At 38.6% G+C, this 72,089-nt stretch overlaps 1 protein-coding gene across 2 annotated transcripts; it reads right to left on the bottom strand.

Annotated features, from left to right (window-relative positions):
- Positions 1-13,706: 13,706 nt before the first annotated feature.
- CDC7 (cell division cycle 7) lies at positions 13,707-41,023 on the bottom strand. Of its 2 annotated transcripts, none has more exons than XM_057713205.1 (12): positions 40,921-41,023; positions 40,057-40,251; positions 29,945-30,028; positions 28,265-28,400; positions 25,704-25,797; positions 25,476-25,618; positions 24,266-24,518; positions 23,548-23,643; positions 22,605-22,783; positions 21,701-21,783; positions 19,123-19,272; positions 13,707-15,529 (listed from the first exon to the last, which is right to left on the bottom strand). In XM_057713205.1, exons 2-12 carry the CDS (start codon positions 40,169-40,171, stop codon positions 15,141-15,143), a joined length of 1,722 nt encoding a protein of 573 aa, XP_057569188.1. In that variant the 5' UTR covers positions 40,172-40,251; positions 40,921-41,023; the 3' UTR covers positions 13,707-15,140. The 2 variants fall into 2 exon arrangements, with proteins under 2 accessions (XP_057569188.1, XP_057569198.1); XM_057713215.1 differs by having other exon boundaries at positions 40,057-40,234; positions 40,921-40,998.
- Between the last annotated feature and the right edge of the window lie 31,066 nt (positions 41,024-72,089).

Raw genomic sequence — 72,089 nt, forward strand, 5'->3', positions numbered from 1 at the left:
ACCAGCCCCCCCATACTCAGCTTTATTTTGTCTTTATTTAGCTGAAGATGGTATTTAAACTAGCAGCTTAGACCACTCTTTTTTTCCTGGGTATCTCTTATATACTTGAAGGTATACATGTTAATAAACTTCCTTTTTTAAAAAAATGAATCTGTCTTTTATTACAGGATTCTAAGCCAAGAACTCAGAAGGGTAGAGGGAAAATTATTTTCCCTCCCCTACACCCCAAGCTGGGAATAATCCAAATGTCCATCAAGTGACATACGGAATAGATTTTGTTTATCTATTATACCATTGTACATCCATACAATGGAATACTACTTAGCAATAAAAAGGAATGAACTAGGACTTCCTAGGTGGCGCAGTGGTAAAGAGTCTGCCTGCCAATGCAGGGGACACGGGTTCGAGCCCTGCCCTGGGAAGATTCCACATGCCGCAGAGCAACTAAGCCTGAGTGCCACAACTACTGAGCCTGTGCTCTAGGGCCCATGAGCTACAACTACTGAAGCCCATGAGCCTAGAGCCCGTGCTCCACAACAAGAGAAGCCACTACAATGAGGGGCCTGCACACCACAATGAAGAGTGGCCCTGCTCGCAGCAACTAGAGAGGGCCCGTGTGCAGCAATGAAGACCCAACGCAGCCAACAAATAAATTAAATAAATAAATAAATTTATAAAAAAAAAAAAAAGGAATGAACTAGTGATACATGAAACAACATGGATGAACTTCAAAAACATGCAATGCAGAAAAAGTCAGACACAGTAGACATTTTGTATGATTTCATTTATATGAAGTTTTTAGAAAGGCAAAAGTAGAGAGACAGAAAGCACGTCAGAGGAGAAAGAGGGAATGAATAGAACTGATTGTATAAGAATAGCAGGGAACTTTTTGGTGTGGTGGAAGTGTTTTTTTTTTGGTTGCATTGGGTTTTTCTTGCTATGCACGGGCTTTCTTTAGTTGTGACCAGTGGGGCTACTCTTCACTGGGGTGTGTAGGCTTCTCAGTGCGGTGGCTTCTCTTTGTTGTTGTGGAGCATGGGTTCTAGGCTAGTGCAGACTTCAGTAGTTGCAGCATGTGGGCTCAGTGGTTGTGGCTCGTGGGCTCTAGAGCACGGGCTTAGCAGTTGTTGTGTATGGGCTTAGTTGCTTTGCGGCATGTGGGATCTTCCAGGCCCGGAGATCGAACTCATGTGCCCTGCATTGGCAGGTGGATTCTTAACCACTGCACCACCAGGGAAGTCCCAGAAGTGTTCTAAAACTGTATTTTATGATAGTTGTGATGATTGTATGACTGTTTAAAGTTACTTTAATTATCACACAGTTTACTTACAATGGTGAATTTTATAGTATGTAAATTATACTTTGATAAAGCTGTTTAAAATAAAGTATAGGGAAACTCCTAGGGAGATCTTTGGGGGAGAGGGTGTGGGGTGTGTGTGTGTGCGTGTAGTTGTCACAGGAAAAGAGAAAACATCTATGGGAGATAGTTATGAATTTAAGTGCAGTGGAAAAACACAGGGACTCTGGAGCCAGGTTACTGGGTCTGAATCTTGGTTCTACTGCTTACAACCTGTATGAACTTGACACAAATGATTTACCTTCTTTGAGCCCCTGTGAAATGGGGACCATAATAAATACCAAGGTAGCTGTGAGCATTGATGGTGATGTATGTAAAGTGCTCAGCCCAGAGCCTGACACCATACCAGGTACTTGCTGAGGGAGAATTCTGGACCAATTACTTCTGCAAAAGATTCAGGACTTTGTAGTAACTGTAGAATTATGAGCTCTCTGGTGTGCTGGAGCAGAGTTACAAGCCTCTCACTGACCTGATTTAGCAGCTTTATTAATGAAGAAGCCTGGGAGCATGGGCCAGAAGCCTTGGGGCCAAGTGCTGGTCCTACCACAATTGTACTATATGATGACAACAGGGTTCCTTTAACTTCTCTGGGTTCCTAACGTACCCCACCTCCCAGATAGGGTTGTTGGGATGCTTCGGAAGTCAGAGCTCATTGCCAACATTGTGTCCTATGTAAGGCAATGACGGCACAGAGTACACAGTGGGGGCTGGACCCAGAATGAAAGAAATATAATGTGACCAAGGTCACTGTGCCTATGGGCTGGGATATGTGAATAGCAGCTTAGCAGGAGGCCATGGAAATTTTCACAAACCAAATTGGCATTTGGAGCTGGATTGGAAAGCTGTGAACACAGGATGTTACTGAAAATGGTGCCAGGCAGGGCTGCTACCTGAGGTTTTGGCAGGCTTCACCCTGTGCCAATTGATTGAAGAAGGATGTTGTATCATCAGGAAACAGGGATTTAAAATGATCCCACAGGAAGGTGTGAATAACAACAGAAGCAACAGAAACAAAGCCAGCCAGGCCAGGTCTGACTGGGGTGGGGTTGGGGGTTGAGTTGAGAAACAAGTGAGTTCTCACTTTCTAAAACACTTGAGGAATTTCAGAGGAAGAGCCCAGCTGGTATTCAAATATGGCTTTGAATAGATTCCTCCGCCTTCCTTCCCCTCCTCCATCAATCCCTCCCGGAGGAGCAGAGGGGCAAGTAGTGGCTTGAGGGGATGACTCATTTCTGTCTTAGGACACTGGCAGTCCTCCAGGTAACAGTAGGTAGTGGACACTTGCTATACTTTTGGATGCCCAGCACAAGCTTCTACTTTTTTCTAGTAAGATCCCTTGGATTCTTTTTTGGGAGTTTTCTCTTCTCATTATGTAGAGTCTAGGTGGGGCTGTCAATACATGTACACTGCCCTCCTCTGGCCAATTAAACTCTCCCTCCTGGACTCTGAGTTGAGAGGAAAGATGCATAAGGGTGGGAAAAATCAAACAAACAAAAAAAAAAACCCACCAAACTTTTGGAGAGGAAATGATGCCAGGCCCTCACTCAACCTTTACTTTTACCTACTACTTGAAACCCAGCTCTGCTCCAGTGTCTCAACTCTCCATCTATTTTGTGAGCCACTGATGTCATCCCCAAAAGTTCTGTTTTGCTTAAGTTAGCTGTGGTCCATTTCTGTTTCAAAGAACACGTCTCTGGCACTCTCGCTTGGGGCAGTTTTCACAGAGGACAGGCAAGGGGAGCAGAAAGAGCCCAGCTTCAGTCACCTACTTTAGTTATCGACTCCTCAACTTTCTAACCATATGATCCCAGGCAAATCCCTCTAAGCTTCAACTTCTGTAAAATGGAAATACTATTACTTTGCAGAACTAATTTAATTCACTAGGATTAAAAGCATTTATTTATTCCTCCATTTACTATATACCCAGCAGCCACCGTTTTCTTGGCACTCTGAGGAACTAGAAAAGTGAAGACAGACATAGCACAGCCCCTGTCTTCATGGAGCACGTACTCTAAGGGGAAGAGAGTCACTGAACTTAATGTTTACAAATCTGGTGATGTTGTAATAGTTTAAGGCACCATGGGTGTGGTTAATAAGTGGATCCAGGGAATCCAGTAGAGGGCTACATATGGAAGGCTCTCAATAAATGTGCCTTTCTCTTTTCCTTCTTTCTCCTGGCTGTTGTCTTCATCATGGTTCCTTTGCCACCGAATAGCCCACTCATATCCATTTTCTTAGAGTAGAATTAGGACACTCCAGAGAAGTCCTGATTTGATTCATTGACTGAACATTTGCCTATTGTGCTTGAAGCAGAAGTCGGAAACCACTCATCCCAACCGCTGGGCCAACTTGGTGGGGGGTCCTTACCCCAGGATAAATGGAGGGCAAAATTAAAAGGGTGATGAAGGGAAAAGGAAGGCATTAACACCTTCAGAACTGACTGCTTGTCAGCCTAATAAGGTTTGATAGGAGTCAAAATGGAAGATCCTTGCCTAAAGTTGATATTGACAAAACAAGAGCATGCAACTTCCCTGATCCACTAGGTACATTTCTAGCATCACAAAGTCTCAAAAATGATTAACAAAATGTTAGCACCCTTAAAGACTTTAGAGAACATTTAGGAAGCTCTTTCATTTACAGATGGGAAGCCAAAGCTCACTGGAATTAAGTCTCTTATCTGTGTCCTGGGTGTATAACCTGTGACACATTTAGACCCCTGCTAAGTAGTGAGAGAGCGCAGACTGGTTCCTTTTTCACATGGACGAATCTTGGTGGATATGCCCTTTGAGAAATAATCTAGGTTAACCTCTCAAAGGGCAGGGACCAAGGGAGTGAGGCTCTGTGCTAGGTACTAGGGAGGGTCAAAGATAGGAAGACATGAGTCTTTAGGGTCCTTCTGATATAGTTGGGGAGCTGAGATGCACACAATGCCATATAATCACATAAAGCAGTGATACATGGGAACTGCTCATTAGTCATGGTCACAGAGATGTGCTGGTACCCTTTCCCTCTCAATATCTCTGAAGCCCATCTGATCATTTCTGTCCACTTTTCTCCCCAGTCTCTTCCTGGAGGTGCCTTCTCCTCAGAGGCCTGTATCTATTAATAGTAATAATATCTTCCAATCACAAAGGCTTGAAATATTATTCCTCTCTTTTCTTCATCCCCACATCTAATGAGTCATTAGGTCTTATTGATCTGATCCTTAAATTTTACCTCATCCTGTCCAAAGACACCAAGCAGTATTCTTAATACACGGCTCTTATGTTATTCCTCTGCTCAAAATCCTTCAGGGCGCTGTGGAAGAATTTGTAGAATGAAATCCAAATTCCTTAGTTTAACATCTATGATTCCTCATGATCTACTCCCAACTCCCATTCTCCCATTTCCTCTCTCAAGTTCTCCTACTCTCCTATACATCAACCACATCCTTTTTTTTTTTTTTTCCTTTGACATCTGGGGCTTGCTGACGCCAGAGAGACTGCTCCTCCCAAGGTTAACCAACTGCTAGAGACAGTAAATGACTAGCCCCTGAGTGCCCCTTTCAAAGGCAGAGCAATCAATCCAGAGCCCACTTTCCCAACCACCTCCTCTACTGGGCTCTCATACCCAGGGCTACTATTCGCCTGCCCCAAACACCCTGGGGTCAAATACCAAACAACTAGGAATGATCTCTGTGCCCCTGAGCCCATTGAAATTATTCAAATTTGCCAATCCCAAGCCTGCTCACTCTGTCTTGCCCATTTCTCCCCATGAACTCCATGCTCTAGAGGAGCTCTCTCTGCTTCCCAAGTAAGCCCCTACTTTCCTTCACCCATGTCTTCATTCTCAGAGTGAACTCCCTCTGCCATTTCTGTATCTTACAATACTATCCATGCTTCAATGTACTAGAGACTTTTCTCAAAGAAAAAGGGAACCATTGAGACCCAGGCACACTAACCTGAGTCGCCTACAGCAACTGTGTTCTCCAAATAAAATTTAAATACTGTGTCCTCCAAATAAAATTGGATAATGGAAGGGTTGGATGAAAACAGCTCCAAAGCAAAACATCTTTAACAGTTCCACAAATAGTCATTGAATGCTTACTCTGTGCAAAGTACTATGCTAGACACTGGGTGGGGAAAGAAATAAGGCTGGGATGTGAAAATCAGTAAGATCTGGCTCAAAGATAAGATAGGCATGTAAATCATGACAATGCAAGTCAGGATAAAGAAAGCAATGCTCTAAGAGGTACAAAGTGCTGTGAGGTTTTACAGTATGGAGAGGAATACCAAAAATTTATATGCAGAGGAAAACCAAAAAACTGAAGTCCATATTTTCCCTCTTATTGCAACTTCATCATATGCTGGAGAAACTATACAGGACTCCATGCGGAAAGGAACACAACATTCTTATTTCCACCTCCTGCAGCCTAGCTGCCAATTCAAACATCTTAAATGTGCACTTAGGGAAGCATCAGGTTCAGGGGGCTCTTGTGCCACTGCCAAGCCTCTGCTTAGATGGACTGCATAAATATGGTACCCGGGAAGGAAAAAGGGAATTGCCAGAGGAGAATCCTGCCTACACCTCCTGCAAAAATTTCAGATGTTCAGGGAGACACCTCTGAAAGTCTGTGGGCACAGACAAGAAGAAAGCCATGTGGAATTCTTACCGATAGGGTTAAGGACAGAGTCCTTTGCTGATAACATCGCCTTCCAAGGAGTTTGCCGCAGTGTTTCATAACTCAAGAGCTGCAGGCCCAAGGCCATGCTGTTGCAACATATTTGGATCCATCTCACTGTTATGGTGGGGAGAGTGAGAAGAAGAATTTAAACATCTTGGTCCCGTTGGGATTATCCAAACAACCTCTTTATTGAGAGCACCAGGTGCACCTCATGACCTCTCAGGGTCAGGAAAGATCAGCTTAGGATCTGATACGGGGGCGGGGAATGCCGCAGCTTCTTCAATGACCAACAATCACTTGGCTTATCTTTAGTCAGTGGTTCTCTGGAGGAGGCAGGGAAAAGGGGATGCAGCGGAAGGGAAGGCTGAAGAAGCAGGCCAGCAGGGAGATTAGGGAGGGCGGAGGGTGCATATGCCTGGGAGCGGTGGGGAAGGGGAAGGAAAACCAGGAGCTGTTAGCGTGGTTCTCACCACTGAAGTAGGGGAGAGTAAGTAAACAGTCAGTCTCACCTTTAGCAGTAGAGAGCCAGGAGGTGATCAGCTGGGGAGGAAAATGAGCCAGTCCGTTAATACTTCTGTTGGCCCACCTTGTGTCTGGCACAGCTGCATTTTCTTTGACTTGGGGACTTAGGGACAGACAAACCTCCAGCAATTGCACTTGGAGACTTACAAAGATGCAGCAGACACCTCCTCACTCTTAGTGCATACACGGGCTTCATCTCTAGAACGTAGCTTTCTTTCACCCACGTGTTCAGCCTCCAGCCCCGGGTCAGAGAGCTTAGAATGCTTCTGTTTGGAGGCTGAGAGTTCATGCTCACACACAAACGAGATGCCCCCGATCTTAAGGCTCTGGTCAGCACTGGGGGAGTCACAGCGGCCAGGGGTGGATTTAACTCCCTGCTCATGGTCATGCAAAGGAAGAGCAGCGCCTCCCATTTAGACTTCTGACATTTATCTCCAGGTGAGGTTGTATTCAGCGGAACTATACGAAACAGTTGTTTTTCAAGGTCAAAAAAAGGGGTGGAATATCAATAATCTCAGGTGACAATACAGAAAATACATTGTAAATTATACATGTTAACGATGACAATTTGTTAGATGAAATATTTAAAAATTATCATTTTTGAAAACCTGCTTTTTCATCTCGTCCTTCTTTTAAAAATAATACATTGGGATCTTTAAGGAAATGGAAGTGACCTAGGCCCTTCTCGACTCTGGCTAAAGCTGGTTCTACCTTTACCTCGGGACCCTCTGACACACATTTACATGGGCATCATGTGCTGGTCAAGACCCAGAGTACATCCTTAGATGTGCTTCTCAGGTATGAGTCTTTTTCCGAATGTTATACCACAGCCTCATTTCCACAACTGTCTAAATCTAACGTCTCCTGTTGCGTATTTTTATATCACCATATCTGTTTGGTCACCAGATGGCGGCTCACAAACATCTTTTCTACCTCTTCAGATCTTCTGCAGCCTCCCAAACTCTTGCTCTGCAAACTACGTTTAACTTCCTACGAAGTTTAACATTAATTCTAAATCCACTTGAGAATTCAGGCCATCATAGAACCTATTCATTTAATGCAGCTGCTGTCAAAAGCCCACCTGGGTGACTTTGAATGTACAGATGTTGTTGTAGGGGGAAAAAAAGGTCTAGTATAGGTCCCTCCTACCATTTCCCTTCCGCTGCTTCACTGAGCTTTTCAAAAACAAAACAAAATCATTTGCTTCACTGTGGTCCTACTGTGTGCCTATGTGTATATTTTTGTTATGCGTGCTCACTTTTCCACAAATATTTATTGAGACCTGATTATGTGCCAGGCATTGAAGAGTCGATGGTGCGTAAAATTGATACGATTCTTGTTGTCATGAAGTTTACGACCTAGTAGGTGATACAGAGAGGACTGACGATATAGGCTGTAAGCGCCCCATAGGAGTGACTGGAGGCTACAGGGTGCTGTGGGAGCACAGTCATTCCTTATCATAGGCGTCTGAGTGTCTACTTGTCCCAAGTCCTGTCCTGGAGTCTAGAGGAAGAGATGATACATAAGTAAACTGGGAGGTCTGTTTGAGGAGGCGACATTTGAGCAGGGTACTGAATGGTGACAGGATCCAGGAATTGGGGAAGAAGGGTACGGCACACTGAACTCAGAATGAGAAGTCAAGGAAGCCTGCCCAAATGTGGTGATGTCTGAACTGAGCCCTGAAGGATAAACAGGAGTTATCCAGGGGATGGTGGCTGGGGCTTGGTGGAGAAGTGTTCCAGGCACAGGAAGCAGGATATGCAAAAACACAGGAGAGAAGGTGCAGAACAAATGAGAAGTTTGTGACTGGAAAAGATGAGCGTGTGGTAGATGATCACTAGCTCCTCCTTTGCCTGGTAAAATTGTTTTGATTGTGTAAGGGCTGGTATTTTTGTGTGCCTTTTTTGTCTGTTTTAGTCACCTTACAGATACACCAGTCCAAATGTGTCTAGACAGCTGACAGAACGTGCCAGAGGAACTCCTGCCATCTGGTGGACAGACAGAACATCACAGTGGATAGAAAATTAGCCTTACTGTAGTGTCAGGCTCACAGCATCCCAGATTATAGCAATTTTCCACTCAAAGTTATAAAAGCCCTGATGTACTAAAAAACAGCAACGACACGCAAAAAAAGTCAAGGAAGAAATACATACAAATATTCTAAGGCCCTACACCCCTGTATGGGGGAGATGAAGGGAAAATTGGGGCAGAAAAGAAAACAATTGTGTACTGTCAACATTATCCTTAGGGAGCATGCTCTCACTTATTCCTCCAAAAAATAGATAGGCATATCAACCCCGTTTTGCAGCTGAGGAAACCAAGACTCACAGTAAAGGGAAAAGCCAACCTTGGTTGACTGCTTTATGTTATGCTGCCTCTAGCAGGGTCTTTTGTTGTTGTTGTTGTTGGTTTGTTTTTCTTTTGGCCATGCCACGCAGCTTGTGGGACCTTAGTTCCCCGATCAGGGATCTAACCCAAGGCCCTTGGCAGTGAGATCGCAGAGTCCTAACTACTGGACAACCAGGGAATTCCCTAGGGTTTAATTTTAATCGACAAAGGGTAAGGGGACATTAGTTCCCCAGTTGTTACATCTATACTTTAAAATATATATATATATTTATTTATTTATTGGCTGTGTTGGGTCTTCATTGCTCCTTGCGACATTTCTCTAGTTGCAGTGAACGGGGGCTACTCTTCATTGCGGTGCGCAGGCTTCTCACTGCAGTGGCTTCTCTTGTTGTGGAGCACGGGCTCTAGGCATGCGGGCTTCAGTAGTTGTGGCACACAGGCTCAGAAGTTGTGGCACATGGGCTTAGTTGCTCTGCGGCATGTGGGATCTTCCTGGACCAGGGATCAAACCCGTATCCCCTGCATTGTCAGGCAGATTCTTAACCACTGCGCCACCAGGGAAGTCCCTTCATCTATGCTTTTAAGTGTGAGGACCTCAGTGAAAATACATAACGGCCCCATTCGGTGCTCAAAAGGCATTAAAGTACTCTCCATTTTACTCAATAATATATACATCAGCTGGTTCCCAAAGAAAATAAGTTCAAATGTCACATATGTTATAATGGACATATTTTCAAAGCTAACAAACTAGAATGCATTTCTAACAATTTCACACTACTTCTAGTTAGAAAGACATTCCATGCAATTTGGATGCAGAAAATGTTGGAATTCTCAGAACACATCAATGAGAACTGACATTTTTGTAATAGAAGCTGCCTCAGAAAAATCCAAGATGAATAGGGTCCTGCATATATGAAGATGAATCGCATTAGCAAAGCATAATGAAGTGTGTATATAATGATTTCCCATAGGAATTTCCACATGTTTATAAGTGAGAACAAACTGATTTTGTTGTTGTTATGGTGCTTGGCACACAGTAGGCACTAAAACCATGCCTGTAATAATTATACTTTTTGCCCACTTGCCTCTTATACAAGGATGGTAAGTGTTATTACAAACATAATGTTCACCAGCTGTTCTCTGTCTCCGAGGTCAAAGCGATGGGAATTGGAGTGGAGAAAAATTAGAACTGATATGAATGGGAAGAGGGTGAGAAGCTGGGATATTTTAGGACAGACTACCACGGGAAAACATAATCCTGAAGATGTTTAAGAATAAAAGGGGCTGCCTTTAGGCTGAGATTATTTTGGTGGAGTTTGGAAATAACCCCTGGTGTCAGGTCTTTAGTCAACCCTAGTTTTGACAGAGTACTTTGTCTATAATGTGTTGATAAGAAATGTGTGTGTGTGGTGGTGGGGGTTGGGGAAACATAAAACAGTCTGGGTATAGGGGAGCAAGAAGACCATCATTTGGGCTGGAGTGATCAAGGAAGCGTTTGTAGAGGCAGGAGTGGGACTACTGATAGCCTAGTAACAATGAATGCTACTGGGCTAAGGGAGGGAAAGGCAAGGAAAAGTTCAAAGACCCCTTTAGGGCTGCTCTGAACCTGAAGCCTGGCATCAAAATCGTGCCTTCATTTAAATTACATATTTGTTAGGGGGTGGGGGGTGGGAGGAGACTGGGCAGAGATTATGTAAGGAGGGATGAGGCGTTTCATTTTTCTTACCATTTGGTGTCACTCCCTATCAAATAAATTGTACCAAACAGGAAAATAGGTACCCTTCTTAAGGGAGGTTTTTGGCTTATATCATGCCTAAAAAAGCAAATTAATTAAATGTAACTTAAATCATTCACTCAACAAATATTCATTGAACACCCACTCGATAATTGCCTAATTACAGTGTACAGGGGCAAACAAAAAAGATGGTTCTTCATAATATACAACACAGATGTAAAGACACTGGTGTTTAACACATAAAAGTGATGACAAGTTTTTTAAGAGGAGTATGCATTTGATATGGCCATTTATGGAGTTTTTTAAAATAAAAAGTTAAAATGACAAAAAGGACACACAACACCAGACATTCATTTCACTAACCTTGGGGAAAAGTGTAAAGGAGCATTGCTAATATTTGTCTAAAGATTACTCATCTACATACACATACAGTGGGGCTGGTTTTGATTTCAGTCAGAACATTTGTGTGTAGGAAGACCAGCAACATGCCAGAAGAAACAGAAACTTCTATCGGGTGAAAAAGCAGTAAGATGAGTGTCTAGAGAAATTCGAGGTGGCTGGATTCCCTGGCCCCCTGCTCCTTTTGCTTATGGACAGAGCTGAAACAACAATGTGAGGCTGCGGAGCCATACATCTGTTTCTGATTTACTGTCTTAATCTTGTCCTCGTTGGAGTCACTTCTAGATCATATGCTACAGTCTTTGGAGAAGTTACAGAAGGAATTTACACAAAGGGTGAATATATAATCAAATACACACATGTAAAAATATATCATGAATAGAGTGTAGACAAGAAACGTATGCAAAAATTCTAATTAGAAAGAATTATCAGATGGCTCTTTCATTTTGATTTGTGCCACTCACCCCTGCAGCTGACAGTGTAGTTATTACTGTTCTGATTTCAGGATGTCAGAAGCCTATCCCTTGATTCTTCTTGGTTCCCTACTAGAGTGAGTGACTTGGCCTTCTCTAAATCTAGAACTAGAGGTGAATCTAGAAGCTGTTTATTCTTCATTTCCCTTCATAAGATAGGATTAAATTTTCTAGTACTAAATCCATTCCTTTTCTCAAAGAATTGCTTCAGTAGGGTCCAAGGTGGTTGCTTAAGGGCTAGGACAGCATCATGTATTAAATTTAAAAGGGCAGTTTACACATGGTGAATCAAAATTCTAAACCATTTACATCTTGGGAATTCCCTGGCGGTCCACCGCCTTCAAGGCTGGGGGCCTGGGTTCCATCCCTGGTAGGGGAACTAAGATTCCGCAAGCCCCAGGGCAGCCAAAGAAATAAAACACATCTGTTTTGTAGTCATCTTTCTTGCCTTATAAAAGCTTTGTACATACTCTTCAAATAAGTTTTTTTGCCCATCCTTTAGAATTTTTACATACATTGTTAATTTTTTTAAAGTCCTCAAAACAGACATTAGGGAAAATTCTATTCTTAGTTCATTTTCTTCTATTGAGAAAAAAAAAAATTAGCAGGCCAGATTAAGCCCAAACTATTTTGCAATCTCTTTCTTCTGAACGTCACCCAACCTGCAGCTGCTTTACGAAGATCATGCCTTTTCACTTCAGATATCCAAAACGTCATTATTTACTATATACTCGCCTTAGCACTGAACTTTGTGGTTACTTTGTTGAAAATCTTGCTGTAATTTGACGCAGCATTAACTACTTCTGATTACTTATCTAGTACATGGGTGATAATATCCACCTTTCAAGAAAGGAAGATAGTTCAAACACATAATTTGACAAAATTAGGAAACAGCAACATCAGTTCTAAGAACATAGGAAAAAATTTGAACAGAGAACTGACATTTCTGCTTGGTGTTGATAGTGTTCTTTAAAGACCACAGACAGCACGCACAGTCGTAGGCGGAAACAATACATCTGCAGACACTGGCAGACAGCATTACCCGCCAAATTTGGCCACAGTTTCTCAAGATAAATAACTTTTCGGTGACGCGTAGGGCTGAAATTACATAAACAGCAGAAATTACTAAACCTCCGAGTTCTGTGGGTTTCAAGATTTCATGCAATCAATATTCTGACATCTGTAACACCATTTTGTTGTTAAAATGTTGATGTCAGAAACACAAGAGATTAAAAACATCACTTGATGACTTATGTTCAGATTTTGAAACAAACTAAGTTTAATTCTTTGGAATAACCATTCTTGAGCCACATTTTTATTTAGGTCATTAAGACAACCATAAGCATCTCCTTATAAGGAAAAGTTTCATTAAAAATGCTAGAGAGCGGCAGCCTGTTTCGAAAACCAATACTTATAGCTTGTTATATTAATAGTTATAAATGTCTAATGCTTATTAAATGAAAACACCCATAACAATTTTATCTCAAGAGTCTGAGCAATAAGAATTTTAAAAAGCTGACAACGAAAAATAGCTGAATATTCCGGGAACTTCCATAATGACAGGAAGTGGCATTAACTAGCTACCTTCTCAATCTTTCCCTAGACATGACAATTCTGCCTATTTATAATATCTTTTAGGGAGATATCTGCCATTATAAAATAGTATTCAGAAGACTGAAAAACCTGAAGAATGAGAATAGGCAAGCTCCCCGCTAATTTTTATACACAAAACACTCAAAATTGAGGTAACATTCTCCAGTGGGATTGAAATTTCCTGAGAACTAATTTGTAACACTGGGTATCTTTTAAAACACTAGTTCCCTTTACCTTCCCTTGCATATCAACCAAATTCTATTCTTGAACTCAAATATTTCAACTTTTCTACTCAAAAAGCATTAATGGCAAGTTGAAACCACAGCCCTGAATATTAAGCTTTCTTAGAGAATGTCTCCTTACTTGCAGTTTTGGTAAAGTTTTCTTCCTGTTAATTTTCTGAAAATACATCAACTTGATTGTAAGCCACATTTCTATTTAAAAAAAAATACATCTATCTTTCACATACTACTTGAGTCAGGTCAGTGTTTGTTAATCTACTACCTACTATTTGCTGAAGAGAGTTCATCAGTCTCAGAAGGAAAAAATACTCCTAGTGGTCAATACTTTTTTTTAAAAAAAGGGATTTTTCAAATGAGTAGTCTGACATTGACATAAAAAATACAAAAAGAGGACTTTATTAAACATACAAATTCAAGAACATTCAAGTTTTTTCCAAAAAAGATTACAGCACGAGGAGACAGCAGATCAATGGTAACAGTATATATGTATAATACTTGCCAAATGAAGTATAGACAAGACATACTAACTTCAATGCTCAAGACAACACAACAAATGTTCTATCTCCCTTAGCTGTATTATACCCTATGACTACTAAAGTAAGAAACTTCTCAGCAGACCTACACTTGCAGACTTATTTCCCATATAAATCTGATATACTGTTATTAATGTATATATCATTTTGGAACATCATAATATATAAACCGCTGTCTTAGTTCCTTTTCTACTCTGCCTACTTCATTAGCACTCTTTCCAACCTACCCAAGATTCTAGTAAGCATCCTTCTCTGAGCAGGACCAACTTAGTCAAAACAGGATATAGAGATCTGAATGGCTCTAGGCAGAGGGAAAATCTCCAATAATATTCTCAATTCTGTGTTCACTTCTCCTTTTAGCAGCTTCCTAATTATATCTAAGCTGGTATGAAAAAAAACCATACGCATTCAGAGAAAAAGAAAAGCATTTTGGACTACTGATCTCTACCTTGGTCCTGCAGCTTCCCTTTATCAACTAGTGAATGCATTATTTTAATTTCCCAACTGTGAACACAAGCAATATTTAACAAAGCACCCAGAAACCTTGTGGAAAGCACCGTAAGATTTCCAAGGAGAATGTGTTAGGTGGGGGTAGAGAAGGCAGAAAAATCAAGCGAGAAACCATTAAGAAAAAGCATGGCAATTCACACAAAAAAATGCTTTCACAAAATACTTTAAAAAAATGAATAAACTAAATTCAATTTTAAGTAATATCACCCCCAATATTTTCTCATTGTTTTAGTGTTCAAAAAAGGTATCATACATGCCTCTAGAAAAGGACATTATCTTCTTTACCTACAGAATAGTAGGTAAAGAAGGTTGAGTTTTTCAAAACTAGGTTGTTTTTTCCAAAAGTACTAGGTTGAGTTTTCCAAAAGTACATATAGCTCAAAGAAACCAGTAAACTAAGTCTTTTAACTCATTTAACCCGTCACAACCCTTAATTTTAAGACTCATACCTTGAACCCCTATGTACTAGGCTAAAATTGCTCCAATTTCTACATATGGCAGTGACAAGTAATTAGGAAAATGAAAGATCTGATTCTACTCAGGTAGACCTAACTCAAAGATCATTTTGTTAGTCCAAGAAGTATTCTAGGCATCTTAAGTAATCTTAATCCATATTTTACAATCTGCCAGGAGAGCAAATACTAACATTTTTAAATAAATTATTCTCCCTAACGTGGTCTCTAATCAAGAATTTACGGCTACTACAAATAACTCTTTCTCACCTCACCTCACAACACACAACAGCAAACATTAAAGAACAATAATTATAAGCACATATCTTTAAAAAATGGATGCAACAAAGCTTCTTCTGCTGTTATTCTTGAAGCCGGATTTAGATCTAGGAGTTTATCAAGCAGGTCATAAGCTTCATCAGGTACCTCGTCCCAACCTTCTAGACTGGTAGTAGATGCATCAAAATTTCCCCCACAGCCATTGTCCCCTTTATACAATGAATTCCTGGAGTGCTGTGCTTGAGGTGTTTGTATGAGGTGAGCAGCTTTATGGTCCATCTTCTCTGAAAAAGCTGGGTCATGAGAAGTGAGCTCTTGTATGTCACTTAATTTAGGAGCGTCAGAATTTATACCTCTGAGCTTCTCACAGAGTTTTCTTAAGTCTTGTGCTGGAACTTCTTTGCTACACAATATTGATTTGCCTGAAAGAGAGAAAAGTATACATACTTTAAATTATTTGAATATATCAGAAGTCTCTCCCATAAGAAACATGCAAGTCCATGCTTTGTGGATATATTTACACTGAAAATGAGACAGAACACTGCATATATTTAAATTGTATTTTATATTACATAGTTGAAGGTCAAATCATAAAGTGGGAGACAGTGAGTTGAAAGCAGTAAGTAATATAACAGACTCACCTGACTGTGCCAAAGTCCCTAGCTTCATCGTACTCTTCTGCCATCTTTAGTCAGCCGCAGCTCCCACTCCCTCTCCCCCTTCCAAGCTTCTACGTGCCTTTGACTACATGGTTTCTGTCTTTGATTAGGATGCCCTGCACACCACCCTGCGCCCCCCACCCCATGCCCAGAATACTCCCACTTAAGTCAATACTCAGTTCAAGCATGACCTCTATGAGGCCTGACACTCAGAGAGTTGACCAATCTACGCTTCTCTTGTATCCTGTGAAGACTTCTATTATTACTTTTGCTATTCTGTATTGTAAATGATAAAGTATGTGTCTGTCTCACCTGCTACACTATGAGCTCTTTGAAAATAAGGACTATCTCATTTATCTATCAACCCCCAAAACCTAGACATCCATACTAGGTACATACTAGGTTCTCAATTAATGCCTGTTGGACTGGACAAAAAGCCATTATTCAGCTTTTCATGGTTTTGTTCAAATATCACATCCTTATAGATGCTGTCCTTAACCAACCTATTCAAAAACAGATAAACCCTCTTCATTCCCTTTTCCCTTTTATTTTTCTCAATACCACCCATCTGACAGTATATATTTGTTTATTTTGTCTCCCCCATTAGAATTCAGGCTCTATGAGAAAAAAGACTCAATAATAGTTGATTTATTGTACCTCGTACACATGCAGTCTCAATAAATGTTTTTAAATGAGTTAATAAACCAACCAGATCTCTGTTTTAAAAAACATAAATGTCTTTGAAACAATTTCCCAATAGAATTATTAGACACGGGCAAAAATAAGCTAAGCATATAAATAGTCTATTATTTTTGCCATATATTTCCTTATTAAATAGAAATGGCTCTAAACAATGAGTTTGCACAGCACTTAGATCCTTTCTGGGGTATATGGATTGTTAACGAAGCAATTAATCCAGCTCTGGATGATAAAAAGTTAATTTTACATATACTCATCTGTACTGGATAAGTGTACTAAGGTGGGGGGTGGGAAGGCAGTGAGGGGACAAAGGAAATAAATTACCCTCAACTAACTTTGTGAGGGTATAGTATGTCCATCCTGTTTTACTTTTAAATCTATTTTATCATTCCTATTCTCTCTAAAAAATTATAGCCAGAGGAGAATAGTCATATAGTTTTATTCCTTAATTTATAGGTTACTCTGAAGTCATGAAATAATTACCAGTATGCATTATAGCATTTCCCTAAGTTATAAAATATGCCTGAATTAATTTCTTTTACATGACCAAAGAGAGGGCTCATATTCAGGGAAAATAATTTAAACTAATATATTCAATCAAAAGTATTTTATTACAGACTACTATGTGTCAGGTATCTGTTTTACCTCAAGGTTTTTCTTCTGAATTTATTTAATTCAACGAGTACTTAATGATAGTCTAAAATGGGGCTGGGTCTAGGGGTGGAGGACAGTGGGGCAGGTTACACACAATAAAAGAGACGCAGAGAAGTACTCTTGCTGTTAATCTCTGGTAAGTCTCTCTGGGTCATGAAGGCAAACACAGTTATCGCTGAAGTTTTGAATCCTTTTGTACTCAGCCCAAAGGTACAGTAAGATTTGACTGCAATACAGCTGACCCTTGAACAGCGAGGGAGTTAGGAGGGCCGACCCCCCATGAAGTCAAAAATCTGTCCTCTGTATCTGCAGTCCTGATCTGTGAATTCAACCAGCTACGGACTTTGCAGTACTGTAGTACTTCCTAAAAATATCTGCAAATAAGTAGATCTAAGCAGTTCAAACCCATGTTTTTCAAGGGTCAACTGCAACTAGAGAAGTCACACTAATGAAACTAAATGCTATACAGCAGTTTTAAAAATACAATAACAGGCATTACAATGATAAATCTCTAAAAGCCCTTGCTGGCTATCATGATGCTTGCCCTAGAATGTTTTTTGTTAGATGTTGCACTTCCATTTTTGGTCATTTACTATCACAAATGGGAGAGATTTGAACTCTTCAACAAAATGTTTTAGAGTTTGATAAACTTCATGTTCATAAACTTCTCTTGAAGTTATTCAATAGCAGATGACAGTTTTCTCAATCAGCTGAAAATAAACATACTCATGTAAGAATACAATTATCAATCTTGCTTTCCTTCATGGTTCCATTTCCCATGTATGTATGTCATATTTCACCCTATTATCCTCAGATAAAATTTTCTTACAATAGTTTCAAGAAAGGTACAAGCTGTAGATTGACTTTGCTGCAGAAGCACAACCACCACTAAGTTTTCATGGATTAGACCACAGCACTGGTGTCTATGCGAGGAATAATCATTTTTGCACTGGTTCTTACTCAGAAATAGTTCTTGGTCAAAATCACTTGTTTTTTCAAACTAACAAGGCTCAACTCTTTCTATGCATCATACTTTTCTGAATCATATTTTCCAGGAAAAGGTGGGGTGAGACAGGCATACGTATTTCTTGAAGTTCCTCAGATAATTCTGATATGTACCCCTGATTAAGACCCACTGATTCTGAGGCTGGGCAAGAAGCAGCCCAGATACTTTTGAGGTAGGCTGACTGAAATTTTGTCCCAAAGGAGTGTTTCATATTTTGTGGCAGCAGGCTGACTCAATCACACCCGCCCACTTTGGAAAGTATTAACTATAATTGTGCATGGAGAAAAAACACAAGGTGCGCATCTGAGTTCAAATTGTTGGCAAGAGCAAGGCTGAGCTAATTCTCAGGTGCCCTAGAAAGTACATGCATGTCCCAGACTTGAAGTACAAGAACTTGTGTAGTTAAGATGACTTACCATGTTTAATAAATGCTTACAATATTACTCCATTGGTAAAGGTGTTCTGTTCATTTCTCTTCTCAGCTACTCTAACCTTAAGGAACCTGACAACAATACACGTTCTATTATGTTCCCTACTGTAGTCCTTACTACAATGCATTATAATCAACTATTTACTTGTTAACACAAACTAAGAGCATTTAAGGCAGGCCCAAGAGCACCTCACGCTTAATAAATATACAATAAACAAATTAAAACATATTATGAAAAATATTTACGTAATAAAGCCAAACCATAACTACAGGGAGTTAAGGTTCTATTCCTTATTCTTTTGTTTAAGATTATAAAGTTGAATTTTAAATATTGGAGAAGTATAGTAGTCGGTGCTTATAAACTGATTACATGTATAGAAAAGTGATAAATTATTTTCTTACACAATGCAATTAATTTTAAAGCAACTGAGAAACTTTGTATCTAACACCAGAGAACTTTATGAATATAGGATATGTTTATTTGTAAAGAGAATTTCATAATAATTTATTAAGTGATTTGTAGGAGATAAAGGTATTTGTTTTGTTCTATAATATAAAACTGCTTACCAAAAGTTTTAGCAGCCTGGACAGTTTCCCTGGATCCACGAATTGTCATAATTTGAGCCAAAGCGGTTAAATCATCACTTGCTTTATAAAATGGATACCGTCCACTAAGCAAAGAAAGGAATATAACACCTGCAGACCACATGTCAATTGCTGTAACAGAAAACAAACTTTAAAAAAAAAATCCCCAATCTATAATTTTACTCCTACATCAGTAGTTCTCAACCTTTACTGTGCATTCAAATCCTCATATGAACCTTAAAAAAATTCTGATGCCCTGGCCAATCCCCTCAGAGGTTCTGATTTAATTGTTTTGGAGTAGGGCTCAGGCATCAGCTTTTTTTTTGTTTTTGTTTTTAAAGTTCTTTAGGTGCTTTTAATGTAATTTCAGGGTTGAGAATCCCTGGTCTAACATCCTTAATGCAAAATACAGTATTTTATTATTTGATCAACATGAAAGTTGATAAGTTTAAAAGGATATTTCATCACTAAGTGAATGCACATTTTATAACATCAAAATAAATTCGAAGTAGCTATGTAGGAAAAAATCTGGATGCACCCACAGAGTTACACATCACAGTAATGAAAGTGTTTCACTTTAGTGAAAAGTATTAAACATTAGAAGCTTGTCTTCAGTCAGATGTTAACCCTAACTTTTGCTGTAGAAACTTTAATCTTCTGGCAGCTATGACTAAAACCAGCTCAGCGTCATGTGAAAAAACTCATTAAAAAAAAAAAAAGTTTAGGTACATCTTCTCTCCTAATGGCTAAACTCCCAGTATCAAGTTATTTGCTCTGTTCCCTTGGACACTGCATCATCTGTCTTTCTTGGTTCCCTTTGTACCTCTGCCTGCTCCTTCAATGTTTTCTCCAAGGCTTAAGGGCTGAGGTTCCCCAGAGTTCCAACTTCCACCCTGTATACTCTCTCTGACTGGCCCATATACTTCACAGCTTCAACTACCTTTTATATAGTAGTGATGACACTCAACGGTATTTCCAGCCCAGACTTCTGTGAGTTTCACTTACTTTTCTTCTGTTGGACATCTCTATCTGGATGTTCCACATATATCTCAAACCAATTACGCCCCCAATCATCTTCATCTTTCCCTGTACACCAGTTATTTATTTGTTCTCCCCTTGGTTACTGGTACCCATTCAAATCTCCCAAGCTAGGAATCTGATTAAACATCCTGGATGCCTTATCCCCACCACTTCATACCCAAATCCCACATCCAATTATCCATCAAGCTCTGCCTTTCCAATTCTTCCCTTTTCTTTTTCAAGATTTTTTTGATGTGGACCATTTTTAAAATCTTTATTGAATTTGTTACAATACTGCTTCTGTTTTATGTTCTTGTTTTTTGGCTGCGAGGCACGTGGGAGCCTAGCTCCCCAACCAGTGATCAAACCTGCACCCTCTGCATTGGAAAGTGAAGTCTTAATCACTGGAGCGCCAGGGAAGTCCCTGATTCTTCATTCTTCTGTCCATTCCTATTATTACCGCCCTCATTCAGGTCTTCATCATCTCTCACCTGGACCTGGTTCTCTATGCACACCTGCCAGAATGACCCATCTAGAATACAATTATTACCATCTCTTTCCCTTGAATAACTTTCCAAAACCTACAGGATACAGTCCAAGCCACGTAACAACTGTGATCCGACCTTGCCTACCTCTTTCCAGGTTTATTTCTCACCGCTCCTTGACTTCCATCATATATTCTAGCAACACTAAACTTTTAGTGATTCCTGTATGACTATGCCATTTCTTGAATTCCTCTGCTTGTGCAAACCCCCTGCTCCTATTTACATTCTCTTTTCAGACGCTCTCTCTTTCATGAACTTCTTTCCATAATTCCTTCAGTTAAGAATAGTTAGATATCCCTAAAATACTCTGTATAAAGTTTTATAACCATACTTAACAGGTTATTTTATAATTATTTGCGTGTGTGTCCTGACTAGAGTGTAAGCAGATAGTTTTATTCATTTTTTATGTCAACAAGCACAGAATAAACACACAACGAATGAATACATTTCTGTAAAGCCCATAATCCAAGTGAATAGCAGTATTCATCTATTTAATAAGATGTTTCCTGGGTTTCTGCTCCATGACAACTCTTTCAGGTTATAGACTTTTTTCTTTCTCAAAAATCTCTTTAATGCTATTATATTGTTTTCACAATAATAAAAAAAATTTTAACCAATTACACAATCATATGTGCATCACAAAAGAATTTTGAGGTATTAGGCAAACATAAAATGTTGCAAGTCTTAAGTTAGCAAAGACTACTAAACACAATTTTTCCCCCACAAAGGTGATGTTAAATTATTCCTGGTAAAATCATCTTGTAAACAGATAACCAAAATGCAAGCTACTGAAAAAAAGAAAAAAAAAAGCAACACTAGGATTAGGAGCTTTCGTAAACAGCGCTATCGCAAAAATGGGAATGCCACACTGCTAGAACCACTTATATAATTTAGTTAAAAGCAGAAGAGCTCAAATTTAGTCGTAAGTAGGAAAAAAGTCATAAAATAAAATACACTCAAGGAAACCAGTTTAATTGGTTTCTAGTGCAACATACCTGTAGTTTGATTGGGGCACTTTGTCAAGACCTCTGGTGCTCTGAATCCTGGTGTACCTGCCCTAGGTGCAACCTGCTGCCGCCTTATAATGATGAAATAACATTTTTCTCGTTACATTAAATTTTAATTATTTAAGACCCAAAAATAACATTTACCAACTTAGTTCACAGTACATTCCACCTTGATATCTATATAAATAAAAGTTATTACAAAGCAAATGATAATCCAGTGTGACGAAAATCCTGGATTTTGCTTCTATAGGTCTCTCCCCCAACACCTGTTTCCAGGCCTATTCCAGAAAGATTTTAAGGTGACTTCCAGGCATAGAAAGAGGTAGTATATGATAAGAGTCATAACAGAAAAGTAGAATACAATGGGAACTCTGAGGTATAAAAATTAATTTTTGTTTTGTTTGGAGTGATTAATTACTGAGATATTTGTTCATTTATATACTTGAGTCAATCAGGAAAGGCTCACGAAAGCTTATGAAAATCTTGAAGGAAAGGAATTTATGTGGCAAAGTGTTGGAGGTGGGAGTGAGAGAAGAGTTCTAGTATTTGGTTCAGGTTATTCTACACAGGCAGGGATAAAGAAAGAAAATAAGATTAAATCAGCAAGTAAAACATGCAATTCTGAAGTTGCAAAAGAGCTATCCCTACCCCCACCGAAATTATTTGTATCTAAAAGCAAATGTGTTTTCCAAAGAGCACTTGCATGTAAGGGAACAAACATGACAGTGGTTATCATTTGCTCCTCAAGGTACTTTACTAGTGCCTATGCAGTTCACAGAACTGCACTGCTCCCTTTCACTCACTCACATCAATTGTCCACCAAAATCAATGCAATTTCTCATCTTGTCTGGCAACATGTTGGTGAGTTTATAGCACCATCAAAACACATTACCTTGAAAGGCAAATACTGCAGACTTTGTCTGTTGCATAACAGTCACAGATCAGGCTAGCTGGGCAAGAACTGGCAGTTTTCCTCACCACACCACTATTCATAACTTTCGTAGAAATAGCCTTCTTTTTTGTTGCTGATTTTCTAGATAGTAAATCCACAGTCTTTGACTGCTTCATAAGCTGTAAAAGAAAAGTCATATTCTCTATTTTCAGGGCATTTAACATGATGCCTCAAATGCTAGTAGAACAAAAAGCAACAGGGGAAGCATAACTTTCAAAACTGCTGAATATGCTGTTGGATTGTAAATAAATACTTGTCTATCAAAATATTTAAGGTCTTTTTAGGTTATTGTGTTGAATAAACATATTAAAAATTTACTAACCAGTCCTAGTTTGGTGAATATTTGAATTACACTTTATTAGAACTTTTCCTGAAATGTTACAAAAGTATAAAACAGTTACGTTCTAGTGTCTAACTCCATTTCAGAACTGTAAACTACACAATTACACTGGCTAAAATCAGTTTTAATTTGTTCCTCATACTATCTAGCTGCTACAGGATAAGTCAATTTAAAACCACTTAACACTGATAATTTTGTAATGTTTACAAACATCTTTACATTATCAACTGTGTGTCAGAAATGTGTTAGTTGTTGGGAGCTCAAGTTCCAGCCAATGAGAGAAAAGGCCTTAATGTTCAAAATGTTCCTTTAGAGAAAGAGCAACAGTAGTTGGCTAATCAAAAATGATGAAAAATTCCCCTAGAAACTTCATAGAAAACTGAAGAAAATGAAAGCACTGACTAGATGCTCAAAGCAGTAATACCTTCTGCCAAAGCAAAACTCTTACAAACTTACTGATAATAAAAGCTAATCTAGCCATTCCCCAAATTCTCTCCAGTGTACGACTGACTGATGATTGCACTATTAAGCTACATTACTTACTTTCACTGCAGGGCTCTCATGTGAAATGGAGCTGTGTATGTTGAAATTTCTTTCTCCAAAAACAGAGCGCTGGACAGAAAGGCCTACAGATCCCTCCTACAATACCAACAAAAACAAGGAAAATAAGGATTATATCTGTAACACTTTCTGCCAGCTGTACTCTACCATAGTTTTGAAAGAGTTAAGTGACATAAAAACAGCTGCATCCAACTCATTCGCAGGCACCAAGACACTCTGTGAAAGGAGAAAATAGTCTAGACAGAACTCTTAACCCCCATACAATGTTATCATAGTCCACAAATAAATATAACTAAAAAATTCCAAAACGACCTGCATGGATGTTACATTTTGCTGTGCAGATAAAATAGAGATAGACACTTCAGAATTTTTCCCCTAAAACTAATGCTTTCTTTCAAAAAGGATAATTAATATGAACTTTATAACATGCAGAGAAAATTTATTATTTTCCATTTTTGTTATATAATGCAATTATAATGACAAAGATATTATAAATCTACCAAGCAAAATTTTCAGTTTTGAAATCATAAAACAATCCATTATATATTTCAGTGAAATCTAATCAACTGACTATATAACAAGTGTAAACATTTTTTTTTAGTTGCAAGTATTATCCTGTCAATAGAATTATAACTCCCTCTGTTGGATGGAGTACATTTCTAAAACCGTATTAGTACTTAAGAAATAAAAGAAGTAGAACCTTTCCATCTTTTCCTTGTTTAATCTGAATTTGTGCATTTGTGTAGGGCCTTTTAACTGAAGTTTTTGTGGTAGGATGCTGATCTAGCTCCTTAGGTGCTGCTGGGCCACTCAATGAAATTTTGTTTCCAGTGATTACATAGGACTTATTTTGTGAACGGCTTTCCTGCTGAGCTTCAGACTGGACAAATTTGAGAAACTCTATTTTAGTATCATGGGTTCCTTGGGCCAAACCAAAGTCTACCAAGGCATACCTACAAAACAAAAACAAACACTTTTACTTCTCTGTAATAATTAAAGCTTAGTAACATCATAATATGCTCAAACCATATTCATACAGAGACTGTAATTCTTTGGGGGATAAATTATGGATTTATAACATTCTTGAAAACAGAAAAGTAAGTTTTACATACAAGGTTAAGAATTTAATAACTAACTACTGAAAATTAAGGAAAGATGTATCCCACACACACAAAAACATCTCTTCTCCCCTTCTTCCAATGGCTTGTGCAGACAAGGCAGACAAGGAATGCACGATGTGAACACAATCCTTTGTTCTCTGATGGTGGCAGAGATGGCATCATAGCAGATAATTTTTAATTAAACAGGTTTGAAAGAAAAATAAATTAAAATCATGGTTTAAACATCTGATTAATTATAGAAAATTTAAGAGTAGGGAATATAAAAGCCCAAGAAAAGAAGTTATGGTTCTATTCTCCTTACTATACTCAATATGATCCATTATACAAACAGCAGTTTTTAAGTTTTCAGCTTACAATGCCTCTATGTATATAATCAGCATAAAAAGTATACAAAAACCAAAATTTTAGTGTTGAAACAGGAAATTGGCTATCATAGGTCCAATCCCCTCATTTACTAGGAAAGAAAAAAGAAGCCCAGAAAGAAATGTATAGGGTAAAAAAAAAACCCCAAAAAACAAACCAAAAAAACCAAACATATAAAACGTAGACCCTTTCTAAGTCTCTTTTAGCTATTTCCACTGAGCAATGGTACATCTAATGAGGTACACTGTTTTACGAATACAATTTTATCTTCTCCTTGAGTGTATTTACCTGCCCCAACCACAACAAAAACCTGAAACAGAAAAATGTCTGTGCATGGCTCTTACAGTATGTTCTATGCTTAAGAGATGGACCCCATAGCACAAATTCATTCAAGTATAAATACTTTCTGGTAACTTCCATACTTACTTTTTCAAGCGCCTATTATATAAAAAATTGCTGGGCTTAACATCACGGTGAACAATACCAAACTGATGAACGCGTTTCAAAGCTCTGAACAGATTAAACATATATTCCCGTACTTCTTGAAAAGAAAGAGAATTCAAAATGTCCTAAAATAAAGTTATGAATAAGGTTATTAAATTGTTTTCAATGAAATATTTAGCTAATAAAAATTCAAGAAATATTAAAACCTACCAAAAAGGACTCATGCTCCAGATACGGCATAGCAATAACCACATGATCATTTTTCCTAAAGCAGTACTTAACTCCCATGACATTGTCTTGCCCCCTAGTGGAAAAACACACAATGAACTTTAGAAGAAAGGTCAAATGAACTGAAACTTTATGCACGGTTTTGAAAAAAATGCAATTTTAGCAATGCATAAATAATGCCAGAAAACTAACTTAAAACCATCACCATATAGAATAGCATACTCATTTAACTGACTTATACAAGATAAAGGTTTTTTTCAAACAAAAACAGTGCCAGTTATGAGGTTATAATTCAAAAATAAGATAATTATAGTTGTAATTGGGGAAGTGACAGAATGAGAATGAAAAGATGAATTAAAAAAATGAATTAACAAGACCTAGCAGTAGACAAGATGGTAACAGTAATAAATAAATCAATTAAAAATTAATAATAGGGCTTCCTAGGTGGCAAAGTGGTTAAGAATCCACCTGCCAATGCAGGGGACACAGGTTCAATCCCTGCTCCAGAAAGATTCCACATACCATGGAGCAACTAAGCCCGTGAGCCACAACTATTGAACCCATGTGCTGTAACTACTGAAGCCCACGTGCCTAAAGCCCGGCAATGTGGAGCCCGCACACCACAACAAAGAGTAGACATTAAGGATGCAATATGAGTTAAAATTAACATGAGTTCTGCCCTCATGGACTTTATTACCTAGTGGACAATATGGATAATAAACAAGGGAGAAAACAATGACGAATTATGAAAAAGCGTTTTGAAAGATATCAAAAGGTGCTGTGACAATAAAAAAAATAGGAGAATCTAATTTAACTTAGAGAAGACCTCTTTTGAAGTGGTACCATTCTTGCTCAGAGCAGAAAGATGAGGAGTCAGCATGCAAAGACTGGGAGGGATCTCCCAGGATGGGGAAGAAGTATGGGTAGTGGCCCTGAAGTGAGAAAGTTCTTGACACAAATTTGAGGAGCTAATGAAACTAGAGCATGGTGAACGAGGTGGAAAGACTGGCATGAGATAAAGTTAGGTTTTTTTTTTTTTCCAAAGAACACTGGGAAACCACTGAAGAACTGTTAAGTAGTGGAACTAATAGCATCCAATTTATATCACATACATACATATGTTTATGTTTTAAGGAATACTCTGGCTGTTTTGTGACTAAGGGATTGAGAAGGGAAGAGAAGAAGCAGGCTACTGTAGTAATCTAGGCCTGGGCTGAGACAGCAGTTGAGAAGATAGAAAGATATGGATGAGATTTTAGATATATTTTGGAGGCAAAATTGCCAAGACATGGTGATGGATGAGGACTAAGAGAGAAATGGAGAAACTGAGTGTGATCACTAGGTTTCTGGCCTGAGTAACTAGGTAGACTGTGGTGCCATTTACTGAGATGGGTAGATGAAAATAGATTGTTGCGATAGGTAATTTTTGCAGCAGATGAAGGTGGGCTAAAATTTAGTTTTTGGCGTATTAGGTTTGAGATGTTTATTAGGTACCCAAATGGAAATGTCAAATATTCAGGTATATATATACAAATTTGCACTTAAGAGGTCTGAGATTAGATATATACTTATGGGAATCATCACCATATATTTAAAGCCGTGTGGAATACATGACACCACCTAAGGAAGTCTAGAGAAAGAAAGCCCAGGAAGAAGCACTGAGGAACTCCAACATTTAGGGGCCAGGTAGAAGAGGAAGAAAAGGCAAAGGATACTGAAATACTGAAAATGAAAAGCCAAATAAAGGAGGAAGAAATCAAGGAGTATATGGCAGTACAGAAGTCAAAAGACAATGGTTCAAATCAATTACGTTAAACACTGCCAGCAGTTCATGTGAACAGAAAAATGAACTGGCAAAACGAAGAAGTCATGATTGACTCTAAAGTAGTTTCAGTTTAGCACAGAGGAGAGCAGCCTCTGTGTGTGTGTGTGTGTGTGTGTGTGTGTGTGTGTGTGTGTGTGTGTGTGTGTGTGTGTGTGTGGCAAAAGGGGGGTGTGGAAGTGAAAACAGCGTGTGCAGGTAATTTTTGAGAAGTCTGGCCGTGAAGGGAAGCAAAGAAACGATGGAGTAGCTGGAAGAGGGCGGCATACAGGGAGGGTAAGAGATACTACATCATGTCTCTATGTTGACAGAATGACCTGGTGGGGAGATACCAATGAGAAAGACACACCAGAGGCTTCTGCTGTTCAAAATAAAATATGAGACGAGGCTGTCAATATCTGGGAAGATGTGAAATGTGAGATCTCCACATTTTTAAAAATATCTAGACCATGGAAGCCAAGGTTTATGATTTGGAGGAAGATGAGAAAAAGCAGTAGTAAGAGAACAGGAAGTCAAGCTGAGCCTCAAGGGAAATCCATTCTAAAAATTTATATAAACTTAACTAGCCATTCCAAGATTATAGGACAAGTGTTAGCAAACTGCAAACACCTGACTGAAGAATATGTTTAATCCACAATCTCATTATCCACATTAGACATTTACTTAAAAATCTTAAAAATCATATACAGCAATTCAATTAAAATATCTTTCAATTGCCTACCCAGCCACTGTTAGGCACTGAAGTTCAGCTGCAATTCTTATGGGATGACTGGTTGGAATTAAGTGTTTCAGAGCAATTTTCTCTTCAGGTCCTGCTTGTAACTGTGCTGTGGCCAAATAAACAGAGCTGAAAGTACCTGTAAAACAATTTATTAGATTTTTCAATATTTGGTTTTTAAAAATGTTTATAAGACGGTGCTAAAATAGTTCTTAAAAACTGTTTGGAACTCAAAATTATCATAATCTATCATCAATATTTTAATGACACCGAGCATGAAAGGGAAACACATTTGTAAATACAACTTATTTTCAATTTTTAATACATTCTTAACTGTCCTCACTTCTTTAGGGGGTATATTAATTCAGCAAAGCTATATAGTAAATCTGTTTGACTGGGTTGGCATAAAATACTTCCATGCTATGACCTATTCCAGTAACTATCTTTCTACAATATTATCATTTGAAATTACTTTCTTAAGACTCGGGTTCAGATCTGTTAGAAGTAAAAATGATAATAGTCTTAGGGGTAAAAAAAACCTACATTTTTTATTTGAAAAACTTTTTAAAAATTTTAAATTTACCATGAAACTAAACAGAAAAAATAAAAGATCTGGTGATCAATTAAATTTGAGAAATACTGAGTTAATGCAAGTTGATAGAATTCCTCACTACAAAATTTTCTAAACCTTTAATGTATTGAAGTATATCATAAATAACCAAAAGGGAGCTATACATGCTATAGTTTTCAAACTTAGTAGCCTGAGATCACACTCCATCCCTCCCCCTCTCCAGGAAGAGTAAGCTATTTGTTAGGAGGACACTGGAGTTTTCCAGAACAGAGGTTTTGAACACTAAGTCAGTGTTCAAATTTCTCTGCCCTCACTCTTTTCATTGTGAAAAGCAAGCAATGAATAAATGGAAGGGGTTTTTTTTGTTTTGTTTTTTCTGTTAAGTTTTTATTTACTATTTCTCAATATACTCACTAAAAAGTTCTATTATCTTTTATCGTCTCATTCCCTTCACATCTGTCTGCCAAATTCACCCTTCATTCAATCAATATGACTACCAGTCTCTCAATGGTATTTATGTAAATACCGACCATCCAATGAATACTGTACCACTTTATTTTCATCATTTTGCCATCTTAGGTTTCATATATGTTTCAATATACAATTCTATCTAACTGCAATGGAGAAAGAGAAAAAAGATTTGGCTTTCCCTGATCAAATCCCCCCACTTATGAATTGGGAGATTGGGACTGCCATATGTACATTACTAATAACAAAAAAATATCAAATTGTACACAAAATATATGCAGTTTATCGTATGTCCGTTGTATCGCAATAAAAATTCTTAAAAAAAAAAAATCCCAACTTAAATCCTAAACTTTTTATTTTTAATAATTATCATTAATAATATATTATTAATATATCAATACTTTAAAAAGTATAAAATTATAAAGGTTAAAGTAGGACTGTTCATTTTACTGGGAAATATTATTTATTCTTCCATTCTTTCCAAGGAAAAAAGAAAAGCTGGTAATTAGTAATATAACCATGGTCTTAGTATTTTTAAAGGGGATATTTTTCCAATAAGAAATAATAATGAAAATCAAGATTATACAAAGGAAAACAGGAGAAAAAAAAGCTTAAAAATATTATGAAGTATATCACCAAATTACCTTCTCCAATTTTGTCCTTAATCTTAAATAGATTACCAAGCTGTGGCACAGCTTCATAAAGATTCTCAATATCTTTTTTAACACCTATCAAGGAAAAAATATTTTAGTTACAATTAATTAGAGTATATTTTGTATTTTCTTAGGTTAAAAAAAATCTCAATAAAATAATTTCTAAAACATAAGTAATTACATTACAAATAAAAACAGCTATAATGAACCTTAAAGTCATGATAACACTAAAACCCCATCAAGTTGCTCTAATTCACACACCTCTTGAACTAACAGATGAAACTGCAAAGTAACTGAATCACTCACATCCAATTGCTACTACTCTGAAATTACATTCTAACAGATACATTGTCACTGCATAGAGTACCACACAATGAAGAAGCTAAATTTAAAAAATAACTAAACAATCTGTGCTGTGATCACTAGATGGCATGACAAGGACACAATGCAATCTTCTTGAAAACTATTTGATTCCACTAAAGATACAAAATCTTACAGGCTTGGAAAAATTTTACATGTTGAATATTCACAGTATACCCTAGAAAAAAGGTGTACTAAAGGTCTCAGGAATGTTAAAAAAATATGCTTTAGAAGTTGTCCCAATTATCAGTAGTATCCTGTATCCTGACAGCAGATAAATCATTACTTTTAAATAAATATGAGCTCTTTATAAAAACCTACATGGTTAAAATACAGAGAGGCAATGACACAAAATGTAATAAATTACTGGATACAAAAGAGAATTACATAAGACTCCTCAGATTTTATTACAGTATCTAGGCCAAGTACAAGGTACTTTTAAAGTCATAATAACACTGCATCATGCCACAGTTTTGAGACATTTTCAAACTATCTTCACATGCATTATCTTTTGAGATCTACATAATAGCACTGCGATATTGGGAGAACAGAAATAATTATCCTGATCTTTCAGATGAGGAATCCATATTCAGGGAAGTTAAATCACTTGTCCAGTTTCACAGAGGTATTGCTGATAAGTCTATAGACTCATTTGTTTAACAAACACTGTGTTTTTAAAAATGCCCAGCAATTGGCATATTAAAAAAAACAAATGAGCAAAGTTGAAGCTCCTGTTCTCTAGGAGCTTAGTCTTGTGGCAGAGCTCACTTCTTAACGATGTTAAAAGCTCACTTTTAATACAAGATTTTAATGGTAATACTAGAGGAATGCACATATTACTAGGTATAAGGGGGGAGGGGAATGAATACTTCTGAAGGTGCCAGGAAGCTTCAGGTGACTGTCAACCTAGGTTTTGAAGCATTTACCAAGTACAGTAAGTGCAAGAAGGCATTTTAGGAAGGAAATATGATGCATGCAAAGACAAGGAAAAGAAAAAGGCATGGATTATTGTGGAGGGAGGGGAGAGCAGGAGAGATAATAAAATTCAATTGGCTGAGGAATGAAATGAAAACCATTAAAGTTTCTACGCAGGAAGATGACAAGTGGAGGATAAATTTGTAGTGGAGATTATTTAACCTCTAAAATCTCTTATTTAAGAGGTCAAGAAGACCTAGTCCAGTAGTCTTTCCACTATATCACTTCATCTAAGGTAATGGGAAGAACTTACTTAAATTACCCTCACCTTCCCATCTACCTTGCAGGTGAACTGGAGAAGCTTCATGGATTTCAATACAAGAGGCAATACAACAGTAATTATGTGAACCAGTTTTGGAGATGAGAGGCCTAAGTCAAAATTCTGGCTCCACTATTACCCAGCCCGTATGACCTTTCTAGAGCACACAGCTCATCCTCTGTGAGCCTTAGTTTCCCCGTGTATAGAAAAAGGGGTAATAACAGTATCCACACTGCTTGAAATACTGTGAGGATTAAATGAAATAATATACCTAATACAAGAGCAGCTTTTAACACAACGCCTGCCACACCATAAATATTAAATAAATTATACTAGTGATTCTTATTGTTGTGGTTACTATTAGTAACATTATTTCTTTAGGGCTTTGCTCTTACTATTTCCTCTGCTTGAAATCTTCTTCCCTTATAACTACATATGGCTGGCTCAATTGTCAGTTTCCTCTGACATCCTACATAAATTAGCACTGCTCCCATTACCCACATTACCCTGTTTATTGTCTTTGGAGTTCTTATCCACTATAAAGTTATCCTGTTTATTTATCTGTTTGCTGTCTGCCTCCTCCCACTAGAATATAAGCTCCACCAGTACAGGCTCCGTATCTGTATCATTCACCATAATGCACTCAGCTCTTAGAACACTGCCTGGCATATGTGTTGAACGAATGAATTCTTACTATCATCATGGTCATTCAGAAACAGCTGTAGGAAAAAGAAAAAAGCAAAAGTTTAGAAGTTACAACAGAGTGAAGCCAAATACAACAGCAATCACTTCACCATCAGTTACCACACTACTTCACTCTGGAAACCAAAACCAAGGCCTGGGGGAAAAGCTGGCTTTCTAGCAGCCATAGTTGCCTCAGTCAATTACAATCATTCCTTATGAGTGTCAAGTCCAACCAGCTTCAAATTCCAGCATCATAGGAAAGGCATCATGAAAAGGCACTAAAATGATATGTTCAATTTGCTATTACATTTCTTAAGACACAATTTTAATAACTCTGAAATTGGGATGCAACTTATATCTGTTGTTGGCCAGAATCAAAACTTACAGAACAGGTATCAATGATCTTAAGAAAATTCAAGAAATCATAGAGGAGCATTCACATTTAACTCTTAAGAGCCAAATGGCTGTTAAGGAGGAACAGTGGAGGTGGTGAAGTAGAAATCAAACGTAGGCCAGCTCCACATAATTGGGCTCTTCTTAAGAACCCATTAACAACAGCTCTTTTTTTTTTAATGAATTCTTCAAAGAAATTCTGCATCACTAATGTATGAGAACAATATTGTGAGGGAAAAAATAGGATGTCAATGAGTCTGAGTACAAAAAGTGATTCAGAAGAGACAGATCTGAAATGTTTATTTTCCTTTTCATGTATGTCCCAGAGATATACAATTATTTGTCTAATTACATCTAAAAGAACTCTTCCAATAAGTTAAAAAAAAAATTCTAGGTGATAAAGAAAGCACTGTGTCACAGTATAACTGGCAGTATTTCTGAGCAGTACATAAAATAATGGTGTACTTACAATTAATGGTGTTTAGATATGATGAAATATTTTAAGAACCATTTGTAGTCTTTTTTTTTAAACTAATTAATTAATTTATTGGCTAACTTGGGTCTTCGTTGCTGCATGCGGGCTTTATCTAATTGCGGCGAGCGGGGGCTACTCTTTGTTGCAGTATGCAGGCTTCTCAGTGCAGTGGCTTCTCTTGTTGTGGAGTACCAGCTTTAGGCATGTGGGCTTTCAGTAGTTGTGGCACATGGGCTCAACGGTTGTGGCTCTCTGGCTCTAAAGTGCAGGCTCAGCAGTTGTGGCACACGGGCTTAGTTGCTCCATGGCATGTGAAATTTTCCTGGCCCAGGGCTCGAACCCGTGTCCCCTGCACTGGCAGGCATTTTCTTAACCACTGTGCCACCAGGGAAGTCCCCATTTGTAGTCTTTTTATTACTAAACGTATTGAAGTGTTTGTGTGCATGTTTTGTGGTATGTACATGATTAATAACACCAAAAGCTTTGTAATAGGATGATACAATTTCATGTGGCTATTTAAATTAAAACTAAAATTAAATTTAAATTAAAAATTAACTTCTTCAGTCACACTAGCCACACGTGACAACATACAAACATTTCTGTCACTGCAAAAAGTTCTACTGGACAGAAGAGGGCAGAGAGCAGTACCAAGCAGTATCAGCAGTATTTCATCTTGTGGAACTGAAAACCACAGCCACAGAAAGATAGAGAAAATGAAAAAGCAGAAGACTTTGTACCAGATGAAGGGACAGGATAAAACCCCAGAAAAACAACTAAATGAAGAGGAGATAGGCACCCTTCCAGAAAAAGAATTCAGAATAATGACAGTGAAGATGATCCAGGACTTTGAAAAAAGACTGGATGCGAAGATCAAAAAGTTTACCAAAGACCTAGAAGAATTAAAGAACAAACAAACAGAGATATGCAACATAATCACTGAAATGAAAAATACACTAGAAGGAACCAATAGCAGATTAAGTGAGGCAGGAGGGCAAATAAGTGACCTGGAAGACAGAATGGTGATAATCACTGATGCGGAAAAGAATAAGGAAAAAAGAATGAAAAGAACTGAAGACAGCCTAAGAGATCTCTGGGACAATGTTAAACGCACCAACATTCGCATTATAGGGGTCCCAGAAGGAGAAGAGAGAGAGAAAGGACCCGAGAAAACACTGGAAGAGATTATAGTTGAAAACTTCCCTAACATGGGAAAGGAAACAGCTACCCAAATCCAGGAAGTGCAGAGAGTCCCAGGCAGGATAAACACAAAGAGAAACATGCCAAGACATATAGCAGTCAAATTGACAAAAATTAAAAACAGAGAAAAGTTATTAAAAGCAACAAGGGAAAAATGACAAATCACATATAAGGGAACTCCCATAAGGTTGACAGCTGATTTCTCAGCAGAAACTCTGCAAGCCAGAAAGGAGTGGCATGATATATTTCAAGTGATGAAAGGGAAGAACCTACAACCAAAAATACTCTACCCAGCAAGGATCTCATTCAGATTTGATGGAGTAATCAAAAGCTTTACAGACAAGCAACAGCTAAGAGAATTCAGCACCACCAAACCAGCCCTCCAACAAATGCTAAAGGAAATTCTCTAAACAGGAAACATAAGAGAAGGACCTACAAAAACAAAAACAAAACAATTAAGAAAATGATAATAGGAACATACATATCGATAACTACCTTGAACGTAAATGGACTAAATGCACCAACTAAAAGACACAGACTGGCTGAATGGATACAAAAACAAGACCCATATATATGCTGTCTCCAAGAGACCCACTTCAGACCTAGGGACACATACAGACGGAAAGTGAGGGGATGGAAAAAGACATTCCATGCAAATGAAAATCAAAAGAAAGCTGGAGTAGCAATACTCATATCAGATAAAATAGACTTTAAAATAAAAAATGTTATAAGAGACAAGAAGGACATTACACAAAGATCAAGGGATCCATCCAAGAAGAGGAGATAACAATTATAAATATATATGTACCCAATATAGGAGCACCTCAATATATAAGGCAAATGCTAACAACTATGAAAGAGGAAATGCCAGGCAGAAATAGAGACACAGGTGTAGAGAACAAACACATGAACACCAAGTGGGAAAAGTGGGGAGGGTTGGGGGGGAATGAATTGGGAGACTGGGATACCAAAAAAAAAAAAAAGTTCTATTGGACAGTGCTGACATAGAAAAAAGCCTGGAATCTAAAGAGTCTGGACTCAACTCCTATCATTAAACCACATTAGTGTTCAGGTTTTTAACCTTTAAAACAAAGGAATTGGATTAGATGAGTTTTACCTTCCAACTATAATATTCTACGATTTTCCGACAAGTTTCATATTTTGGAACATCCCTTTGCATAAACATGAGCTGGCAGTTAGTGGTAGAGATGCTGGTTAATTGTTAGAAATAACCAGAAAGAAAATATAAGTAGTAAGAAAATACTGTAATGCACAAGCCATGTGAAAGACCATGCAAACTCAATGTGCTTCCACACCACCACTCACTTACTGTGCACTTACATATCTCTACAAAACTCAAACTATGTTTATACCAAGGTTTCCTGTCACTACAGAACAAGAGAAACTTCCTGACAACCAAAGTCAATGAAAAATCCCCACATTCTGAAGTGGGAGATGACAATAGACAGTGGAAGAGACTACTCCTCAAAAGCTAGAAAATACTATATATACACTGGCAAAGACCAATGAATATATACTTTGAGGATTAGGGAAAGACCCTGAAAAGTCCACAAACTAAAATATTATTTAAATACCCATATTTTATACATGAATGTCTAGGCCGCTGTTTTGAAATTTTAAGCGATTTTTTTTTCTGCTACATAATATATCCAAGTTGGCTATAGCAACAGCCTCCTTAACCATACTCCCTGCTTTCACCCTTGATGACCTATAGTCTATTTTTAACATAGCAGCCAAAGTGACCATAAGTCACCATAACACTACTATTTTGTTCAAACCCACTAATAGTTTCACATCTTGCTCCACATAAAAGCCAAAGAACTACCTCCTTTCCTCACCCCTCTCTTGACTTCACTCTCATCACGCTCCCATTTGTAGTCACATGACCTCCTAGCTATTTCTAAATGCTAGGCACCCTCCCAACTTAGGGCCTTCCTACTTGCCTGAATTCCTCTGTCTGGAATGCTCTTCCCCAGATACATGTATGACTCCCTCCTTCACCACCTTCAAGTCCTAGTTCAAATGTTACCACACTGAAGCCTTCTCTGACCAATTATACTTACTAAAATCACAATCTCCACCCCCCAATACCGCCTATCTCCCCTTCCTCTCTACATTTTCTTCACAGCACTAATCACTCTTGAACATACTATTTATTTATTTTCTGTCTCTATCCACTAGATTGAGGGCACTGATTTTTGTCTGTTTTATGAACTGATTTATTCCTAGCACCTAGAAAGGTGCCTGCACATAACAGACATAGACATTTAAGAAATATTCATCATATAAATGATATGTTTTCAATTACTTACCATGGAGTAAAACTGACACTCCAGGAATATATGTCATGCTTATTCTGGGGCTTCATGTACACCTCTTATAACTAGGGAGATCACATAATTTAGCCCAAATGGGATACTCTTGAGAGTGAAAGGGGGTACTAATAATTACACTGTGACAACAGGCACAAACTGGATATGTCTGAGGCAAACCAGGGTGTTACCTATAACTGCTTTAGAAATGTGGGCTAAAAGTATCCATATAGGACTTCCCTGGTGGTGCAGCGGTTAAGAATCTGCCTGCCAATGCAGGAGACACAGGTTCGATCCCTGGTCTGGGAAGATCCCTCATGTCACGGAGCAACTAAGCCCATGCATCACAACTACTGAGCCCATGTGCCACAACTACTGAAGCTGGCACACCTAGAGCCCGTGCTCCGCGATAAGAGAAGTCACTGCACTAAGAAACCCTACAAGGAAGAGTAGCCGCTGCCCACCACAACTAGAGAAAGCCCATGCACAGAAGCAAAGACCCAATGAAGCCAAAAATAAATAAATAAAAATAATAAAAGTCTTAAAAAATAAATAAAAGCAACACACTGAAAGTACAGTTCAACAGTATGGAGGTGACATTCAGTGTATATAGAGTTTATACTTCATTCTTTCACTGCAAAGATCTTTATCACTTACTAAACTTGGCATATGGTAGATACTTAAAAAAAAAAAAGCTTGCTGAACGAATGAAAGAATAAACATTTGGACTTCACTGGTGGCACAGTGGTTAAGAATCTGCCTGCCATTGCAGGGTACATAGGTTCGATCCTTGGGCTGGGAAGATCCCACATGCTGCAGAGCAACTAAGCCCGTGTGCCACAACTACTGAGCCTGCACTCTAGAGCCTGTGAGCCACAACTACTGAGCCCACACACCGCAACTACTGAAGCCCACATGCTCTAGAGTCTGAGTGCCGCAACTACTGAGCCTGTATGCTGCAACTACTGAAGCTAGAGGCGTGCAGCTAGAGGCGGTGCTCTGCAAGAGAAGCCACTGCAATGAGAAGCCCCTGCACTGCAACAAAGAGTAACCCCCTACTCGCCACAACTAGGGAAAGCCTACACGCAGCAACGAAGACCCAACGCAGCCAAAAAAAAAAAATCAAAACAAAGAATAAACATTTTATCTAATACTATGCCAGGTACTTTGTTTATGGCAGCATTTTTCTTAAAAGGAAAAAATGGAAAACAGTCTAAAGGTTCAATAAGAAAAGGCAATTAAACTACAGCATACCATGCAATGGAACATGAGGCAGTCCAAGTACAGAATATTTAATTACATTAAGAAATGTTCAAGCTATATATTGCTAAGTTAAAAAAGGAGATTAGAAATAAATTGGCTGTGATCCCAATTTAGTTTTTTGAAAAATGTATCTCCGTACGCACAGGAAGACCAAAGGAATATAACAAAATATCAACAGTGGCAACATCTGGACAGTGGGACATTTTCTTACTTTGACTTTCTATATTTTCTTCAATAAGCATGTATAATTTTTATCAGAAAAAAAGTCATAAAAAGCTGACAAATATCCCAAAACAAAGTGCCATTCTATGCATCCATTATACTAAGAATTTTATTTTGTATCCTTGCATTAAACCATTCTTTCCAATATTTTCAAGCACCTACTATGTGCTGAAGACTGTTAGGCTCTGGGAATACAAAGATATATAAAAATCCCACCATTCAAAAGTTATTCCATCAAGAGAAAATAAATCACATTAGATCATGAGACAGTTATGTGCCTGGACTTCATCAGCTTCACTCCTTATTCAAGTTATGTTTTTGATATAACCTTAGCTTTTACTAAGGGTCATATAAAAAAGAACCATACGAATAAAATTTCAGCATGTTTTATAAATTATCAATGGTGCTGTTTATAATGTTCAATGTTCTGTTACATAAAAGCCACAAAACTTTGGAAATCTAGAATAAAATTCACCCCACTCTTTATTTCCTAGATTTTCAGAAGAGTATTAGAACAGTAGTTTTTACCTGAACATATGCTTAGAGCTAGGTTAGATTCATTCATACACTCTGCCTAATACACAGTGTACATCAGGAGCTATACAACATACCGCCTTCAAGAAACTTATAGTACAACTGAAGAGACAAGATACGCAGCGTGCTAAACAATACAAGAATAATAATAATATAATGACTGTTATTGTATTATGTGTCTGATGACATAGGGAAAGCTGAACCGTGAAAAACAGTTAATTGCAAGAAAAACGGAAGGGAAGAGGGATAACACCCATGAAACTGGATGAAAGTGGCATTTTAAGATTATTCTCGTGGCAGTGTATAAAATGAACTGGAGAATGAAAAAAGAAGTGAAAGCAGGCAGTTTAAGTAAGAAACTTCATTGTAATTCAGGAGCAAAGTGTAAGGGAACGAATTAATGTGGTGAAAGTGGGAATTGGAAGAGGCAACACTACATATTAAAAAGTAAGATAAAATTGGGTGACGATGAGGGGAGGAAATACAAAGCATAAGTCAAAGATAACTCTAAAGTTTTAGGCACAGAAACTTTAACTGGAATAATAGTGGCTTTCATCAACTAGGGACAACAGGATGGGTCCTCATTTTAACATCAAAGATGAGTTTAGCTTTAGTCAGAAAGCAAAAGCATGGGATGTCATATTTTCCTAGGGTCGAGTTAAAGTCTATTTTGTAGTGTATAAGTATATATCATGGATGAAAGGTCAAAATTAATATTTTTGAAAAAGTACGAAATATGCTTAAGACAAAGATGGAAAAGCAGATTTGGCTACATTTTAAGAAAAGAAGAAAAAAAAACCAAGTCAACTGGAACTCTTATTTAACCAATACTTACTAAATACCTACTATGTCACAAGCACAGTGCTAGAGTAGGAATGAAGGTGCACATTACAGTGTACAAGATTAGGCATTGTTTGACCCTCTCCTCATTTAAAGGTCTCGGTAAGGGTCAAACAACACTTCATGATGTACACTGAGATACAGTCCTTCATTATTGCTAAAAACATTTCATTTACTTTTGTCAATGAATTCTGCTTTTGAATACGAAGGTCAAAGTCCCTCCAATGTCGATTTCTAAATTCAAGCTTAATGCAATATGGTGATTAGAAATAAGAACACAGGTCTAGAAGAGAAAGTCTAGTTTGGGTATCAACAAACTTTGTATTCTTAGACAGCCATTAATATTAGACTCTAGCAAATTCATCTATAAAATGACATGGCTGGACTACAATCCTCCTAAAATACAATCCAATCCTAAATCTAGACCTTATGAAGCTTTACTGATTCGCAAAATGCTCCTATATCAACATACAACTCACTTTAAGATTCAGCAAGTGGTGTTTGTTTGTTGTTAAATAATCAAAATTACAGAACTGTTGCCTGTACATTTTGGGAAACAAACACATACCTGGTAGTTTAGAATTCTGCTCATGTTTTTTTAATGAGCCATCCGCCTGAAACCGGCCACGAAGGGGAGAAAAAGCCATTGGCTCATCCATCCGAATCCCCAAAGAAGCCTCCATCACAAAGTGAGTGGGGTGCAAAACGCCAGCTAAGGGGTCATGTCCACAGGGGGAGCAAAGCAGCTGTGAAAATCAGAATACTGGAGAAGATGAGAAGTTTAAATCACTCAGTGAACTAAGCACTAAAAAATGCTACTGTCCCAAAAGAGGCAAACATTTAAAAACGCACCATATGCCTACATCCCCAAAGGAAGGAAAGCCGTGAGCCAGTTTCTAAGGATTCCATGGACTTCACCTTCACCAGAAATACCGGCAGGGGGCCGAAGGGAAAAGTGCCTAACAGGGGCTCTCCCCGGCAGCCGGCGGCGGAGGGAACTGCACAGGCAGAGAATGGGGTGGGGGAGGCCTCGGTGGGGACAGCGGTTTGACCTGAGGAAGGGGCTGGAGGAGGAGATCGTCTGACTACTGAAAGGGAGCGCCGGGAGGCTTGTCCAAGGCCCCGTGCAAGTTGGTGAGGCACTGATACGACACAGCTCACGAGCGCCAGGCGGAGGAAGAGAAGGGGAATGAACGGGATCCCTCCGGAAGCGCGGACCGCGAGCTCCGCGGGGAAGGACCTTATTCCCTCAGACCCCGGACCAAACGGAATGCTTAGTGCGCAGGCGCACGACTTTCCCGCCGCAAGTCAGCGAGATCCAAAGGGGGGGGCGGGGGGCGTACTGCGCTGCGACGAGACCGAAGTCACGATCCAGAATTCGTTTCTAATCCCTCATAATCCCGCGCGATGAAACAAACCGTCGGAAACTCACGGTTTAAAGGAATATGACTTCTGCGGCTCCCCAAATGGCTGGGTCGCCGCCTCCGAGAGCGCCCGCCTAGCGAATCTGCCAAACGCGCCTGCGCGACACTTCCCGCCTCGCTGCTTCTAGGTGCTCATGCGCACTGCAGAGCTCTGTGCGCCGCGGTATCTGCTGCTGGGCGCTTGCGCAAGGGGGTTGGGTTTCTTCCCAGAGGCTGTGGCTGGCTGAAAGAGCGTTACGGATACAGGAATAATCCTTTACTAAAAAATGGAGTGAAACATCAGGTTAAGGATCTAACAATATTTTCAGGAAAGAGGGTGGTTCAGAGCTAGAAAAGTCTCAAGTACTGGAGTCCTAACACATCCCGACGTACAGAGACATTGGGCACTCTGGATAAAAGACATTCACTTTCTTGGCTCCCAGCTTCACTTCTTTTTGTTAAGTGCCCTACTTCTCCGTTAAAAGCTAGCAAACAAAAAAAGACAAGTTTAATGGCTGTATTCGAAGAAATGAGCCCAGTGACATTCACTAAGTCAGCCGGTCAGTCAGTATATATTTGAACCCTCGGCTCTGAAGCTGCTTTCTAGAGGCTGGGGTTACAGCGGTGAACACACGATAGGAAAAACGCCATCCCTTTATGAAGCCAAATTCCAGTGAGGCAGTGTCAATAAACAAACAAATGAACAACATTCTTTTAGATATTGATTAGGGCTCCAAAGAAGGAAATAAAGTGGAAGAATGTGATAGTGACTAAGAAGGAGGCAACGTGATGGGAGCCAAACGGGAAAGAGACTACCTGGCAAAGGATAGAGTAAGTGCAGAGGTAGGAATGAGCTTGGTAAGTTAGAGGTGGGAAAATTTCACAGAACATCAACATCAGACAAGGCCACTCTGTGACTACGATGGATCAAGACAAAAAAAAAAAAAAAAGATCGATCTGTAAACACGTGTGGATATAGACTAAACATAAACATTGTCCAAGCCCCCAAAATGAGCAAACATTTCCTTATCCTGGCTAATATGAGTGACTGCTGCTCCTTTACTAATTATTTAGCCTCTGTGCAGTAGATAATACGCAGTCATTCTAGATAGTACTAATTAAAATACACAATTATAGAATTATCCCTGTCTTCCTACAGCTTCCAATTCAGAGCAAAGTCCCTCTTCCTTGAACCTTCCTTAAATCACATAACACAAACCCAAATTTCTAACACCCTCTTACTGAAATGTTCTCCATGGTTTGCATTCTGAAACAAGTAATAAACCTAACGCAATTACAGGTGTGTTCCTAGTCATCTTTTGCTGAAGGGCATTGACAATAATCAAGTCCAAGATGCCTATTAGATATCTAAGTGATAATGTCGAGTAAACAGATGAATATATTGGTCTGGAGTGGAGTCTAGGCTGGGGGCATAAATTTAGCTGTTATGAGTTTGTACGTGAAACTTAAAACTTTGGGACTAGATGAGATTATCTAATCAAAGACTGTAGATAGAGAACTGGGCTAGGGGAATCTCCAACATTTCAAAATTGGGCAGAGGAGGAAGATGAACCAACAAGAGACTGACAAGGAATAACCTGTGAGGTAAGAAGGTAATGTCATAGTAATCAAGAGGAGAAAGTTTTACAATTGAACACGAGTGGTCAGCGATAGTAAATGCTTCGTGGAAGTCCAGTAGCGAGGACATAGCGAGGACAATGGATTTGGCAACATTAGTCTCTGGAAAGAGCAGTTTCAGAGGTATAGTGAGGCAGAAAGACTGAAGTGTATGAAGAACAAAAGGTGTACAAGTGGGACAAGTCTTAAGGTTTTGTTTCTTTGGTTGGCTTCTGGGTTTGTTTTTTTGTTTTCTTTTTATTGTTTTTGTTTTTTTGGAGGGGAAGAGCAAAGAAATAGGATGGTGGCCATAGTTGGTCAAATAGAGCAAGAGAAGTTTTTTGTTGGTGGTGGTGTTGTGTTGGCAGATAAATGCTTATATTTTTGTGGAAATTATGTAGTGCAGAAAGAAATTTTTGATGTTGGAGAAAAAGGGAATACCTACAGGAATGAAACTATAGAGGAGGATGAAGAAATAGATCCAAAGTATAAGGTGGGGGGATGGACCTTTGCAAAGAACCCAGATCCGTATCCTTTTAACAGGAGGGAAAGATAGAAGATTTAATTCAGATGCAATGGTTTATGTTTGGATGGGAGCATAAGATAGTTCCTACCTGATCACATCAATTGTATTAATAAAATATGAGATGAGGTCTACAGCAAGAAGGGGGTATTAGAGGTTGGAGGGGTGAGAAGGTCAGAGGTATCTTCTGAGAGTGAGGGGGTGAACTGTGGAAAGATTGTGATACTGCCAACAGGGTTGAATGCCCATTTTCTATTTGTGTCATAAATTTAAAGTGAGTCCAGACAGCATAGTGTTATGTTTATTTTCTCAAGTACACTTCAGTCAAGAGAATGCAGATATGGAAAAGGGTAGTTAGATTTAACTAAGGATGAATGTCACACAGAGAGGGGCAAGTGAGACTATTTAAGAGGAAGTGATTGCAATGACACACCATGGAATCTTTGGGAGGTGAAGAGGAAAGGTTTTAGGAAGGTGATGGATAATGAGATATGGATTGATGGACTGATCAATTAATAGATAGATAGATAAGAAGTGCTGGGAACAATGAATTGGACTCACTCTGTAATGTAAGGATTGGTATAATGGAGGTATAAGGTTGAGTTAGAAGGATAGAAGTAATGGATGGTTCATGGAGTGGTGAAAATGGGGATTTCAGAGAGAAGAGTATTCCAGAGGGTAGTTAAATTTGCTGGAGGAAAAGTTGTTTTGGTGTGAAAAGACCAAATTATCCTGATTCCAAAACCCATGCTCAGGCTCAGTTATTTTGCCTATTCCAATTTCTCCCTAGGCAGTAAGTAGTATCCCCTCCTCTGGGCTCCCATTAGTACTTTCTGCTTGCAGCCATTTCAGCACACAGGCACAGGAAAGAAATGCAAAACCTCATCCCCACCCCATACCTCCTGAATCAGAGTCTACTGTCCAGTAGAGCTCCCAGGTGATTTGTATGAAGTTTTTCACTGTTCTAGAACACTGGTTCTCAACCTTGCCTGCACATTAGAATCTCCTAAGAAGCTGTTTAAAATCCCAAAGCCCAGACCAGCTACATAAGCATTTCTGGGGGTGGGATCCAAGCATCAGATTCTTTTAAAACTCCCCATTTGACTCCCATGTGCAACAGGGGTGAACAATCTTATTAAGGGGTTTCAAACTACTTGGGCGCCAGGTGATCTGTGTTTAGATTCCAAGTGATTATAGGCAGCTAGTGTGAGGAATATCAGGTGCTCACCAAGTAGAGACTTAATTTGAGTTGGGTACAATCTCTCACTCTGGAAAGTTAGTTGTACAGTCAATGCAGAATAAGTTCCCAGCACAACTTTCAAATAATTCTGTTCATCTGTTCTCTCTCTGTGGAGGTACCTACTAATGGGAAAAAGAAAAAGAAAAAAAGAAGAAAAAAGAAATGCCTAGTGTATAAAACGGAAACGTTATGGGAAGTTTTATCCTCTCCCTACTTATTTTTTTTATCTCCACTGTTAAGCTGAGAAGCTGAGGCACTCTCTTAGAAACTCCTCAAAGATAGACAACTTAGCAATTACAAATGACCTTCGAACAACACAGATTTGAACTGCGTGGGTTCGCTTATATGAAAATTATTTCGATAAATGTGTACTACAGTACTACAGGGTCTGAAGTTGGCTAAATCCATGGATGTAGAACAGTGATTATGTAGGAACCATGGGTATAGAGGGCTGACTGTAAAGAATTTTGGACTGCACAGTGGGTTAACACTCCTCACTCCATGTTATTCAAAGGTACATAGCTTTTGAATATGAACAAAAATTGTCTCTTAGGGCAATTGCTATAGACTGAATGTTTATGCCTCCCCCTCTTCACATGTTGATACTGAAATCTAATCCCTAAGGGGTGATATTAGGAGGTGGGGCCTTTGGGAGGTGATTAGGTGATGAAGGTGGAGCTTCATGAATGAGATTGGGGCTCTTATATAGGAGACCTCAGAGAGCTGCCTCACCTCTCCTGCCAGGCAGGAACATAGCAATGCTCACAGACAGAGATAATTCCTGTCTATGAACCAGGAAGTGTGTTCTTACCAGACATTCAATCTGTCTGAATCTTGACCTAGGAATTTTCAAGCCTCCAGAACTGTGAGAAATAAATGTTTGCTGTTTAAGCCACCTAATCTATGATATTTTTGTTATAGCAGACTGAACGGACTAAGACAGAAAAAGTCAGGTAAATGAAATAAACCCACGTATTATAAAATAAAATCCTAGATATTCATTGTAAAATATACATAGGACAAAATACTTAGAGTTTCATGGGGGAAAGTGTTTATTTAAAAAATAAAATTATAGGGAATTCCCTGGCAGTCCAGTGGTTAGGACTCTGTGCTTTCACTGCTAAGAGCATAGGTTCAATCCCTGGTTGAGGAACTAAGATCCCACAGGCTGCATGGTGCGACCAAAAAATAAATAAAAATAAAATAAAATTATAAATTATTTAAAAGCCAAAGAGCTGTCCACGAGTCAATTCTGAAACTGCAGTAGAACAGCAAGGAATTTTGAAATACACAAAAGTCCATGAATGAACTGAAGTTTAGTTTCTCAGTTAGTACTTTGGAAGAGAAAAATGACTGCCTTGCAGAATTGTTATATACAAATTAAATAAAATACTTAAAGATTCTGGTAGCACTCATAGAAGACACCTAACATTTTAATTTATGTATTTATTCAGTAAATAATACCTCCTCACACTTTCTGTGCCTAGCAATAGAATAGGTCCTGTCATACAGGGGTAACTAAGAAGAGGACTATTCCCTCAACTAGTTTGAAGTCTATCTAGGGGTTGAAGTGTACAGTTTCTGTACTCATCCTTCACCATCCCAGCTTTGAGCACATTTTTCTCAGGGACGCTTCACCAACTGAATAGGTCCATTCTCCAGATGCATGCTTACACAGCATCTTGTATTCATGCTTTTATCACATTGTGCTATAATTGCTTTGTCTTGAACATGCACTCTGAAGCTGGACTGCCAGGGTGAGCATGGGCAAGTTACCTAACTTCTCTGGGATTCAGTTGCTTCATTTACACAGATGGTGGCAGTGAGCGTATCTATTTCAGAGCTGTTACTCAGGTCCATGAGTTAATAAATGTATATCGTTTAGAACGGTGCCTGGGACAGTGTGAACTCTGTGTGAGTTTTAGCCAGGATGATAACAATGGTGATGAAATTCCCTAGCACAATACTTGACATGTATTAAGTAAGTCGGTAAATATTTGCTGAATGTTTATGAATTTGTCAAATAAATGCATGAGTAGAATGGAATAAGTGCACAAGAGGAGGAGTTATTAACTCTTGAGTTAGAAAACATTTTCCAGGGGAATTGAAATCCAAGCTGGGTTTTGAAAATTCGAGAGAAGTTCCCCAGTGATGGGGGAAGGAAGAGGCATTCTTTTAGGCGTATCTAAGAGGACCGCTCAGGGAACTCTAAGTTGTTTGGCATTATTTCAGCACAAATAGAGAAAGATTGGTAGGAGAAATGCTAGAGAGTAAACAAGAGCCTCATCATGAGGCTTCTTGTGTGCTATTCTCAATGAGGGTGATAGAGAGCTAGTAAAGGGTATTAACTGGGGGAGAGAGAGAGAAATAAACTTAAGTTTTATTAAGATCACTTAGGAGAGAGTGTAGGAGGAAGAGCCTATAAGCAAGGTGACCTTTTCTATAAATGTTTAGAGAGCCAGCGAGCGAGAGTGAAAACTTGAAATAGATGATCTGTAATGCTCTCTTTATGGAAAAGTTTCAAAAGGAGTTTATTCTTACATGAGGCTTTATGCTGCATACAAGTTCTTTTTATTTTGTTTGTGCTTATTTCTCCTTGAGAGATGTTGAAAGGAGAGATGCATTTAGTTTGTTTATAAACTAAAAAGTTTACAAGAAAGCAAAAGTAACAACCTTGTTCTCATCATTGCTGATGTGACCACAAGAATGTTATTTCGGGTGTTGCCAAATGTGGTCTGCTTTGCAGGAGAAAACAGTTGAAGCAATAATAACTAGGTCAGGGATTCTAATGAGTGGATGTAGGAACAAATTAGCCAATGAAGAAGACATCCCTTCTTCTGATGTAGCCATTTTGGAGGGAGGTGGATTAGTGAGCAGTGGGGCCCTGTGAGGAGTAGAGGTTGGAGAGGGGACAGCCTGAACCCTGGGCACAGGAGGAACTTCCTGTGTGTATCCCGCTTGTCTGGGTGATGGATTGAAACTTGATTCTGCCTTTTTTGCTTCCCCTTGAAGGTGAGAGTCAGTAGCAGTGGAAGTCACAGTCCAGGAAAGGTCACTAACATGGCCCTTGCCTCCAGACACATGTCTCCTGTGAAAAAACACCTAAAACAAGAGACTACTCTGCTCTGGGGTCCATGGTGGGAGAATATGAACAAACAGAACAGATATTCCCTGCATACAGGTGCCGGCTCACAAAAAGAGGCTGACAGCTGGTGGCACTACTTTCTTTTTGGCTTGCTGCCCCTTGAATAAATAGGCCTATTTGTTCTTAAAAGCCTGGTGGATAGTTGAGAGAGAACTGGGATAAAAGGTTCCCACCCCACCCCTGTCCTCAGGGTCCAGCTCTAGTTGAGGTAGGTGGTTAATGTTTAAGCTTAGTCTTAAATTGGAATAGTGAGAGAAATGGGCATTTATAGGTAAAAGAACACAGTAGTGGCACTGAGGGACATAAATTCTCTTAACTGAACTAGGAGACTTCCCTCTCATCCAGACATCCTGAATAGAAATGAGAAAAGCTCAATAGCAGTGCAATAAGGGAAAACCTCCAAGAATTCCCTTTCAATCCTATTTGGTGTATGTTTGAATTATCGGTATAATGAGAGGGAGAGAAAAGGGTATATTGAATGGGCACTGTCATAGGCACTCAGCTGGGCCCTGTAGTAAGATCTTTACATGTGTTATCTCATTAATTCTTTCATTATTGAAGCTATTTTATGGCCTAGGAAAATGAGCTTTAGAAAAGACTAAGTAAATTGCTGACGACGACCAGCCAGTAAGTGGCAGAACTGGAATGTGAATCCAGGACTCTTTGATTACAAAGGGCTTATATTAGCCCTCAAGTATATTTAAAACAAAAATTTTTGTGGGGTGAAATACACATAAACTTAACCATCTTAACTATGTTTAAGCGTGCAATTCAGTGGTATTAAGCCCACTCATATTGTTATGCAGCATCACCACCATCCATCTCCAGAACTCTTTTTTATCTTGCAAAACGGAACTCTATACCCATGAAACAATAACTCCCCTTTCCCTGCTTCCCTCAGCCCCTGGCAGCCACCATTTTACTTTCTGTCTCTATGAATCTGACTACTTCAGGTACCACATAAAAGAGGAATCATACAGTATTTGTCTTTTTGTGCCTGAGTTATTTCACTAAGCATAATGTCTTTAAGGTTCATCCATGCTGTAGCATACGTCAGGATTTCCTTCCTTTTGTGGATGAATACTATTCCATTGTAAACATACACCACATTTTAATTATCCATTAATTCATCAGTGGACACTTAAGTTTCTTCCAACATTTTAGCTATTATGAATAATGCTGCTATAAACTTGGGTGTACAAATATCTTTTCAAAACCTTGCTTTCGTTTCTTTGAGATATATACCCAGAAGGGGAATTGTTGGCTCATATAGTAATTCTACTTTAATTTTTTGAGTTTTCCATACAGTTTTCCACAGCAGCTGTACCTTTTTACAGTCCCATCTACAGTGCATAAAGGGTTCTAATTTCTCCACATCCTTGCCAACACTTGTTATTTTCTGGCTTTTTGTTTTGTTTTGTTTTTGATAGGAGCCATGCTAATGGACGTGAGGTTGTATCTCGTAGTTCTGATTTGCATTTCCCCAGTGATTAGTGATTTTGAGCATCTTTTCAAGTGATCCATGGTCATTTGTATATCCTCTTTGAAGAAATGTCTATTCAAGTTCTTTGCTCACTTTGAAATGGATTTTGTTCTTGTTGAGTATTAGTTCTCTACATATTCTCCATATTAATCCCTTATCAGATATATGATTTGCCAATATTTTCTCCTGTTCTGTGGGTTGTCTTTTTACTCTGTTGATAATGTCTTTTGATGCATGAAAGTTTTTCACTTTTATGAAATTCAATCTGTCTATTTTTTTTTCTTTTGTTGCCTGTGCCTTTGGTGTCATATTCAAGAAATCATTGTGAAATCTAGCTTTTGCCCTTTGTTTTCTCCTAAGAGGTATATAGCTTTAGCTCTTGTGTTTGGGCCTTTGATCCATTTTGAGTTGATGTTTGTATATGGTGTAAGATAAAAGTCCAACTTCATTTGTTTGCATGTGGATATCCAATTTTTCCAGTAGACCTCCAGTTATATTTTTTAAGATGTTTTGTTTAACATAGCTAGCAAATAAGTGGCTTAGGCTAAGTTAAATCTGGAATTCAACTTGAAAGTACAGTATAAGTAATTGCATGCTCCATTGTTGGAAAGAAGATACTGTTTTGCAGCATAGTTTAAAGAGAGACAAATCTCTCAGGATTAGGGGGAAAAAAAGCCAGTCTGTTTAGTATAATATTTATCTGTCTTTTTGTTTTGTATACTTGTTCATCTGTCCATCTATGAGATATATGTGGGTAGTTTTAACACTGTTCTGAAATTAAAAACATGAAGAATGGAAAGATATGTAAGAAATAACTGGCAATCTACCAAGGGAGAAAAAGTATTCATAAGATGATGTAAACATGCTATACTTGAAGGTGATTTAAGCATACAAAGAAAACTACGTGTTTTCCCCCCTAAAACATACAGATTTCAAACACTTTGGAATAAATCCTGTTATTATTATTAAAATTTGGAGAGACTCATAGGACCAAATTCATATTTTTAAAGTTCAAATGCAAACTTATGAAAGTTGAGGTTTTCTTTACATTCACTGGGCTCCAATATACTGTAAAATACTCTTAGGACAGGGAGGTCAAGGAGCAAGCAGTATGATGTGTTGAGTTTCATCTCCTGGGACTAAATCTTGCTAGCATCTGGTACCACTCGGAAATGGGCTGACAATTTCACTTCAGCCGTTAATGGGAAAAGTATCCACTACAATGAAGGCATAATGGTTTGACTTCCATTTTCTTGTTATCGTCAAAGAAGATGATTTAAAGTTTTGAAAAATCCCTAGAATTTCCAAGTTCAAGGCCTTTGTCTTGGTGCCCTTTTGCTAGAAAAGAAATATGCTTGAGATTATTATTATATATTAAATGATATATCAATATTGTGTGAAACTTTTAATATTCCTGTGTTTTAAAATTACAGAATAAAATTAAAATTAGTCAACTTTTATTTGAAATACTTAAAGAGGTGAATGTTCATTATTTTTGATTCAGTTAATCAAGATATAGTTTAACACAGCAACGTTAGTTGGGGTTCAGTGCTCGTGATTTTTCAGATTTAGAACAATTGTCTTCTCTATTTTAGGTTTTAAATACCAAATTTTATCCCAAAGAAGAATTTTACAGTAAGGTTGTAAATTCCTGCCCCTCTCCCAAAATACTAAAATGGAATTTAAAGTGGAGGCACAGGCATGGTTTATTCTGAAGCTTTAAGCACAATGGCAAACTCTAGCTCTCAGAACTTTGATGTTGGAGCATCAGCGATCTGTGGGCCAAATCAAGCCTGCTGCCTGTTTTCGACACATGGCAAGCTAAAATGAATTTACATTTTTAAATTATTGAAGACACTTTTTTAAAAAAATACTATTTTGTGACACATGAAAGTTATACGAAAACCAAATTTCAATGCCATAAAGTTGTATTGGGACACGGCTATGCTCATTTGTTTATGTGACGTCTGTGGCTGTTTTTGCCCAACAATGGCAGGGTTGAATAATTGCCACAGAGACATGTGGTACACAAAGTCTAAAATATTTACTATCTAGCCCTTTATGGAAAAAGTTTGTCAACTTCTGGAGCATCACAAAAGCAGCTTGCATTTTGTCATGAACATATAAAGTAAACAAATGCCACTAAGGAGTGCAGAAGAAATTTTTACCATACAGTAAATCAGCTATTTAATATGGAGAAAGAATGGACACAAACACTCTAGTATTTGTTCGTTACAACAGTTAAGAATTGTGACTAGTACTTTCTAATGGTAGTTTCTTTTTCTTGATAGGAGAGCCCCAATTCCCCCACTCCATGTGAAAAAAAATACAGAAGGCAGAGTGGAAGAAATATGGCATAAATCCATATCCTGAAGTCTTTAACGGTGTGACTCTGGATGGACAATGAATTTGGTATTTAATTTTGATATGAGGAGGGAGAAGGCAGCAAATACTCAGTGCCTCTTTGAAGTGCAGGCAAAGATCCACTGAGCCTTTCCTTCCTGCACTTGTATAGCTGGTAATGGGTTATGGTAAAGCCAGTAAAATTAATTCAGTGTTCTCAACAGCAATGATTCTAATCCTGCTTAATAGTTTAAGTCACACATATTGTTACTTATACATTCTAATATATTCTTTCTCTCTAGCCACATGAAAAGGATAGAGTAGCACATGTGTCAGAATTTGGAGCAAATTATAAGCTACATCATAAACTTTTTTTGGAGAATATTTATGGCACCCCTATAGAAACCTGGAAGTTCCTCAAAAAGGGTAAGTCTGATCTCAGAATATGTTAAAGGGACCTAAAGAGGGTCCCTTGCCTACTAGCCATCCTTGATGTAGTAAGCTACCAGCTTTAAGAAGGTATAGCCACCATCTCTTCGAGCTATCATATAGCTAAGAAAGTGGCTGAGGGTAGCAACCAAAATATAAAAGAGAAGGGAAAAAAGAGGCCCTGAAATGAAAATGATTGGTGCCTTCTTTCATGTGACACACACATAAAGCATAACAGCAGTCTTACCAAAAATGAATAAAATAAAAATATATATATATTCTATTTTTAGATCCTTTAAGACAGACAATTGATTATATAAACACTCATCTTCTATATTGCAAGACATCACATCTCCTTGGTCTATGTTTGGCTCCAGTATCTCAATAATTCTGGTCAGATGAAGCACATCTGGAACTTGTCAAAACAAGTTAACTTTACGAGATAGTTCCTTGTAGCAAGACCCCTGGCCAGTGTGTTCTTTCCACCACATTTCCACTGCAGTTTACCCATGGATAGTCATCATGAATATTAAAAATCAAGGATAAGTTCCCTAAACTTTACACTTTGCTTGAACAAAGTGAACACTTTATTGTAAAATTGGTTCAACAACAAGCATCCCAAATTTTCCTGTCTTTTTTCTTATGTTTTGAAGTTAATCTTGAGTAGGCAGTTACAGAAACTAATGTGTTCATGGAATATGCCCACTTCTTTCTTCCGTGCTCTTTTGTGGTTATCATTTTACATTTTCTCTTTTTCAGTGTGAAATTAGGAAGTCCTATGAAAGAAATTAAGAGAGGAACTAACCACTCTTCTTAAGGCACCCTAAAAGCACTGGATTCTGTTAGAACCCAGGATTTTTGCACTGATCAGCTTAGTCCCAATGCTGGTAATAATAATTCTTCAAATATTCCAGGTATTAATTTATGGGAAAATAAAAATTGCTAAAACCAAGACATATACGATGGTGTCTTTGTGTGGGTTCCTCTTAAGGCCAGTAACATTTATTAAACTGTGTGATTCCAGGGAGCAGGCATAAAAGGCAGAAAGGAGGAGAAGCCAAGACAAGGATGTATTAAGGGTCTGGCCACCCCTGTAAGTGACTGGTGCACAATCTTGCAGAATCCTCTTGAGGGGGCTTTTGAAATGTGTTGTAGAACTTTTCACCAAGGTTTAGAAGAGGAAGCAAGTATTTATCCACTGGTTTCTGTTCTCCATTGGTCAACTCCCTCCTCCCTTCCAGGTTGCACATGCCAGAGTGGCCACAAGCAAACCTGCTCAAACTTTTCCCTGGTGAAAGACATGATTCTTTTAAAAACAATTCTTTATTTTATTTTTGGCTGTGTTGGGTCTTTGTTGCTGTGTGCAGGCTTTCTCTAGTTGTGCCCAGCAGGGGCTACTCTTCATTGTGGTGCGTGGGCTTCTCAGTGTGGTGGTGGCTTCTCTTGTTGCAGAATACGGGCTTTAGGTGCGCTTCGGCTTCAATAGTTGCAGCACGCAGGCTCAGTAACTGTGGTTCACTTAGTTGCTCCGTGGCATGTGGGATCTTCCTGGCCCAAGGATCAAAGCTGTGTGCCCTGGATTGGCAGGTGGATTCTTAACCACTGCGCCACCAGGGAAATCCGAAAGACATGATCTTTATTTTACTGGTCAGCAAATAAATCTGCCCTCTTCTCCAGAGAGAAATACTATCTCAGTCTTCCCAAGCTGTTTGCTATATAGACATCCTTAAAAAGATAGTCTAGAACAATAGCTATCAGTGATTCTATTAACAGGACATGCAGACAAGTGAGAGATCCATGTAAAATTATCTCCCAACATGTACAAGAGGTGTTCAATACAAGCGGAGTTTAACAGGTTTAAGTAATAGAAATGTTGAGTCTTTTGAGACGGGTCACCTTGCTTAAATGAGATGATCTCTGCAGAGTCTCTTGTTCCTGGGCTGGGAAAATTCACACAATGATCTGAGCTAAACTATGAGAAAACTTAGAAGGTCTATAGGTCTGCCTTGATTCTTGCCCATTCCCACCCATTATTGTCACGACTAATAACTGCATGAACTTCTGTCATGTTGACAACTTGTCCCATGAATACTGTATAAAACTGAGCTTATGTAAATTTATATATCACACCAAGGTAGGAAATCTTCATTATCTGAATAGCAGTAAAGAGCAGAAGGCATGAAAATTTTAGCAACATTACATTATTGATAGTTAAAGTGTTTGAACATTCTATCTTATACAACTTATAAGCTATGATTAATTTTCCTTTTGGCATAACTTGGACAGGAATAATATTTTTATATCACTATCACCTAGCACAATACCTGGCACATATGAATTATTAAATGAATAAATGAAACACTAAGATCACCTAAAAGAAAAGATGGAAGATTAAAAAGAAACATAAATACCAATATTGAGGTATAGCACTCCTTGATATATTTAATAGGGTATTGCCATTTTATCTCTACTTAAACATTCCTGTCCATTCAATTATCAAGTAGGTGGAAATATTTATGAACACTTACATGGCGAGACTACTTTGTATGTTTTTTTTTTCTGACAGACAGTTTTTATTTAAAATATACAAAAATTCTTAATTCAACACAAATATCAATCACCTGCTTAAAAATGTAAAGAGACCTGAATACACTTTACCAAAGATATACTGAGGAAAAATGTTCAATGTCATATGCAATTTATTTGCGATTAGAGTACTGCAAATCAAAATACAATAAGATACCACTATCCACCTGTTATACTTTGTATGTTTATGGGTGAAAAAAACAAAACCAAAACCAAAAACAAACCTTGATTTTTTTTTCCAATGTTGTATTCTCTTTAAGTAGCCATAATGTATCTGACAGGTAGCATGATACAATGGATAGTGTATGAGTTTTATGATCAAAGTTATTAGATTTAATCTCAGCTCATCACTCATTAGCTCTGTGACTATGGATAAATTACTTCATCTAAAAAAATAGGCATTGATTGTAATACTACCCGAATGGGTTCTTTTGAGGGCTAAATGACACATGTTTGAAGCTCCTGTAAGAGTGCTAGCATGCAGGAGATGTTAGTTCTTGTATCAGTTCCTGTGGTTGCTGTAACAAATTATCACAAACTGGATGGCTTACAACCAAAATTCATTCTCTCCCAGTTCTGAAGGCCAGGCGTCTGAAATCAAAGTGTCAGCAGGTCTGCCCTCCCTCTGAAAGCTCTAGAGGGGTTTCTTTCTTGCCTGATGCAATTTCTGGGGACTCCAGGTATCCCCTGGTTTGTGGCAGCTTAATTCCAATCTCTGCCTCCATCTTCACATGGCTTTCTTATTTTCTCTCCCTGTTTCTCCTTATGTATATCTCTTATAAGGACACAGGTAATTGGATTTAAGCCCTACCCAGGTTATCCAGAATGATCTCATCTTGAGATCTTTGGCTTAATTTCATCTCCAAAGACCTTTGTTTCAAATAAGGTCACATTCATGGGTTCCAGATATTTGGAGCTGGGCATATATTTGGGGGGCACTATTCAACCCATTGTGGTTACTTTCTCATTTTCCCTTCCTTCCGTAAATGTACGCAGCATTTATTTTATTTTATTTTTTTTAATATTTATGTATTTGGCTGTGCCGGGTCTTAGTTGAGGCATGTAAACTCTTAGTTGCAGCATGTGGGATCTAGTTGCCTGACCAGGAATTGTACCTGGGCCCCCTGCATTGGGAATGCAGAGTCTTAGGCACTGGACCACGAAGGAAGTCTCTACACAGCATTTATCTTAACTTAAATCAGAGTATGTTAAAAAGGATATTAGCAAATTATAGCTGATTGAGTGGCAGCTGAGGTCTCAACAACAACAACAAAAGGAAAAGAAAATGAACAAAGCAGTCAAGTGATTAAAAAACTTCTTAATGACTGATGAAAAGAGGTTTTATGTAGAGAGTGGCATTGAGTGGGGAAGCAGCATGAAAAAGAAGAAAACTAACTATGCCTATTATGAACCAGACATTGTGCTTTTTTTTCACATAAAATTTTTTAGTGTAATATTTCCATAATCCTGTTAGGCAGGTAGTAAAGCAGGTTTTTCTTTTTTTCAAATACAATGTGATAGTTAATCTTATGTGTCAATTTGACTGCGCTAAGGGATAGACAGAATAGCTGGTAAAACTTTTTTCTGGGTGTGTCTGTGAGGGTGTTTCCAGGTGAGCATGTGAATCAGTAGACTGAGTAAAGAGCATCCTTACCAATTTCGGGTGGGCATGATCCAATCCACTGAACAAAAAGAGAGTAGAACAAAAAGGTAGAGGAAGGGTGAATTTGCCCTCTCTGCTTGAACTGAGACATCCTCCTTCTCCGATCTCAGGCTTTCTGACTCAGATCGGCACTTCCACCATTATCCCTCCCCCCAGCCTCCTGCCCCCAGATTCTCAGGCCTTCAGACTTGGACTGAATTTCACCACCTGTTTTCCCAGTTCTCCAGCTTGTAGGCAGCAGATTGTGGGACTTCTTGGCCTCCATAACTGCATGAGCCAATTCCTGTAATAAATTTCTCTCTCTCTTTCTCCTGTCAGTTCTGTTTCTCTGGAGAACTCTAACTAAAACACATAGATTCACAAAATTTCAGTTCAGAGAGATAATGTGTCTTACCCAAGGTCATATAGCTCTCAAGGACAATGCCTGAATTAAAAAAAACAAATCTCTACCGCCATTGGCACAGATTTTAATTAATTATAATCTTTGGTTCATGGACACATTGCTATCACTGGGCCATGCACAATCTATTATTTATTTGTTTATTTTTAATAGTATAATGAACACCTACAAACCTAAGAACTAGAGCATTAACAATTTACATCTGCCTATGTGTTCCCCCAAATTCCAGAGGTTTGCTCTTTTCATTATATCACAATGTCTGACATATTGAAGGAAGTGGGAAAAGCCTTGGCTTGGAATTAGGAAACCTGCGTTCACATCTCAAGCCAACCACACGGGAGGGGTGGCTATATGCCAGTGCTTGTCTGTGTCTGCTTCTTTCAACCTGCTTCAAGTATGAAAGGCAAATCATCCGCAGGCTCAGCCCCTCTCCCCGTCAGACAACTGAGAGCTCATCCTGGTAGTATATTAGGAATATCCTACCTGATTCCAGACCATTCTAGGTGACCTGTTATGATTTAAAATAAATTGCTTAAAATATTTTTCTTATTTTGTTTAAAAGCAAGTAATTATATTATCCTAGTGGCAGAAAGAATAATTTACATCCGTATAGCTTCTTTTTTGGAAAAAAACTTTTGAATACTAACATATTGGTGAGAGTTCTTTGTTGGCCCATAGGAACAAAATAGTCTATCTTAAGGAGTGGGCCCAGAAAATAAAGTGACTCTATTATGCCATGGATCAATATTCTAGAATTCATTTTTGTAGTAAATTAAATCTCTTGAATATAGTCTTAGAAAACAGATAGAAATGTCCTTCATTCTTTCTTTACCCCGAATACAAGATTTTACATAGGAAGACTCAACATAGGAGGTTTGGGGGGTTTTTTTGAGAAAGAATATTTAAGTATAAGCTATATACATGATAGTAATTTAAACTTCAATTAATGCTAAGATTTTTACCACATTATGCACTATAATTAGGATGACCATTACTTTATCCAAAATCGCTTAAGCTGGGATAATTTTGAGAGTGAAAGGGAGAATCATTAATAATTATGATGGAACAACAGATATAAACTGGCATTGTTCCCAGAAAATTGGAACATATGATCACTCTAGTTATACCTCATTTAAACCACCACTTCAGTATCCTCACATAAGGTAGGTAGGTGATTTTAACATGCTTCACTGGTCTCCAAAAACACTTTAAAATTACACTGTACTTTGTTTCCATTTTTACAACCTTTGATTAATCTCTAACTTAAATATACAGCACAGGTATGAGACAAAATTATATTCATTAAGTTCCATTAACTAAAGCTGTTAACATACAGCTCTGTGGCTCGTCGAGACCAAATCAGAATATTTTTTTCTGCATTAAAGCACTTGAAGTGGGAAGAGATTAGTAAATCTCTGGGATACATTAAATGAATGGTCATATAAATTATAATACATTTTAGTATAAACTTGAGGATATAGTATATGATATTTAATGTTTTATGGAAATCATTCCTATGGAATAAGGATATGTGTGTGAAATGAGAGTCTTCAACTACGAGTTGTTTGTAGTACAGACTAATCCTATGCTGTCTAGTATAGTAGCCACACATAGCTACTGAGCACTAAAAATGTGGCTGGTTTGAATTGAAGATGTGCTGTAAGAATAAAATACACACTTATTTCAAATACTGAGTACAAAAAAAGAATGTGAAAAATCTCATTGTTTTCTATCAGTACATGTTGAAGTGATAATACATTTTGATATATTGGATTAAAATAATATTATTAAAATAGATTTCACATCTTTCCTTTTTCAATGTGGCTGCTAGATCATTTAAAATTACATGTGTGGCTCACGTTATATCTCTATTGGATTGTGCTGGTCTAATCCGTTTCAAAAGATGAGGATGAAGATGGAATATAAAACAATATGGGCACAAATGATCATGTAAGACAAATGAACCATTTCCCAGTGATCTTAACGTAACGTGTTTGGCCGATTCTTGTCTAACCTACCAGTGTCGGTTCCTAGCCCCTGGGAAATCCCATCCTACCCTATCCTGGTATTTCTGGGTGTTCTCAGGGGTTCTCATGAATTTTAATTTGTAAGAATTATCTAATCTTAATATTAGTTACCATATGGCTTTTGTTTTTTTTCTCTGGTTCTTCAGCCCCGTTGCTATAAGCATCACCTTGCCTGGCACCATGGCTGTAGCTTCCATTGGGAACCACTGCGTGTACCTGATCCTGCCACCTCTGTGACTTCAGAGGAACCCTCAAGGTGCCAAAAGAGCCCCTCATTGTAAATGGGGGAGCATTCTGCTCTGACCCGCTTCTGTTTTAGAGGGAGAAAGCAGAGGTATACTGCTTGTGCCCAAGTATCTTGTAGAAAGTTTTAAATACAACTCTTTACTTCACTGTTAATGTCCGAGTTCTCTGTAACACTGAGACAGGAGTGCACAGTGATGGGGGGCGTGGGGGGGGGGGTGGCTAAACTGAGAGAAAATGCTGAAGGAGCATGCGTTAGCCCTCCTGTTTATCATTCAGGTTCTGCTACTAGGCCAAGGATGCCTGCTGTCCTTTTCCCTTGTGCAGCAGCTGAAAACTGGTAGGGGCAGAATTCCACCACAGACAGTCTTTGTAGGGAAAGCACAAGGTTGCTGTTTGAATGCTTGAAGGCAGAGCGTGCGTGCTCCAGTTCACCACAGTTCCCACTAGTTCCCAGCATGTTAAATTGTATCCTCCTGCATCACTCATCTGCTAGCAGGATGGACTCTGAGTGTGCACTCTCTTACACCCTTGCTATTCACTGTGCGTTCCACAGACCAGCAGCATCACCTGGGAACTGCTTAGAAAGGCAGGTTCTCAGGCACCACCCCAGGCTTACTGAATCAGAATCTGCATTTTTAAAAGATCTTACATGATACCTGTGCACAATGAAATTTGTAAAACCCTCCCTTATAGGACTTGCTCTCTACCTGAGGTATAGCCCTCATGTGAAAGGTTTTGGTCCAAGTGATTTGCAGACACACCCAAAGTCTGGTCTGCAGAGAGACTCACTGCTTAAACTGTACTCCCTGCTACCCCAATAAAACAATAATATTTTATAACAGATACCAAACCTTGGCAAGTACAGGCATGAATTTCTTTGTTTTACAATGGAAAGGAAGTCACTATCTTTTCTCAGTTGCTCTCCTATTTCATAACATGGCTTGTTCTCAGGTGGAATGTCCCATCTTTTTTTCATTCAGTGGCACCTACCACGTGTTTACATTTTTAATTGAGGAGACTATTTTATATTTGTATCCAGTTAGGACTATTCCGCTTATGAATTTGGGGAGAGGGAAGAAACCTAGCGGAGATCATCTGAACTTTCTTTTGACTTAAGCCTTTGGAGCTGGCAAGACGCTTCTTTAAAAAGCCATTCTCAGGTTGTGCTGTCAGATGCCCAGCTGTCCTACCTTTCAGAGAACTGCAGTTATTGTAAGACAACCTCAAACATATTTGGCAAACAATGTGGGGACAAGGATAAGACAGGAGGCTGTTTCTTTGCAGGGCATGAAAGTTCCTCATTAACCACCTGCCAGTGTATTTTAAGAAAAGAAAACACAAAATTTCAAAAGGTAGCTTTGAGGAAAGCGACTGAGCAAGAAATACTGTGCTGGATATTCTCTTTGTTCAGTATCTGCTCTTCACCTTTCTCCAGTTTAATCTGTGCCCTGGAAAGCTGATCTCTACTGACTGGACCACATTACCTGGGATCCCTTACCCTCTAGACTCTGGGCGAGGTTGGTTAACTGACAGAAGAGAGGTGAGGAGGAAAGAGAGGTTGGGGTTTTGTGTCCCCAGCTCCCTCCCTGCTGGGCCCCAGGCTAACTGGCTGTATTCCCTACCTAAGGCCACAGCAGCCCATATCTCCTCTCCCATAGTTTTACTCTCACCAGGTTCCAAGAACAGCTCTTCCATTCACCTTCAGGTGTAGGAAATGGAGAAGGTTCCCTGCCCCCACTGCCCCATCCTTCTTGCTGTTGTTAGTTCCCCCAGCAGTTTCATTAGCCCTTAATTTTCCTCGCGTCTTTGTAAATAGTCCTTCATTACACTCTCCTCAGTTACCCTTTTCGCTGTGCTTTTTTTCCCCATTTTTTCCCAGGACATTAAGCCTTAAAAATTTTGGTAACTTTTTTTTTTTTCCAGAGTAATTCTACTTCTAATATTCTCACAAGAAAATAATCAGAGCTGCAAAGATGTATGACCCCATCTCCAGCAGTGAGCCCAATTCCCTGTATTTTGTTCCCCTGACCATAGAGGTTAATTTGGAAAATAGCCACATGACCTAAGCATATTCAGTCAGGGTGTATTTCAGGTCTCAGTCTTCTTGCTTGGAAATCCCCTGTCAATCAGAGGATGCTTTCTGTCTTAAAGACCAGGAGGCACAGTGGAGAAAGGGAAAGATATTGGATCTTTGATGACAGTCACTGGCTTCATGGAAGCCCATCCTCACCCTCCCTCCTTTTAAAAAAAGTTTTATTGAGGTGTAATTGTATAAACTGCATATATTTAAATTGTGTACTTTAATGAGTTTTGATGTATGCATATCCTGTAAAACCATCACCGCAAACAAGGTAGTGAACCTATCCATCACCTCCAGAAGTTTCCTCCTGCCCCTTTGTAATCACTCACTTCCACTCCCTAGGCAACATCTGATATGCTTTCTTTCACTATAGATTAGCTGCATTTTCTGGGTTTTATTAATATATAAATACAATGTACTTTTTATATAAATATGTGTACTTTTTCCCATCTGGCTTCTTTCATTCAGCATAATTATTTTAAAAATTAATTCATGTCATGTGTATCAAAATTTCATTCCTTTTAATTGCTGAGTAGTGTGCCATTGTATGGAAATACCACAAATGTTTATCCATGTACCCTAACGGACATTTGGGTTGTTTCTAGCTTTCGGCTATTACAAATAAAACTGCTATAAATATTTGTATACAAGTTTTGTATGGACATATATTTCCTTTTCTTTTAGGCAAATACCTAAGCGTACAATGGCTGTATAACACAGTAGGTGTATGTTTAACTTTTTAAGAAACTGCCAAACTGTTTTCTAAAGTGGTTGTACCATTTTTACATCCCACCAGTAGCTTATGCGAGTTCCGGTTCCTCTACATCCTTGCCAGAACTTCGTATGATTCGTCTTTTCCATTTTCATCATTCTAATATGTGTATAGTAGTATCTCATTGTGCATTTTCCTAATGACTAATGATGCTGAGCATTTTTCATGTGTTTGTAGGCGAAACGTATATCTTTTTTTGTAATGTATTCAAATCTTTTGTTCATTAAAAAAAATTAGGTTGTTTTCTTATTGAGTTTTGAGAGTTCTTTGTGTCTTTTAGACACACAAGGCCTTTATCAGGTATTTGATTTGCAAATATTTTCTCCCTGTCTGTGGCTTGTCTTTCCATTTTTTTGACATATGAGTTATAGGAGCCAGGAAATCTCCTTTATTATTTAAGGCAGATTGAGGCCTAAATTTACAGGTTTATACTGAAAATCTGGAAACAATCTATATGTTCAACAGAAGAGCATAGCTAAATAAAGAATGAAGCATCAAACGGATGATTATACGAAGTATAAAAAAATGATAAAGAAAGAAGCAGTCCCTGACATACAAGAGCTAGCCTGGTACTATTGGTTAGGCCTTACTGTCCCTCTGTTCAACAGAAATAATTTCACAAAACAGCAACATCTGACAAGGCCAGTCTGTGATAGGGATGGATCAAGACAAAAACAAGTCCACTCTATACTTACGTCAGAGAAAAACCAGAATCTTGCTCAAATCACAGAAACAAACTTTCCCTGGTCCTGGTTAGAGTGAATGACAGCTTGAACTCCATCCCCTCCCCTGCTCTCCCCTTCAGCTCACCTCATCTCACCTCACCTTTGCTTCCACCATCATATCTCCTCTGACTCTGAGTCTTCTGCCTCCCTGTTATAAGGATCCTTGTGGTTACATTGGCCCCACCATGATAATCCAGGCTTATTGCCCCATCTCAAGATCCTTAACTTAATCACATCTGCAATGTTTCTTTCACCAAGGTAATTTATTCACAGGTTTCATGGATTAGGGCATGGAGATCTTTGAGGGTGCCATTATTCTACTTACCATACCACATAATTATGGAGACTAAATAAGAATACATGTAAAATGTTTAGTTTGATAAAATAGTATTCTTAAGCCTATGAATTTGAAATTCATAAGCCAAGAACTTTGTGGCCTGTTATGTTGTCTTTTCTTTGAGGTAATACATGCCTCATATTCTATCTACCACTTGTGCGAAGAGAAGGGATGTGAGGTACAAGGAAATGTGGAGTAAAAAATATCTGCTAAATTGCAAAGATTCGTTCCTGCTGTACCTGCAAACATTTTCATTGTGGCTCAAGTGTAAAAACATTTACTCACCAGTGAGCTCGTTGGCTTCAACATTCACTCCTACTCTAATGGATCTTCAAATTTAGATCCTCTTTTTCTGAGCAAGTGTGAGCTCATCTGGGGCCCCCTCCTGGCTTTTCTTTGCACTCTTTTCCTCTCTTCCTTTCCCTTTGCCCTAAAATTCTTGAGAAGAAGGCACAGAAGTGCCAGGAAGGGGACCATCAGTCAGGGTGGGAGCACAGTTGGAAGTGGCATCCTAAAATTAGGCACTGCTCATTTGGGTTGGGCAGCACCAGCTCCACCCCACCCTGCAGTGGGAAGCAAATATTTTATGATACCCCCATGAGTGTTAGAGAGTGAGCATTTCCAGGTGCTAGCAGAGAGAGGCGGGAGAGTAAAATTGAAGGTTGAAGAAGTCTTGCCTGGCTCATCTGAGCAGAGCCAGCTGGTTCTCTCACAGTCCTCCATAGCTGTGCGTAGGCAAGGCTGTAACTCATCACCTCTTAAAATGACAAGAAGCGGGCAGAGTCCAGTTTCTTAAAGCCAGGAAGGAAATTCTTTTAAAATGCTGGGAAAAATGTAAGAATGTATTCCGCAAAGTGGGGTCAGGAGGTCCCCAGAGGGGAGCTGTGTCTCATTTTGTGAAATGATCTCCAGAAATTAGAAATGTGGACCTTGTGGGAACCAAGGCACAGCACCAAGGATCAGAATGAGCACTGAAGAACGGAAGTAATGTTCTTAGGGAAAAAAAATGAGCCATTAATTTAAAATTGTGAGCAGATGTGATATATCTGGACCTGCCCTGACATATAGTTAGGAAATATTAATAAGCCATGGCACATACAACAGATCAATAATTGTAAGGATCACCAGTTATTGACTTACTGCTATGTTTAGTACTTGGTACTTATTTATGTTATCTTTAATCCTCAAAAAATCCTGTAAGATAATACATTATTATCTTGTTTTATTCTATATGCGCTTCTCAGCTTCAGTTTTCTTTATCTGTAAAACTGGAATGCTAATGGCTACCTTAACATATTGCTGGCAGAATTGAATTTGAAAGTATTTCATAGTGCCTGGCATTTATATTTGTGAAATTATTGTTGAATCAAGCAGAATGGATGAGAATATATAAAAGATATATTGATTATTTCATCTGGCAATTGTGTTGAGTGCTTGCCACATTCTGGCCCAATACGAACAGAATCAAATATAGCCTGACTTTAGGATGCTCACAGTGTGGTGAGGAAGATAGACAAAAAATTCACTGATCAGATAAGAAAGTTATTGATTAGAATTTAATATTATATATTTTAGGTTAGGATGCTAACAACATGCTTCCAAAACCAGGAAGCCCATAAGTGAACTCTTAAAAGGAGCAAGTGGGAATTGGGATGTGTAAGTGAGTGAGATATCCTGTCCATTCATTTGGGTCAGGGAATAATTGGCAGTACTATACGTCAGGAAAATTCCATACAGCCAGGAAAATAGGCTATGGGATGGGACTGGACAGGCAGGAACTGAATCATATCAGCTTTCTAAGAAATTTAAATTTTATGGTAAAAGTGATGGGAAGCCTTTAAAGGATTTTATGAAAGATGAACTCTGTTCAGATTTATGGTTTAGAAAGATTATGTAGGTAATAATGTGGAAGAGAGAGGCACAATATTAGATGCAGGGAGAGTTAGGAAGCTAAGAGGAAGCAGTATATAGCAGTCATTTGAAATAGCTCTGGAGACAGGTTCCTGGGCCCAGATTTTCTGGCTTCATCATTTTCTAGCTGTATGACTGTGGACAATTTACTTAGCCTCTTTGTGCCTCAGTTTTTTCACCTGTGAAATGGGGATAAAGATAGTAACTACCTTATAGGATTGACGTGACAATTAAAAGAGTTAATAGAGGTACAGCAAACAGCACCATACCTGCCACATAGGGAGGCCCAAATGAATGTTAGCTTGTTGTTGCTGTTATCAATATTATTATTAATACAACACATTACTGCAAAAGAGAAATGATGAGTGCTTGGGCTAAAGCAGTGCCTTGGAGATAGAAAGAAGGGGATGGTGGCAAGGAAATGGCATTGAAAGGACTTGTTAACATAGTGAGTTAAAGTGGCTTTAAAAGAATGGTGGGACAGAGGACCTATCTGAATTCACTATGTGAGTGGAGGTGGACTGGATTCAAAGTTGTTCTGGTTGATATTCTTCCTCCTTGTTCTTTTTGAGTAGGTCACACTATGATCTGTCATCTTGCATGTCCTTGTCTATATGTACTGGGCTCAAATTCTCATCCACAAACACACATGAACAAGAAATATAAATGTCTTTTTCTCTAGCTCAACCTAAGTTCTGTTTTGAGCCTTCCCTTGGATGGCAGAAACATAATTTCAGTTAAACTAGGGTTTCTCCTCCCTTTTCCCATGGTTGTACCTATATTTCAGGAGTGCCAGGGTGTAAGGCTGGGATTGGACATTAGATCATCTGGCCAAACTGACATCCTCTGGGGCCACCTCACTGGGTCCTCAGTCTGTGCTAAATGTGGGCTGTCACTGAGTCAGCTCTCAGGCTTATTCCTGAAGCCCTCTTTGGGTTCTGGCCCCTTCTCTTGGGCAACAGCACTCATTATGCTGCTGCGTCAGGTGTTTCCATGATCTGCTGGGCAGTGGAAAACTCTGTAAGGTGTCAGGGTCATTCCTCGCTCTCTTGGGCACACAGAAGGCATTCCATGGTTTCTGCACCACCTTGGCAGATGGGTGAGGCTAAGTTGCCTGTTCTCCAGGGTCTTGCCACCTGCAGAACCTTCCCTCTGTTCTTGGCTCTCCTAAACCTATCCCGAATTTCTGTAGACTTCTACAGGTCTCAATTCAACCTGAGGGATGGGGTGAAGAAGTGCAGATGCTCTTTTCTCAAGGACCCCATGCTTCTAAGATCTTATTTCTTCCCCCTGACTCTCCTCTCCTTTCACCCTCCAGACCTGAAACCAGGTTCTTATTTTTGTTTCTTCTTTTTCTTTTTTCCTAAAAACTGCCCTGAGTCTGTTCAGGTCCCCTCAGGGCCCAGGTTTTGAAACTTAAAAGCAAAGAAGAGGGTCTTTTAAAATCTGCTTTCTTCTGTAACACCGCTTCCCTGAGGCAACGGAGGAGGGGACGTGTTAAAAGATGGGAAAGTGTCAAAGAAAAATAATCTATTAATACTTCATAGATAGTATTCCACCACATTTTAAACAGAGTCATCAGGTGATAACCTACAATTTCTTTTGTCTTTAGTCTTTGAAAGTCTTTTATCTTTTCTCTAGTTGACAGATATGTTGTATGTAATTTTGATAATCATTTGATCTATTGATGCTGGACATGTTGGCAAGTGCTGAATGTTGCCAATGAAGACATCTCTCAAAGGGAAGATGAAGCCTATTTAAATTAAGGGGGAAATTAGGGTAGGGATGAAAGATGGACTTATCCCTCCAGACTACCTTAGAGCCATGGGGGTGGGACAAAGCTGAAACTGGGAAATGTCTATGAAAAGCTGAGATGGGAGAACGGATTTGTCTCCTGCTAGACTAGAAGGAGTATACACACTGGTTTGCCTGGGATAGTTCTAGTTTATACCTCATTTCCTTATATGCCATCTGGTCAATGTCCCCTTTCTCTCTCAAAAGTGTCATGGCTTGGGCAATAAATTATGTAATCACCCTATTTCTAGTTTATATAAGCCCATTAAAGTGTTCCCATTTGGAGCTAAGCTAGAGACACCAAAAGCCTTAATTACCAAGATTTTTTCTGACGTGATCACTCAAGAGTCTGAGATGGAGGAGGATCTTTGTTTTTAAATCTAGGATGATGTAAGTCAACAGCTACTTTGATATAAAAATCATAATTTCAATATGTATATGAATAAGTGTATGTTCTATAGTCATTTCTCCTTTGTTTCATTATCCACTGTAACTGTGGTTTTATAAACCTTTGCCTTTTCAACTTGCAGTGGCAAAGAGAATCTCAAATCATCTGTGGTTCTATGTGTCATAACAACATATTTAGAGTTCTTAATTATCCATAAGTAAAACAAAAATGTACGCTCACTAGATAAAATCTTCCTTTTCAACCACTGTGTGAGCTTTCACTAAGACAACTTCTAGCAAAATTACCAAATTTGTAGATGTTAGTCATAGATGGCATACATGTGGGTATATTTCATATTTTATGAAGCTGATTATATTCTGAAGACCAAAATAAGAGACCTGAAGCCATGATGATTTCCAGTAAACACAGAGTCTCTGCTTTACTCCACTATCCTGTTCCCCTGAAAAGCACCTCTTGCCTTTTTAGAAGATCTGGTTGTCAGGAATGGTCAGAGAGTCAGCAGGTCAACTAGTCGTCCTAGAACCTAATGAACTAACTCTAGAGTTTAGAACAGCTCCCTGCCTCCTTTCATTTCTTCCTGTTGCTGCACAATTTTGTTGGTTGTCCTCATTAGAAACCTTAGTTTTGTGTAGGAAATGCTGTTTTTCAGCTTTATTATTAGGAAATGTAGTTCTTTTATTTTTCGTTAATAATTAAGATTGTGTGTGTGTGTGTGTGTGTGTGTGTGTGTGTACATAGCACTACCAGTTACTCTTTTAAATGTCTCAGTCCACCTTTATAGTACATTTAAGGTCTTTTTCTTTTTTTTTTTTGGCCTTGCCGCAGAGCTTGCAAGATCATAGTTTTCCATCAGTGATTGAATCTGGGCCATAGCAGTGAAAGCATCAAGTCCTAACCACTGGACCACCAGGGAACTCCCTAAAGGTCACTTTTGATGAAAAAAATGTTGACTCTATTTCTGCAAATTTGTCTACTATTCAAACAATTTTAAGAGATCACATGTGTTATGAAATAATTCTTTCTATAATTTGCAATATTTCAAAGATAAAATTTAATTGTTCTTTGCGTTGAGGAACTTGTAGAATATGGCAGGGACTTTCCTGGTGGTCCAGTGGTTAAGACACTGCACTTCCAATGCAGGGGGTGCAGGTTTAACCCCTGGTTGGGGAACTAAGATCCCACATGTGACGCAGTGCAGCCAAAAAAAAAAGAGAGAGAGAGAGAGAGAGAAAAGGAATATGGCAAAGTTGATAAACATTTTTAAATTGTGAACAATATTTACATTGAAACTGGATAATGTAACATAATCAAATTATTATCAAGACAAGCATATAAAAATTATATGAATAGAGTTTTTTTTTTTAAAATGATGCATACTCCTGTAATTTGTTATCTTTTGGTTATTAAGTTTTCAGTAGAAACTATTAGAAACATGAAGGAGCTCACTTATTCTTTCAGATTGTATATGGAGAAGATAAAATACTCCAGTTCCTAGTGAAGAGACAGGAAAACTGAACATCCTATTGGGCCCTTCATTAAATGTCTATTGCTAGTATTTCAAAGATTTGGGGGCAATTCTCAGGCGATAGCAGGTTCTGCCTTGGGGAAAAGGGGTTGGAAGTTAGAATAGGTGGCATTTTTCCATTGCAAATAAGACAGAAGATGTGTTTTATTGGCTAAGCAAAGTGAAATCTTTCAACTGGACTTCTCTGACACTTTACAACATTGGAATCCAAGATGGGGGAAAGAATCAAGTAAGAAACGTGGGCAGGTATGCAGAAGAAGCCTGGTATTCTGGTTGAATTGTTTAGAATGAAATAAACATAGGCAAAGAAAAGGTAAAACATGCTACTTGTAAAAAGCAAGTGGAATGCAGTTTATATGATAAGGTCTTTGTGATGATTGGCTCTTCTCATAATTATAACAGCGATACACATCTTTTTTGAATACTATAAAATGCCTACAAAATGCCAGGTGTTCTGCTAGCTAATTTTCTATGCCTGCTAGCTAATTTTCTATGCACTATCTTGAATCCTAACAACTGTCCACGGTAATTTAACCTGAGTTTTGCTGGCTTTTGCTCTTTCCTACTAATGCTTTTCAAAACTCTCTACTTACCCTAAAATGTTTCTGAGAGTCCTCAGACGGGGCCTCATGTGCTCACAGACAAGCTCAGCCAGTGACCATCTTTCTTGGGTACCTGTGTCTGCCATGCACATGTTGCTGCAGATTGCCAGGCACTAGTGCTGCTTCCTCTGGGCTTTGATGGGCATCATTATTACCCTCCACTGCCACTCCTCATTGCCAGCATTGTTTCTGCTGGGCATCACTATCAATTCCATTGGCTACCACTGTCAATGGCCTGAAGTCTTGAGGGTTTCAAAGTTACATGATGTTCTATGGAGAAGTGAGAGAGAATGTATCTGACACACACTGATAAAGGGGTACCAATGCATGATAGCATTTTTAATGAAAATAGCTCTCTCAGTTTTTGGCTTATTTCTACTCCCTCCCTGCCACAGTAGGTTTCATTTGACAAATTAGGAAACTGAGTTTCAAAAGAGCTAAGTAACTTGAATTAAGTAATTTGCTGGAATCACATGGCAAGTGGTGAACTGAGGGTTGGACTTCAGTTTGTTTAAAGCCTGGGCTTTCTCAATACACTGCCGTGCTTGGTATTTCTAGGGTATTTGATGGCTCTGAGTCTCTCTTCTTTGGAACTTGAAACTCTCTCTTCCTTTTGCCTCTAAGACTGTATAGACCAATTCTGCTCTAAACTGGTTCTTCTTTGTTTCCTTTCCCTTTTCTCACCTGTTAACTGTTGTTCAGTCCTCTCCCTCTTCCCATTTTTTCTTTCCATTCTCTTTTGTACTGCATAGTTTTGCCTATAACCTCTAAATAAAAAATTTCAACAGCACTCGCTTAACAAATATTTGCCCAGCTCTTATAAGATGCCAGGCACTGTGCTAAGCAAATGAAATGCAAATCTATCAAGGAATGTATAAGTCTAGTGTGGAAAATACACTAATTATTAACTATAGCACATATGATAGATACTGTGAAAGAGCGGGCATAGGGTGTAATGGGGGCGATAAAAGTCAGGTTGTAAGAGCTGAGAAGTAGCAAGAAGGGCAAAGAAATGAGCCTGGGAACTAAGGGGAAGTTAGAGAAGGAGCCCTTGAACTGTCCTGAAGGAAAGTTGGTGTTAGGTAAAGGGTAAAGGCAGAATGTTCTAAACAGCGGAAGTGACATTTACAAAGTCACACAGTCTGGAAGCTACATTACCTATTGCAATATTACCTATTCTTATAAGTAGTTCAGTAAAATAAGGGGTGTGGGAAGAAGTAATGGGGGATAACATGAGGGTATCTACAGACTACAAACAAAAATGCCTCCAGAAGCTAAGCAGATAAGGTGAATGAGTGAAGCAGGTTGGGTAAAATACAATATGGAGAGTGGAGACAATGACAAACCTGAGAGCACATGCTTTGTCCAAACGGGCAACTATTTCTCACTCCAGCCTGATGTTACCATTATGAGTGAAGGTGCAAATATCGCCAGATATTTTTTTGTTATTTTTCAAGAGAAATCTAACATACAAATTTTTATGTGAATTTTCCCAAACATATTAAAATATCATGTGGCCAAAAAAATACATCTGTCTGCAACATCTGGGCCAAATCAAGATAACCCTTATATATTGAACTTCCTTCTAAACACATTTAGCAGGAAATCACTACTATTTTAAAGTGGAATTGACATAGTCAGACTTCTGTTTTGCAAAGATTATCAGTTCATTGATAGAAGTATGGAGGATGTATCGGAAAGGGGCAAGACTGGAAGATGGGTGATGTGTTAGGTGTCTATGGTAGCAGCCCAAATGCAGCCATGAGAACAGAGGCAGTGGAGATGGATGAAAGGGGGCAGATACAAGGAAGGTTTGGGATCTGCAGGGCTTGATGACTGATTAAATATGAGGGACAAAGAGGGAAAGCCAAGGTAATTTTGTAGTCCTGTGGCCCAACAGTTTTCTAGAAGACTAGAAATCTTTCCCTTTTCCCTTATGTGCAGCTCAGATAGGGAACAGCAAAAGGTTCCAGAATTTTGAGTCAAGGCTTGTGTGGTGAATGAAACCCAAGGTGGGTGCTTATGAGTGTTTTTATGGACCCCATCAAGATATGCATAGTGCCAGGCCCTACACTATCTCTTCTGCATAATAGCTGCTTATAACTGTAAATTGGATTACTTTCTACTGCATCATTTTCCTCTCAGAAATACCTCTCTTTTTTACAGCACCTAGTTTAGTTCACATCCTTAGACCCTTGTTATTACAATATTCATCTGGTTAGTCTTCCTGATTCTTGGTCTCTAAGATGTTCTCAAGATGCTCCCTTTTCCCAAACAATCAAGGTTAAAATCCTTTTCCTGACTTTCAAGGCCCTCCACAATCTGACAGCAACCCTCTGTTTGAACTTTTTCCTAACTGTGACCTGATTTGTACCCTCTGCTCTCTGCAAGCTGATCTTTTTAAAGCTCATTTTTGCTTCCAAAACTTATCTCTATCTGAAATGCCCTACCTTCTCCCCTTGTACTCAGGAAATGCAGTTTTCTCCTTGAAGTCCTCTGTCTTTTTTAGCCTCATTGCATCTCATCGTTCTGAGTTCCTAAAGCAATTTGTGGTTTCTACTAGATGGGTCACAAAAGGAGTCTTTGAAGTCCTAAATTGCGTGCCACACACAAAGAATGGCCAGTTGTTTCCCATGTAGGCTGCAATGATTCCAGCAGGATGCTTTCAGTGAACTCAATTCAGTGTTCCAGTCATGGTGGACTTGACTGAACAGGCACTGGATATACCAGAGTCAGGCCTATTTGGGCTGAACCATTTCTGAGGTTACTTGTCACAAAATGGACCCTGAAGGCATTTTTCATATTGTGGTCAGTCCTTGTTGGGGGAGGGATAAAATGTTAGGTGAACAAAGGCATTTATATTCAGGTTGCTATTATGAGAAACACATTCTTAATCCTCTGTGTAGCCACTCTATTTACCACTGCAGGAGGAACAGCACACGCCGGCACTCTGAATGGCTTGTGAAGCAACTCCCTTTGCTATCCCAGATTCCAGCATATTTTTGCAAATAATCCCCATCACTAAAGGAAGTCTGTACATGTCTTAAACTAAATCGAGCAATTTTGTATATTTTTTTTCCACAAATGTTTCAAGGGCTTTAGGCATCTTCCCAAGAAGATCTCAGAGACATTTCAAATGGAAAGCACATGGGTATCTCTAGGCAAAATCAATTGGCCTCCTTTCAAGAGGCCCCGCAGGATGGATTATCTTGGTGAATTTACCAGAGCCTATGATGTGGGCTCTCAGCCCTGCAGATTTAGAAACTGGATTTTTAACAACACTTACAACATAGATCTATTTGTCATTAGTGGCTCATATTAATCAGCCCACAAAGACTGAT

This window comes from Hippopotamus amphibius, chromosome 1, assembly GCF_030028045.1.
Source record: "Hippopotamus amphibius kiboko isolate mHipAmp2 chromosome 1, mHipAmp2.hap2, whole genome shotgun sequence".
NCBI classification, from domain to species: domain Eukaryota; kingdom Metazoa; phylum Chordata; class Mammalia; order Artiodactyla; family Hippopotamidae; genus Hippopotamus; species Hippopotamus amphibius.

What these genes read in the sequence shown, in the direction of transcription:
- CDC7 (XM_057713205.1), bottom strand. Translation starts at nt 40,171, where the DNA reads ATGGAGGCTTCTTTGGGGATTCGGATGGATGAGCCAATGGCTTTTTCT. An exon ending in CAGTGCCTAACAGTGGCTGG is followed by an intron (nt 25,798 to 28,264) that starts GTAGGCAATTGA and finishes TTTTTCCACTAG; the next exon opens with GGGGCAAGACAATGTCATGG. An exon ending in TGCAGTATTTGCCTTTCAAG is followed by an intron (nt 21,784 to 22,604) that starts GTAATGTGTTTT and finishes CATCATTATAAG; the next exon opens with GCGGCAGCAGGTTGCACCTA.